This window comes from Mustela putorius, unplaced genomic scaffold (assembly GCF_011764305.1).
Source record: "Mustela putorius furo isolate JIRA1106 unplaced genomic scaffold, ASM1176430v1.1 tig00000430_pilon_pilon_pilon, whole genome shotgun sequence".
Taxonomy (NCBI): Eukaryota; Metazoa; Chordata; class Mammalia; order Carnivora; family Mustelidae; genus Mustela; species Mustela putorius.
The window spans coordinates 8,839,422-8,910,950 of record NW_025421377.1 but is presented as its reverse complement, the minus strand read 5'-3'; the positions used below and the strand labels follow the sequence as shown (position 1 = coordinate 8,910,950).

Here is a 71,529-nt window from a genome sequence, read left to right as displayed (position 1 = left end):
GAAGGGGAAGGAGTATCCCACAAATCAGAGGGTCATAAGATCAGAGGATCTCAGCCTTGAAGGCAGTTTAGAGACCATCTATCCATACCCATGGGCAGGACACATGGGTCCTTCCTGAGGAAGTGCAGGCAGGTCAAGAATCAGGGGGAGGGTCCTGGCCAGGATGTGGGGCGGGGCCTATGTTGTGGGCAGGTGGTTGATGGCAATTATAATAAATGAGTTGTGTATGTGTGTATGTGCACACTTGCACACAAACACAAATAGAATTCACCATTTTAACCATTTTATAGTGTATAATTTAGTGTCATTTATGATGTTGTACACCCATCATCGCTATGGAGTTGCTTGGCAAGGGGAAACTCACTTCTTTTGTGAGCTTAAAAAGTCACTTAAGAAGTCACTCTTGGGGCACCTGGGTGGCTTAGGTGGTTAAACATCTAACTCTGGGTTTCAGCTCAGGTCATGATCTCAGGGTCATGGGATCCAGCCCTACTTGGGGCTTCCTGCTCAGTGCACTCTGCTTGAGATGGTCTTTCCCTCTCTCTCTGCCCTTCCTCTGACTCCCACAGACTCTCTCACTCTCTAAAATAAATTTAAAAAAAAAAAAATCACTTCATTCCCCTCATCCCCAGCCCCTCGCAAGCACTGCTTTTTCTCTATGGATTTGCCTACTCTGAACATTTTACGGCAATAGATCACACAATATGTAGTCTTTCTTGTCTCTTCTTTCCTACTTGGTATAATATTTTCAAGGTTCATCTCTGCTGTAGGGCATATCAATACATAATTTCTTTTTATGTTCACAATCTTGTTTTTTTTTTTTTTTTTAAGATTTATTTATGTCAGGAATGCCTGGGTAGCTCAGTTGCTTAAGTTTACCTTCAGCTCAGGTCATGATCCCAGGGTGCTGGGATTGAGTCCAGGCATTGGGTTCCTTGCTCGGCAGGGAGTCTGCTTCTCCCTCTGCCTGCCACTTCCCCCTGCTTGTACTCATGCTCTCTATCTCTGACCAAAAAAAAATCCTAAAAAAAAAAAAAAAAAAATATTTATTTCAGAGAGAGAGCAAGCGAGCAAGCAGGGGGAGGGACAGAGCAAGAGAGAGGGGGGAAATAGACTCCCCGAAGTGTGCAGAGCCCAACAGGGGGCTTGATCTCCTAAACTAGAGATCATGACCCGAACTGAAACCAAGAGTCAGATGCTTAACTGACTGAGACACCGAGGCACCCCAGAATCATTATGTTGTACATCTGAAACTAATATAATAGATGTCAATTATGGCTCAATTTTTAAAAGTGTAGGTTAAAAAAAATCATCTAATCAATCCATTATCACCTTTCCTTATCTGAGCCCACACCTGTTCTCTGTAGTGCTACCAGAGGAAAACTCCCAACTCCAGTGAGTAATGCCCATTTCTGTGGGGCTCTTGAGATGCCCAGTGATGCTTCCTTCCCTACGTCCCTGGGAAGGGCTTTCTTTTGCTCCCCTGGAGCTATTTCAAGGTTCTCTTGTCCAAATTCATTCCATGAGACCGTTTCCTCTTTTGCTCCCACTGAATGACCTTGCCTCCAGCTTCTCAGTGAAAAGACACCATCTGACGGAGGCTCCGTGGTTGCCCACAGTAAACCTCTCACGTTCCTCTTCCCTTCCAGTTCAAATGCAAGCGACTTCCCTCCTTCTGTCAAGAAGCATTCTGTTCTCTGGATCCCATCTCTTCAAGCCCCTGAAAAGATCTCACTCTCATAAGGCTCTAGGATTTATAAATCAGTCTATGTTCCCTTTGGCTAAAGATTTTACCAATTCCTTTTCATCCCAACCCCTGGAGATTCTGAAATGTTTTCCCCTCGCAAGGTGTGCTTTGGCACCCTTTTCAGAATCCCTCTCTCTTCTCTATATCCACACCAGGTAGGAAGGATGGTGGAGGCTCATTGTGGCTCATTTGCATCATGTAAACCTTAAATACACATTGTGTAGTGTGTTCCGATATGGCGGGATAATACACTGAACCTTTGTCCTGGTATTTCCTGTCACTCTTTCCCTGCCCCACTGTCCAGGCAACCAGGCATTTTGTTCTGTTGTTTCATGGAAACGATGACACAGCAGAATGTGAACAAAGGACACTCATTTTTGGCTTTGGAATTTCAAAATCTCAGGTCTCAGGGCAAACACAATAACTTGGGAAGAATATAAAAAAAGCCAGGCTATCCCTCTAGACTTTATAAAGATTCTACAGTCCAATGAGGGAGGAGAGAGAGGGGCCAGGGTCACAAAGAAAGCTTAGAGGCCAGTGGGCCATCGTGGGGGATGTTATGGCACTGCCCACATACCCCCTTCATGACTGAACCCTCATTCCCCCCAGCTTCCAAGAGTAGAGACATCTCACCGAGAGACACCTCCCCAGAGCAGGGGAAGATGCTGCCTGGCCCAAAATAACACCCCTTCCCTAGAGACAACCAATAATAGTGATTCTTCTGTGTGGAAGGAGACAAGTCTGGCCTGCTAGCTTCACCTTAGGGGGCCTCTGAGAAGTCCTACATCTGTACCTGTACCCCACTTCAAGCTCTATCTGTCATTCTGAAAGAACCCCCTCACTCCACCCCTACCAGCTCCTGGCATTCAAATATTCACCTACATAAAAAGATTGTTCAAACAGGGCCTGGCTACTTCCAGAAAGATACACCTGTAAACTGAGGAATGGAAGGAATCTGATGAAGACCCCAGAGTTCCTGAAGTTTAGCCTAGGGCATGAGAGGAGAAATGGCATGTGGCTTAGATAGGTAGAGAAGGCCGGAGCCGGCCTCAGCGTTCCCCATAGCCGTGAACTTCAGCCAGAACAGGACAGGATCAGGGGTGTGGCCAGGAGGATCCGGTCATGGCACTGGCAGACAGCGGACCTGAAGAGGCCTCAGGGTCAGGATCTGCACGGATGCAGAACTGAGGACCAGCTGGGAACAAGGACATCTCAGAAGGTGCCACCGTGATGCCACCGAGCACCCAAATCCAGCCCCTTTCCTCGAGGTCCTGATACTATCTACACCACCCTGAACTTCCTCAAGAAAAGGAAGTCAGGCTGGGAATAGACAGAAATGTCCCTCACAGGGCATCTGGGTGGCTAAGTCAGTTGAGCGTCTGCCTTCGGCTCAGGTCACCATCTCAGAGTCCTGGGACCGAGCCCCATATCAGGCTCTTTGCTCAGCAGGAGCTTCTCCCTCTCCTTCTGCCTTCCCCACCCCACTCATGTTCTCCCTCTCTTTCAAATAAATAAAATCTTTTTAAAAAATATCACTCACATAGGCTATGCAATCATGTTTATCATACCTCCCTGTGACCTCCAAGCCAATAATCAAAACAAAAAATAAGCAACAGATTGGGGAAAGTCTTCAACAAGTATAAAGACAAAGGACTACTGTTTTTAACAGGAGTCCACACAAATGGATGAGAAAAATTCAAAGACCCTAAATGGGAAGTGGGAGAGGAGAAATGGGCACCAAACAGTTGCAGTCAAGATCTTGGGTGGTGTGGGTGGAATTATGGAAGATTTTTACATTTCTGTATTGTTCAAGTGATTCCAAACTGTCACAATTTGGTTATAGTCAAAGCCAATCTTTCATTGTTTACGGTCAGACATTACTTTCTCTTTGTATAAACTGTATCAGTTTATCTCAATTGTCTTTTGAAGCACATTCATCTTATTTTATGTGAGAAAAATGAAGCAATAGGCCTCACATAGTAAATGGTGGAGTTAGGATTTATATCCAGAGCCTGGCTCTAGCCTTGGTCTTGACCAGTATGTTATATTATCATATATTACATATGCCAAAGCAACATATTTATCACAGTATGATTTATATGTATATATGTTTTATATATATCTATAAATATATATTTTAAAAATAATTTATTTATTTATTTGACAGAGAGAGATCACAAGTAGGCAGAGAGGCAAGCAAGAGAGAGAGAGAGAGAGAGAGAGAGGAGAAAGCAGGCTCCCTACTGAGCAGAGAGCCCGATGTGGGACTCAATCCCAGGACCCTGAGATCACGACCTGAGCCGAAGGCAGAGGCTTAACTCACTGAGCCACCCAGGTGCCCCTACAAATATATTTATATATAAAACATTCTTTGCACTGGAGGCATATATATATAAACATATGTGGGTTTTAATTTGCAGTTAAAATATTTATGAGGACTACAGACACTAAAAATACTAATGACATAATATTATCCAAAAGATGGCCCACGAAATGTGTGTACACAGTGATATGTAATTTTCTACACTAGCATAAATCTTTGAAGAGGCACTCATCGTGGCATGGCTGACAGTGATTTTTCTATTTGTCAAAGTGCATAAAGGGGGTACTACAGGCCAAGGGTTGTATTCATTTATCTGCAGTCCAGATGTCCAGGTTAGACCAGCTCCCTCTCCTTCCCATACCACCATCCTGGCTCATCCCACCATACTATCAATGTCGGGTCATTGTTCGCTATGGCACTAGGAATTTGTGAGGGAACTGAAGATCAGAGAGGAGAAGGGTCTTGGCCAAGGCTGCACAGCTAGGAAGAAGCCAAGCATGGACTTAAACCAAGCTTCTCCAGGTTAACTCTAGTTTTTCTGACCCCCATTATAGTTGCTATTTCCATGCCATCATTCTACTTCCTTTTCTACCTAAGAATTGAAATTTTTGAGAAAGAGAGAGAGCAAGCTCATGCATAAGAGCATGCACAAGCCGGGGGTGGGGGGACAGAAGGGGAGAGAGAGAGAATCTTTTTTTTTTTTTTTTTTTAAGATTTTATTTATTTATTTGACAGAGATCACAAGTAGACAGAGAGGCTGGCAGAGAGAGAGAGAGGAGGAAGCAGGCTCCCTGCCGAGCAGAGAGCCCAATGTGGGTCTCGATCCCAGGACCCTGGGATCATGACCTGAGCCGAAGGCAGAGGCTTTAACCCACTGAGCCACCCAGGCGCCCCGAGAGAGAGAATCTTAAGGAGACTCCATACTCAGAACCTAACGTGGGGCTTAATCTCATGACTCTGAAATCATGACCTGAGCTGAAGCCAAGAGTTGGTCATTTAACTGACTGAGCCAACCAGGTGCCCCTGAAAGGTGTTTTTGTTGTTGTTATTTTGTTTTGTTTTAAATACGCTTATTTTGAAATAAGTTTGGACCTCTAGGAACTCTGCAAAGATAGCACAGGCTCTGTATACTCTTCACCTGGGTTACCTAATGTTAACACCTTTCAAAATGTCAAAACATGTCAAAATTTTTAAAAATCACTATTACTGGGGTGCCTGGGTGGCCCAGGGGGTTGAACCTCTGCCTTCGGCTCAGGTCATGGTCTTGGGGTTCTGGGATCAAGCCCCACATCGGGCTCTCTGCTCAGCAAGGAGCCTGCTTCCTCCTCTCTCTCTGCCTACTTTTGAACTCTGTCAAATAAATAAATAAAATCTTCTTAAAAAATCACTATTACTATGATTATTAACCAAACTAAGACTTCATTCAGATTTCACCAATTTTCCCACCAAGACCCTTTTTCTGTTCTAGGATCCAATCCAAGATACTACATATAGTTGAGCTAATTTTTCCTCTAATTTTTTTTTTATACACTAAAGCCATCAAAACCCGCTCTTCAATTCCAGTGGAAAAGACTGCATAAACCTGCCTGTAATATCCCAAGGGTGCTCAAGGAAATTTTGCTTTTTCAATGGCCATCCTCAAGAATATACAATCCAGTCAACTCTTCTAAGTACAAGGAACAAAGAAACCCTCAACTCAGCTCAAGGAAGGCTGTAGGGAGAGCTCATAGGAGTTCATGGAGGGGGAGCAAAGACTCAAGGATAGGAACTAGAAGAGCTGTATGGAATGGAGTCCATCATTTCTGGTTTGTCTTTGAGTCTCTCTCTCCCCGCGGCTACCCACCTCCCTTCTTGGCCTCCTTCTGTACCTCTCTTCTCTTTCCTAACCTACTTCCTCAGCTTATTTGTCCTACAAGTGCCCACATTGGCCATCTTGGCCTACAATCCTCAGAATTCAGCATGTGTCACCAACTGTAATTTCACTCTGATTAAATCCTAGCTCATATATCCCAGCCAACCCCCGATTCTCATGGGAGCTAGTCAGTCAATGAATGGCAGTTAAACTTGGGTCTCATTTCCAACCTAATCAACCTTGTAATACATCTATTACAATGTTCTTTCTTACTGTAGCATAAAAAATATTATGATGCAAGTTTTCACTAATCTTTGATAATAGATCCATTAGAATTTACTAAAAAAAATAGAGAAAAGGGATCAAAAATGGAATTTTTAATTGTTGAGGGTAAACTAGACAAGAATAAATTCTCTAGGGATTATTAAATATAGTTTGCAGAGACTATCTCAAAGGATTTTGGACAAACTGCAAGGGATTCAAACATTTCTTAGAATTTCAGGGGAAACAGAATTGAGCTAATGTCCTAGAAAAGGAAGTTCACAGCTAATCCAAATCTCCTAATTAATCTAATAGAACATACTGGATTTTGATGGTTTTCCCCTTTGGGAGAAGAAAAAATAACCTGCTTATAAATCAATGTTTCCTTAAACAGACAGACTGAAATTTACTACAGTTTTTCAGGGATTTTACGCTTCAATAAACCAACCAGAAAATTCTTCCTTCAATGTACTTACACACCCTGTTCTGCCACTGATACTTTCCATACTTCCTGTCTCTCTCTCTCTCTCTCTTCCTCCTTCACTCCTATCTGAGGGCCTATCAGGTGCCACATATTCTTAGGCCTTGATGAAACAGCAGCAAACAATAAGTAATAAAGGGGTTCAGAACATGTTACTTCAAAATATGCTGCTTTGGCATATTATTTTGAGCTAAAGTCACTTGAGAAACAACCCGTACAAGGAAAGCACTCGGAACTTTCCTTTTCTTCCTGAAAACGAAAGATGAAACTCCCAGTGTGAAAGATGCCCTTCTAATACCAGGAGGAAAAAAGAACATTTTTGTCACCAAAGATAGGGCGTCGAGATTGAGGGAAATTTGTAAACACAGGCCTTATTAAAATCTCTCTTGTCTTCTTCTAGTCTTTCCAAATATTGTAGTTACTTTTCCAAAACCGACACTCTTTTTTCCAACTTAGTATATAAGCACTTGGACTTAGATACTTCTTTTAATCTGTTAAGACAGTCCCAGCCAGAAACCCTAGGAGGCTAGAGAAATTTTGCCTCCCCTACAGTAGTAAATAAACAAACTCCAGAATTAGATGTGTAACACGTTTGGGGACATATAAAGCAAGGGAGGGGCCAGGGGTTGCTGGGAAAGGACACTGCTACTTTAAATAGAAGGTCAGGGAAGTCTCATAAAAAGGGGATATTTGAGCAAAGCCTGAAGCAGGTAAAGGAGGAAGGTTTGCAGGTATTTGGGGCAAAACCAAATGGGAAAGTGCTGGGAGTGTGAGAACAACAAAGATCACGGCTAGCATCCGTGGGAGGCAAGCTGTACAAAATGCGCAGTTGAATCCAGCTCTGTGTCCAAGTTTTTATACTTTGTATGCCATGGTTTTATTTTTTTGTTGTTGTTGTTGTTTTGATTTTTGGGGGTTTTTTTTTGGCATCAATTTTGGTATTTCATTCATTCAAATGTTCTTTATCTTGATTACTGAATTTTTTGGCATCTCAAGTCTGATGCCTCCTCACAAGCTTCAGTCTGGCCCAGGCCCTGGAGTTGATGGAGGGGGTGAGGGGAGACTAGAGGAGAGTAATAGGAAATGAGGTCAGAGAGAAGGGGAGGTAGGGATTCTGAGAGCGTGGCCTTCACACTGACGGCCATGGGAAGCTGCTGCCGAAACAAACCACTCCAGATGTAGTGGCTTAAAAAACATACATTTGTATCTTATAGTTCTATAGCTCTGAGGATACAATTAAGCTCTCCGCTGGGCTGCATTTCTTACCCTGGGAACTCTGGAGGAGAATCTGTTCCATTGCTCACTCGCTTTGCTAGTGAAATTCAGTTCCACGCATTTGTGCGACTGAGGTCCTCCATTCCTTGCTGGGGGGTTGGTGGCCCCTTCCTGCATTTTCAAAGTCAGGACTGGAGGGTCAAGCCCTCTCAGCAAACTTCTCATAGTCTTCTGCTTCCCTCCTCCATGTTTAAAGACCCACGTGATTAGATTGGGCCCACCTGGTAATCCAGAACCATTCCTCCCCCCCTCCCCCCACCAATCCATCCTATAAGCACACCCGCACAGTCCCTTTTGACATGCAGGATACCATCCTCACAGGTTCTAGGGATTAGGACGTGAACATCTTTGGGGGACCATCATTCTGCCCATCACCAAGGCTTTGAGCAATAGAGCAATGATCTCTCCAGCTGCTCTGCTGAGACCAGTGGGGGGAGAAGGAGGGGCATGGAGGATCAGAGCAGAAACAGGGAAACTAGTAAAGATGCTGAAGCAGTAGTAATTCAGAGGAGAAATATGGTGGCTTTGACAATGGGATGGCAGCTGTTATTGCTCAGCGTTACTTGTCAACGTAGCTAATCTGGGTGTTGCTGTGAAGATATTTTGTGAATATGATGAAAGTCCGTAGTGGGTTGACTTTAAGTGAAATGGTCCTAGAGTCAGGGTAAGCCTGATTCAATCAGTGAAGGGCCCTCAGAGCACACCTGAGGCTTCCCAGATGAGCAGTCAGCGCTGCCGGTGGACAGCGGCCTCACCTGGCGCCTCAGGGCTCCTGCTTGGCTTTCCTGAGGGCCCACCCTATGGCCTTCAGACTCTCCTAACCAGCCCCATGATGAGGTAAGCTGAGTCCTTGCGATGAATCTCTTACTATGCATATCCAACTGCTTCTGCTTCTCTTGTCGGACCACACAGAGGTAGAGGTACAGACTCACTTTTATAATTTAGATGGCTGTCGATATAGATACTGACTGATAGAAATACTGAAGGATTTTTTAAAACAGTGGGGTAGAGAATTGTTTTTTTTTTTTTTTAAATATAAAAGGATAATGGGCTTTACTTGTGTTTGGAGCATTAATGTGCTAATTTGTTGTGTGTGTGTGTGTGTGTGTTTTTTAATTTTTTATTTTTTATAAACATATATTTTTATCCCCAGGGGTACAGGTCTGTGAATCACCAGGTTTACACACTTCACAGCACTCACCAAAGCACATACCCTCCCCAATGTCCATAATCCCACCCCCTTCTCCCAAACCCCCTCCCCCCAGCAACCCTCAGTTTGTTTTGTGAGATTAAGAGTCACTTATGGTTTCAAGATGGGATTGGGAGGGAGAATTTTTTTTTTTAAGATTTTATTTATTTATTTGACAGAGAGAGATCACAAGTAGGCAGAGAGGCAGGCAGAGAGAGAGAGAGAAGGAAGCAGGCTTCCTGCTGAGCAGAGAGCCTGATGTGGGGCTCGATCCCAGAATCCTAAGATCATGACCTGAGCCGAAGGCAGTGGCTTAACCCACTGAGCCACCCAGGTGCCCCAAGAGATACTGAAGGATTTTTGAATGCAGAACCGATGGGACATGCTAGTGGACTAGAAGTCGGATGGGGGAGAGAGAGGTATCAAGGATGATTCCAGAGTTTTCTTCCTGAGCCCCTAGAAGGATGGCTTAGTTGTCTCCTTGAGGCTCACTCTACCATGAAAGCCACTCCCAAGAGCGCATTCAATTTGCCCCCAAAATAGCCCCTTTCAGAGAAAGGAAGTGCCCAGGCAGGAATGGGTGGGCGGGCCTGGCCAGCCCTGAGGTGGGCAGGCTCCTATCCAAAGGGGAAATGGAGAATAGAGTCACCTCTGTGTTCAGGCCACTCATCCAGAAACATTGTGGTTTTTCTTTGCATATTGGAAGAGCAGGTCTCCTTACTGTTCGCTACTCTGAACCTCACCTCCCCCGCTGTTCTGTGCTCTGTGGGAACCAGTTAGCTAAACCCTGAGCCAAAAACTAGCAAGGAGAGCTGAATAGAGACTTTATGAATAAATGTTGCTCTGTGGGTCATTTTCCTTGTGAGAGAACAGGGTGTGCTTGAAAGTAAAAAGTGTGTTGGGTTTTGTTTTTGTTTTTAATCTTCCTGGAAGGCAGAAAATAAAAAGATAAAAAGGAAAGAACAACATTTATTTGTCAGTCGGTACTGCTCTGGTTAGCAATGGTTGGGTCCCTGACCCCTCTCCAAGCCTCCCAACCTGGCACTGAATAAAACTGAAGACTGGAAAGGAACTTTTCCAAGAGTCTGGCAGCTCAGACAGATACGGAGGTGGCAGAGCTGTGTGGTACCAGCCCACACGCAGAGGGCCCCATCTCCTCTTACCTTCCAGAACGTGGCAACCAGAGCTCCACGAATCTGCAGTCCTGTTCAGGCAAACCTCCCCTGCCCATGAACTGTTCCCAGAGAATCGGGACCCCCACCCCTGCAGGGGGCAGGGTGGGGTCACTTTCTAGCCTAGTCATTGCCAATATAAATGTTTGAGGGGCTCTCTGATAAGCCAATCAGTAGAGCCTCTTCAACCAAAAGGGGGCCAAGTATTGTGCTTCTTTGCTCTCCTACAAAAGGCAAAAGATTTCTCGTCAGGAAGTACTTGCTTGTGCCCGCTAGTTTCCAGAGCCTCATCCTCCTTCCGCCCCTCTTCTGTATTGGCCCACCACCAGTCAGAACCTGATCCTTCCTCCCAGAGAAATATCAGGTGTTTGCTGTTCCTTCAAAAACCAAATCCTTGAGTTTCTGGCGGACTTCCGCTGATTCCTATAGGGCCTTTGGTTTCGGTCCTCCGGAAACGCTCACTGCTGAGGTAAAACCAGATGAAGTCCTTATCACCTCAGACCCATACTGCAAAGAACATGAAATATGTTTGTCCCATCTCCCCCCCTGCCCTTGATCTCTACAGGAAAAGGAAAAAGCCCCCAAGGAGTCAGGTTTGGAATAAAAATATGCACCACACAAGATTTTTGTGAAGATTAAATAACTTGTGCCAAAACACGCTGGAAGCTGCCAAGGGCTCTACAGATTAGATATACAGAAGTGTTGGCTGAAAGCCAATCTAGATTGACAAGCACAATGCAGATATAAGAAGCTGAAGCCAACTCTGAGTCCCTGGTGGGTGGTAGCCAGACAAGGGATGTACAGTCATGGTTTGATGGGAAAAGAAGTCTCCCAAGAGAAAGAGACAAGATGAGATTCTTGGTTCAGGAAACAAAATCAAGAAGAGGAGAAATGCCACATAGTAAAGTTAAAAAAAAAAAAAAAGATCGTGCTATAAGAGGATCTATGGGTTTTTCTTGTTTCTGTTCACTAGGACTATAGATGTATGAGAGACACACTCCGTGCTAAGGGCACACCACAGGGGCCCGTGGGACAAGCAACCCCAGAGTCTCTGTGCATGGGTTCTAGTGAGTTCTAGTTACTGGCATTCTCAGAGTCCTTGTAACTACAGCATAGATAGGAGACCAGTTTAGTCCAGCTGACCTGACTCTGTTGGGAAACTCCTCCACTGGACATAATCTTGTTGACACGGGATGCCTGGAACTGCTGCAGCCATCTTGTTAGTACAAGGTAGACAGGATGGAAACACACTGAGGACATCCAGAGCGTGGGATCTGGGGAGTGAAGGGAATTTGGGCTTCTGCACGGTGTTTCCGGACAAGAGATTTGTTACTTTCTCTTAAACTTCTTTTCTGACGGTCTTGTGGTATGCGTGCTAACGAGACGATTGAGCTGCCTGTGTCTGTCCCACATTTCAGCTATTCCCAGAAATGCTTGGCAGAGGAAAACGGAGGTGGAAAGTGTGACAGAAAATGCCTTGGAAACCTGGGGAAGGACGGGGCATTGCTGGAAGGATGAAAACAAAGTTCATGTAAATTGATTGACGACTTGCTGTGGGCCAGGCACTGTTCTAAGTATTTTTCTATTTATTAGTTTGTTGGATCCAATTCTAGGAGGCAGGATGGTTATTTTCCCATTTAATGGATGATGTAACTGAGGGACAGAGAAGTGATTTTGCCCAAGGTCACAGAGGTTGAGCCAGGCTTCGAATGTGGGTTACCTAACTGTATAATCTTCCATGAAGTGGGTATAGCATATTTCCCTAGCCTGTCTCCAGTTAGAAAATGGGGAAGAACATACTAGCAAGGGTGAGATACATTTGTTTTTTACTCGGGTAACCTACAGAGATATAGTATTACAGCTTTGAAGGTTAAAATGTTTTGGCCACTGCATCAGTAAAAATGCTTTTGGTGACAAGTAACAGCATACCTAACCAAAATTAGTTAAACAATAATATCGTTATTGGTTTATATACCATTAAGTTGGATTCAGTCTGATTGGATCAATGATTTCATCAGGAACTCTTGGCTTTGCCTTCCTCAGTGTGTTTCCATCCTGCCTACCTCATACTAACAAGATGGCTGCAGCAGTTCCAGGCATCCCGTGTCAACAAGATTATGTCCAGTGGAGGAGTTTCCTAACAGAGTCAGGTCAGCTGGACTAAACTGGTCTCCTATCTATGCTGTAGTTACAAGGACTCTGAGAATGCCAGTAACTAGAACTCACAGCTTTGGTGAAAGGACAAACTTCTCCAACAAGCAAAAGGGAGGTGGGATGGGGGGGGCAGGGGTTGTGCCACTGATTTGGGCACCTCCTGAGTGTTTTTATGTTTTACTTTTTTTCATTTGTGAGCTAGATGCACAAAGGACAGACCAAGGTCATGACTTAATGCAAATTGCTAAATCATAACCCAAGCAACCCATAACTGGCTCCAGAGGGGTTTCTAGAAGGTCTGAGGCTGGACTTATGAGCTACACAGCTCGAAACAGCCACATGATTCTCTGAAGAGACTGTGCCAACTGTAAAGCCGCATCTGCCCCGTTGTTCCCAGGGGGTTATGGTGGCAGCAGCCGAGGGTCCTCGAATTTAGCCCAACCCTGCCTCCTCCCTGTCTTTTTGGAAAGAATCTGTATCGGTTTCTCTCTCTTTATTCTTCAATCTCCTATCCTCCTGCTCACTCTGAAGAGAAAGCCGGCCAATGTAGGAAAGACTTAAATTGGGTCATTCCCTCCTAATAGAATTTTTCAAATACCAGAAATGAAGTTCCCAATGGTCACCAGAGAGAAGGGCTGCTATTTCCAGCACCAGAGTGACAGTAATTGTGCCTGTCAGAATTGAGTTCAGCTGCAACAGGAATATTAAACATGGCTTCCACATGGCCATGATTCGGAAAAGTCATGATTCGGGGCTGGTGAGAAAGCTCCAGAGCTAGGACAGAGCTAAGGCATGATCTATTACCTTATAGAGTTGTCATACAAATTAAATAAGGTAATTTATTTGGTGTCTAGTTCATTATACACTCTCTCTTTTGGTTTGATAATGAAAGTAATAATAAATAGTATTAATTGAGCTTTATCTGTGTGCCAGGTCCTGGATAAGGGCTCATTTAATCTTCACAATAACTCTATGAAGAAGGGACATTGTCCTGGTTTTATAGAGGGGGACACTGAGAGATCAGCTGTCTTGATAAAGATTGCCTAGATAGGTAGTTAGGGTGGAGCTGTGATTCAAACCCAGGCTGTCTGATTCCTGAGCCCAAAGGCCTAACCACCAGGCTACACTACCACCTCCTTGTCAAAACCCTCCTACCTTCCAACTCCTTTACCCTGACTGTAAAGCAGTCACAAGGTACCTGGGAAAACAGAACATGTAGACACAAAGAGCAAATTTATACTATTAGGCAGTGGGGTCTAGGTGTCAAATGAGGGTTATAGGTCAGATCAAGGAGAAGACCCACTTCCCTGGAGTGGGCATGGAAGGTGCCACAGTGGAGAAGGTGGCCAAGCTGGGTCATGATGAACATGCAGGATTTATTTATTTATTTTTTAAGATTTTATTCATTCATCTGACAGACAGAGATCACAAGTAGGCAGAGAGGCAGGCAGAGAGAGAGGAAGGGAAGCAGGCTCCCTGCCAAGCAGAGAGCCCAATGCGGGGCTCGATCTCAGGACCCTGGGACCATGACCTGAGCCGAAGGCAGAGGCTTAACCCACTGAGCCACCCAGGCACCCAAATATGCAGGATTTAGAAGAGTGGAGGAGCGTGGGCCAGGCACGAGGAATGGAGTGGGTAAGGCTTGGAGGTGGGAAAAGAAATAGCATGGTTAAGAAATAACAAGGAAACATTCTTGACTAAATCATAGGAGTCTTACAGAGGAATCCTGGGAGAGCAGTTTGGAAATAAAGATTGGAATTAGATTAAGAAGGAATTTGAAGGTCATTCTAAATTGCTGAACTATAGTCTGTAGACATCGGGCATTCACAGGGGGTCTGTGGTGAGGGGTGGCTTGAATGGTGAAATCATATGATAGAAGCAGTTTCTTTAGGGAATAATGTGTTGATTGCGGAAGGGGTGACTTGGAGACACGAAGGCTGGGACTCTAGTTAAGAGGCTTTTGAAATGATCTAGACATGAGGTAATGAGAACTTGAGATGGAGTGTTAGCAGGAGGCATGAATGGAATGACAGGGATGTGAGAGACACCACTGGAACAGACTTGAGGGGCTTGGCGACTAGGGCTGGGAGCAAGGGAACAGGAGGGATCAGAGATGCTTGCCAAAGCTGGTGTGATGGGAGAACATTGTTGTTAGTAGAAGCTCTGACCCTTCTAGTCAGGTAGGAACTCTATTGGCCATCCATCCTCTGCCAGGTCTTGTGTCCACTGAGCATCCTCACACACTTGGCATGTACCCAAGGTACCTGGACCAGATGGCATCTCCTCTTTCTTCTTTGCTGCCAAGTGTTGCTTCCACTAGGGAAGACTCTAAGTCAGAGGGGAAAGCATAGAGTTTGGGCCAAATATGTAGGAATTTAAATCTGCTCTATCCATCACCAGCATGGTAAGCTTAGGCACATTCCTTAATTTCTTTGCGATTCAGTTCTCTTTAAAAAAGAGATGATAAGGCGCACCTGGGTGGCTCAGATGGTTAAGGGTCTGTCTTCTGCTCAGGTCATGATCCTAGGGTCCTGGGATCAAGTCCCGCATCAGGCTCCCTGCTCAGCGGGAAGTCTGCTTCTCTCTCTCCCTCTACCTCTCCCCCAGCTTGTGCTCTTTCACAAGAGCAGCTCTCTCTCTCTCAAATAAATAAAAAAAATCTTTTTTTAAAAGGGCAGGGGGGGACAATAATACCTACTTGATTGGGTGTTGGAGGGATAAGATACAGAATTTGGAGTATAGAAAGCATTTAGTACTTAACTGACGCAAGTTAGATGCTCAGTGATAACGGCTAATATACTGAGCTTACTATGTGCACTGTTCTTGTTGTTGTTTTTTTAAGATTTTGTTTATTTACTTGACAGACAGAAGTAGACAGAGAGAGGCAGACAGAGAGAGGGCGGGGAAGCAGGCTCCCCGCTGAGCAGAGCCCAATGTGGGTCTCGATCCCAGGACCCTGAGACCATGACCTGAGCTGAAAGCAGAGGCTTTAACCCACTGAGCCACCCAGGTGCCCCTATGGGCACTGTTCTAACTGCTTGACTTACACTCACTGTTCATTCCTCACAACAATCCTATGAGGAGATACCACTATTACCTCCAACTCACAGATAAAGAAATGAGGTATGAGGAAGATACAGAGTCCACTAAGGTCACAAGGACAAATATGAGGCTGAACCAGAGCTTGAACCCAAGCAGTCTAGCTTCAGAATCTGTATTCTTCACCACTTCCCTGCCCTTAAAAGAATGTTGTTTATGGGACGCCTGGGTGGATCAGTCATTCAGAATATTGCTTGCAAAAAATTAGTGTTTGCAAAAAATTAGTCGTTCAAAATATTATTTGCAAAAAAAAAAAAAGATACTGTTTGCACTTAAGCGATGCAAGAGGAGCAAAAAACTTCTCTAAGGGGAATATTAAAAGATACAGCCAGAACAGCTAGACCACCTACATGAGAGAATGGCAACTGGTCATAGTTTGGAATTGGTCCTTTAGGGCCCCTTTGGTTGCTGGATCCTGGAGAAGGTGAGTAAGGGAGATGTCCCAGGGGAGGCACAGAGTTCAATGCCTGTGGTAGGTCCTCAGGAGGCTTGGGGCAGTGGTTTTAAACAATCCACACAGAGATTTCAGTATCTTAATTTCCAGTGTGGCAGTATGAGTGTGTCCCAGCAAAACACCAGAACTGGTTCTCTTTTACCAGTGTTCTCTAGTCAACCTGTAGACAAAACACAATGATTTTTAAAGGAAATTCTCAGTGTTGAATATTATGTGTTTTATTTGTTATTAATTCCATGTTTACATTATTTTAAAAAAAAGATCTGAGGTGCCTTTGAGTAAAAAACTCTTTAAAAATAAAATCATTAAGACATGTATAAATAATAAACATTGTGAATGTAAAAGTTTTATACCTGAAAATCTAAACTAAGATGAACTGAAATATGGGGCGAGTTTGCTACCATTGATTAGGAAAACAGACCTAACTGCTTAGATCCCTGTGTTTAGAATTTGGAGTATAGAAACAACATGGCATTTTGATATGAAGATGAGAAGTCTGAATTTATACTCTTCTTTTTTTTTTAAGATTTTATTTATTGGGGCACCTGGGTGGCTCAGTGGGTTAAGCCTCTGCCTTCAGCTCAGGTCATGGGATGGAGCCCCCAGTCAGGCTCTCTGCTCAGCGGGGAGCCTGCTTCCCCCTCTCTCTCTGCCTGCCTCTCTGCCTACTTGTGATTTCTCTGTCAAATAAATCTAAAAAAAAGAGATTTTATTTATTTATTTGACAGAGAGAGAGGGCACACTTGCACAGACAGAGGGAGCAGGAGAGGGGAAAAGCAGGCTCCCTGCTGAGCAGGAAGCCCAACTGCGGGGGGGCGGGGGGGGGCAGTTGTCAATCCCAGGACCCTGGGATCATGACCTGAGCTGAAGGCAGAGGTTTAAGAGACTGAGCCACCCAGGCGCCTCCTGAATTTATATTCTTGCTTAGAAAGAGGCCCACATCATACACTATTCTACCTGAGTATCCTGTAATCAAAGCAAAACATACTTTATTAGCTGTATTTCCGCCAAGTAAAGAGCCAATCACAGCTTTAAAGTAAGTCACTAAAGAGAGAAGAAGGGAAAGGGTTTGCTTGGTAAATTAGCAGAGGAGCTTGTGATTTGCATTTCGTTTTTGCTTTAATGGCCTGCCTAAGAGTAAAATGCTGGTCTGGGTAGAGTCTTGAATGATCTTAAATAGGATAATTTGTATGCAACTATTTTTCCTTCACTCAACTATAGGACCAGCCAATGATATGCAATTTTATCTCATCAGAGGAAAAACCAAGAACTCTGCAAATACTAGGGAGCGTTATGGTGCCTACCAGTCTTCCTGGGGAGGCAGCCACATAAGATGTCTGGGATTCTGTCTGGCAGCACCTTCCTAGAACTTAGGAAAGACCATAAAGTTTGCTGTCATTGTTTGTTGGCTTAAGACTAGATCAAAGAATTTCAGAAGGCTTGTTTCAAGTAGCGTCTCTGATCAAGAAGATTGCAGTTTTCTAAGACTAGAAAGAACACCTTGCATACCATTTGTAGGATTGATATGTGTGCTGATTTTCCCAGATCTCATCACTCAGTGGGTAAAATGAGATTGCACTGGGATGCCCACCTTCTGACTGGGGCTTCATATCCCAAAGGCTCCCCTTCTGATTTCTGAGATTCTCCAGGGGTGTTTTATTTTATTTTATTTTAAGATTTTATTTATTTATGTGACAGATGGAGATCACAAGTAGGCAGAGAGGCAGGTAGAGAGAGAGGAAGGGAAGCAGGCTCCCTGCTGAGCAGAGAGCCTGATGCGGGGCTCGATCCCAGGACGCTGGGATCATGACCTCAGCCGAAGACAGAGGCTTTAACCTACTGAGCCACCCAGGTGCCCCTCCAGGGGTGTTTTAGAAACACAAAGAACAGGCCTGCTCTCAGTGGGTACCTGCCTCATCGGCTGCTCCTCCAGTGACTACAGAGCAAAAGGGAAAGTGGACATCTGGCTTCTGGGAAGAGGGGAAAGGGATGGGGTTGTGAGAATCTGTTCTTTGGTTTGCACAAAACAAAGCTTGAGCTCATGAAATGGCAGACACCTGGGTCTAGTCCTGATTTGTTATACTGCCTTGTACAGGTCACCTTGGTGCTTTTTGCTTCAAATCCCTTTACTAAAAATGGCAAGAATCCTCACATCTCACAAAGATATAGTGGGAACTGGCTATTTAAGGATTGGATGGTATTTTGAAAACATCAAATACAAGGTAAGTGCTAGGTCAGGAAAACCAAAGACATGTGGCTTCCCTAATGAGGCAGCGGGAGGTGCCTGTCTTTCTTTCTTGCTTGCTTTAAACATCCAAAGGAAATACATTTTCAAGTGTCTGCACAAGATTAGGAGAGAATGATTTCACATTCCCGAAGTCAATAAATTGTTCTTTTAAATGAACTAAGTTGCTGCGTACTTATGAAGCCCATGTTCCAAGGAGGATTAAGTCTTGAAAAATCTTACACAATTTGAAGTTCTATAACTAGTGGCGTTAAGATTTTAGAGAATTTGAGAGAGAATAAGGTTCCGTAACCAACAGCTGATAATGACATCTAAAATCATTTATTTATTTATTTATTTATCTAACGACTTTTTTTTTTTTTTTTGACAGACAAAGATCACAAGTAGGCAGAGAGGCAGGCAGAGAGAGAGGAAGGAAAGCAGGCTCCTCTGTGGAGCAGGGAGCCTGATGCAGGGCTCCATCCCAGGACCCTGGGATCATGACCTGAGCCGAAAGCAGAGGCTTTAACCCACTGAGCCACCCAGGCGCCCCTCTAATGACATTTTAATAAAAAACACTTTTAGTCCTAAAATACTGGCATCAATAGCTTTAATGAAAACCTTTACTTTTAAGTAAAGTAAACACATGTTGAAGTCCAACCCCAGGAGCTCAGCATGTAAACTTATTTGGAAATAAAATCATTGCAGATATAATAAAGATGAGGTCACACTGGAATACTGTGGGCCCCTAGTCCAATAAACTGGTGTTCTTATAAAAAGGGGAAATTTGGACAGAGACACTTGTATCAGGGGGAATGCCATGTGAAGATGAAGGCAGAGATGGGAGGGATGTTTCCACAAGACAAGGGACAACAGAGAGTCCCCACAAACTGCTAGAAGCAAAGGGAGAAGCATGGACCAATTGTTCTCTTATGACTCTCAGGAAGAATCAATCCTGTTGGCACCGTTATCTCAGACTTCTAGAACTGAGAGCTTCCAGAACTGAGAGACAATATATTTCTGTTGCATAAGCCCCCCAGTTTGTGGTACTTTATTATGATGGTCCCAGCAAACGAATACAGTACATTACACCCATGTCTTTGACCCAGAAGAATCAGAGGTAATATGGAGAAGAAAGGGTTGAAGGAAGTTAACACAAGGTTCTTCAGTACATATTTCACTAATTTAGAGATCAATTGGGTTAACATTATTTTCTTTTTTAAAAAAAGATTTTATTAATTTATTTGACAGAGAGAGACACAGCAAGAGAGGGGCTGTGAGAGAGGGAGAAGCAGGCTTCCCGCTGAGCAGGGAGCCTGATGTGATGAGCAAGACTCTGGGATCATGATCTGAGCCAAAGGCAGACACTTAATGGCTTAGTAGCCAACCAGGTGCCTCAACATTATTTTCTTAAAATACAAAAATTTATTTTAAAGTTTATGATAATCAATTATCCTATCTATGGCATATTGTATTTTCTGAAGATGGCCATAATATCTCCTACCCCACATCACTCTTCTGGGAACGTGCCATTTCTGCAGTAAGAATTAAGAATTCTCCACTTATTCCCCTTGAGTTAGGTGGCCTTATGACCCAGTTGTAACCATGTGAGAATATCGTAGAAGTGATGCCAGATGACTTCGAAGGCCATGTCATAAAAGTTGATGCTGCTGTCTTGGAAGCTGAATTACTTACACGGCAGCACTTGATCGCCATATTGTGAGGAAGCTCAACCAGCACCTGTGGAGAGACTGCATGGACAGGCCATGAGACTACCTGAGGGAGACACCCATTAAGACTGCAGCTTCTCTAGCTTCTCTGCTGTTCTAGTTCCAGCCACTGTCTGACTGCAACCATCTGTGGGGTCCCAGACCAGAATCTCACCTCCGAGTCCTCCCTGAATGACCTCAGAAATTGAAAGAGGTAATAAAATGATTGTAATTAGTTTAACCACAGCTTTGGAGTGATTTATCATGCAGTACTAGTTAATGGTCATGGCCTAATGCATTACTCAGATAATCAAATCTCTTGACTTTTGAATTAATTGTTCCAGACTTTAATTTTCTTTAGAAACGGGTGGGCAACACAGGAGAAAAATAATTTGGTGCCCTAGAAACATCTACTTTGCAGGTTTCCCCAGAGTCTGGTGGGCCATTTTGTGTGCCACCAAAAGCTGGAAATATCACTGTCTTTGGCATCTTCCCCCCTCATTAATTTGGGATATAAATATGAAGGAGGCACCATTGGATTTGAAACCACCGATCACACTAATGTTTATGTAAATCAGTAAATTTCTGATTTGAGAGTTCTTTTGTTCTCTCCTCCCATATGTGTCCTGATTACACAAAATTGTGCTATCAACTGCCTTGGACTCGTTAGTTATCACTGGTGCCAGAGTCTTGCATGTTGAATTTTCTAGTTTCTGCAACCTCCTATTTTCCATCAGGATCTGGCAGTAATTCTAATGTCTCTGACTTCATTTGTGGTGGGGTGGGAGGGCCGGGATGGTAATGATGGTCACGCTTTGAATCATCTCCAGCCCTGAGAACCTTCCTGATAAAAGCCCCCTCATGTTGTTGGTGCTGACAATACTAGGAAGGACCATTTTCCTCAATCATTTCCTTCTGTTCAGAAAGAGCCTGGATTTTTTGACACCTTCATGTTCCAGATACTCCCTATCAGTCTGCAGCTTGTTTTCTTTGATTAAAGCCTTCTTCTATCAGGACATTTGAATAAATAATTCCCTCGCCTCCCTTTTGTTGTTAGAGTTCTTGCTCGCTGCTTCTGGTCTCCAAGACAGCCCTCAGCAACTACTGCCAGGGATTAAGACATCTGTGAAATTCACCCTTGGGTTGCAAAAGGCCTTGCAAGGGTGTCTTTTGAAAACATTAACTTCTATTCCTTTTTCAGCCCTGAAACAGTAGTTACTGGGAAATAGTTACTCAGAACATGGCTATTAGTTAAGAATCTCCACGCACAATAGCTGAGAGGCCACAAGGAAGCTGAAAAGAAAGGGCTTCGTAATCCTTTATTTGTGACTCCTAAGTGGTAGCTGCTAAAAGTGACTTCTGCAAGTGGGCAGCTGCCTCTGCCATTTACACTTAATCAGATAATAACACGGCTGGGAGAGACCTTAATCCAGCCCTCAGCATTAGCCACGGCCGCAAGGCTTTCTGGATTGTCCCAGAATCCTCAAGTGCTGTGCTCACACCTGCACTTGGGAAGGTCAAAACACATGGAAGAGAGGACCCATTTTCTCCTTGAAACAGAGGCACAAAGACATTACTTTTGCCACCCAATCTTCTCTTTTCTTCCTAAACAATCTTTGGGTGGATATCAACCCCACTCCTCAAATATCACATGAGGTGATCATTATCTTCATTTAACATATGAGAAAGCTAAGGTTCAAAGAGGTTAAATTACTGGAGCACCTGGATGGCTCAGTCAGTTAAGCATCAGACTCTCGGTTTTGGCTCCAGTCATGATCTCAAGGTCATGAGATCCAGCCTCACATTGGGGTCCATGCTCAATGTGGAATCTGCTTAAGACTCCTTCTCCCCCCTCTCTCAGCCCCTCCCCACTCAAATAAATAAATAAATCTTAAAAAAAAAAAAGAAAAGAAAAGAAAAAGGAGGTTAAATTACTGGCTACAATGTAAGAAAACCAGGACAGGTTGACCAACCCTCCCAGTTTGCCCAGGATTGGGTGTTTCCTAAGACATGGAATATCCAGTGCAAAACCAGGACAGTGCTGGGAAAAACGGGGCCATTGGTCACCATAGGTCTGAGCTAGGTCCACACTTGCTCCAGAATCTTCCCTCTGAATCCTGGTACCATCCTAAATTCTCTTCAGGCTGAGATATGGCCTTGGGACAGATGGGACAATGACGAACAGCACCATGAAAAACACAGTTTATTTCCCTTTGAGTCAGGGGACAAAGTCAGTGGTGTTGATGTGAAATGTGAACAGTCAGGAAGGAATTCTGCAGATGTCTTCGGTGCTAAAAGGTAGTTTCATTATAACACAGGGACAGGACCTGTGGGCAGAAAGACCTGCCTGGGGTTGTGAGGAGTGGCTGACTGATCATATAAGGTTTTCTATCCTGCCGGAGGGGTGGGTGATGTTAGGGCCTCAGGAAATTGAGTCTGTATGTTTCTGGAGGTCTGGCTGTTGGTAAGACTGCCTTTTCTTTTCTTATAAATCATGAGGACTGTTGCAAAGTGGTGGAGGCTCATGTCCTGAGTGGCTATGATCTCTATCCTTTGACCAGTTTCCCCCTTTGTCCTTGGGCAGCCAGGAGTGCCGGAGCAAGGTTACAAATATCCCACCTGGGAGGGGAGTGTACTTTGCCCTGAGCTTGCCTTTTGCTCCCTCCTCAATGTCATCTTTGGGAAGTCAACTCAGGGCACCAGGCCCTTTTGTAGTTTATTCAGAACCCACTGGAAAGACTAGTCTGGGAGCTGACTCTCCAGAGAGGTAGAAGTCCGATGCAAGGGTGTACACCACCTCTTATGTAATTCACCACAACAGAAGCCATTTTACAAGAGACCTTAAATCATCGCCCACTGCCCTGCCAAGACCTCATTACAGAAACCTCAGAGAAGGCCATGGAGGAGGGAGGTTTTTGCTGAAACGTGCAGAGCAGAATTGTGCTGAATTAGTTAAGAAAATCAGCATATTTTTGCCAAAAGCAGAAATTAAGAAATTTAGACATTTTTTCAGGGATGACGTACAAACAGTTCCACCCACTCTCCCTTCTTCACCCACCCCCAACCCCAGCCCCAGGCCCCTAAATTCCCCCACCTCTCATCTCTTTTAAGATGTCTCCCTGGGCTGTAGTGGAAAGTCAGCACTGACCAAACACATGCCTGAAGTACTGTAGCTGGAGCCGGGTCCTGGTTGCTCCCTCTGTCACGCACGCACGCACGCACGCACGCGCACACACACACATACACGTGCGCGCGCGCAGCACGCTCACACACGCATGCGCACGCACACACGCATGCACCCACAGAGCCAGGTTTTACCTCTTATTGTTGGATCCCAGGAGGCTTAGGGAGGCCCAGGCTATTGAGGAAGGGGTCTAGGGAGCCCTGGGAAGTGGATCCTTACCAATAGTAGTGAGTGGAGGGTTTCAGAGTCACAACCGTTGCTCACTTTGTACCCATCCACTGATGTTTCCTCTCATTTCTCTCAACCCTAAGTGAGGGGAGCCATTCTCCCCTATGGCTCCTAGGGGTCCCTCCTCTCCACCCAGTAGCCCCTGACTCTATCCCCTTGAAGTGCGGAAGATTAAAACAGAAAGGACCTCAGAGGGATCATCTACTCAACTCCCTCCTCACGCAGATGGGGGCTGAGGCAGGGAGAGGGGATGGGAGGTTCTGGAGTCACATGCTGAGTCCAGCCTGCCCCCCGCTGAGGTGAAGAGAAAGGTCTGTGGCTGCTAATCAAAACTTTTCTCTCCCTTCAGGAGGAGATCCACAGCTTTAGCCCAAAGTATGTTCAACCCTTTCTCCACAGTATCAAACATGCATTTTTTGTTGTTTTTTGGTTTGCTTTCAGGCTTTATATTTTTGTTAGTTCCCTTTTTTCCTTTCTTCTTCCTCTCTCTTTCCAGACGAAATCATTTACAGAAGTCAAGTATCTTAAACAGACGGAGCTTGGTGGGTGTACCTCTGGGAGGAGTGGGGACGGCTCTTCCTTTCCTCAATAGGGCTCCAGTGAGTCACCCTGAGAAGTGGCCACAAAGGTCATGCTGGGTGGTGATTGGTAGCGTGGACTGTGCCGGGGTTTGACACCCAGTCGGGCAAGTTTCTACCGGAGGATTTCGTTTTTCTTCACCCCAGCTCCCCACCCGCTGCTTTCTAAAAGCACAGGGTCCACCCCTGAAATTTCATGGGTGTGGGGACTCTCTTTCCTCACCCTGTGTATTAGGGGATGACAATCAGGCTGAGGTGGCCCCAAGCTGCATTACCTTCCTGTCACTCAAGGAAGGGCAGCCTCTTTGGTGAGGCTCCACCCCTCTTGAGAATGTCACCCAGCAGCTCCTGCTGGCAGCAGTGAGCCCTCACACAAGGGAGAGGAGGAGAAGACGCATTTGGAGGCATTCATGGGTGAAGACAGATACCCCCTCCCCCTCCCTCCTTCCCCAGATGGCTGATGTTCCCCATTACCAAGGGCCTTCCCCTCCTCCAGTCGAGAGCATGAATGGGGTTTCTAGGGAAAACAATGCTTTGTGACCTCCCCATTCATTAGACTCTGGATGAAACAAAATGGAATGAGAGGAGACGATGAGTTTTAAGTCAAAGAGCAAAAGCCACGTGGACTATATCAGCTGGAACAGCCTTCCCCAGGCACCTTCGGCAGTGGGCGTGGGGCATGGGCTGCAGCACCCTGACTCCTCATCTTGCACTGACTCAGGACTCATCCACAAGGGCAGAGGTGGATTAGGTAAGAGGACAGAATCCACACTTGGAAATACATATGGCAGTTCACTGAAAGAATGACCTGATCTCTCCTAGTTCACAAAAGGCCAGTGTGATTCTGTTCTAACTCTCAGTCCCTCCTCACCAGAGAGAGCCATGGGAAATAATCTCCAACCCAGGTTAGCTGACATCCTTTTCTGTAACCAGGTTCTCTGTCACTGCTGATCCCACGCTGGTTTGGCCCAGGAAGGGCATGCTGGGGGTCAGCGCTTCCACACCATCCGCAGAGGGAATGAGGTTCTCAGTTGCTCTGCAAGTTCACACCTTGGGGGTAGAAACTTCAGCAAGTATGCTTCTACACTCTGGTCACCCTTCTTCCTAATCTGCTTCTGTCCAAGTCTGATTTTGGCCCTGGGGAGGTTTATATCCCTCATGATAAATTTTCTTAAATGTCTCTGGGAGTTTTCTGTTCCCCAGGAAATGACTTTTTCTCTTCCGCCACCATTGCACACTTCTCATACATAAAGTGTCCCTCTGCACTTTGGTGACCTGCTTTGAGCAGGAAAGGAATAGCTGCCCGCTGTCCAGATATCACCGACTTCTCTATGTAGCTCTTCTGTGGGTGTTCAGAGTGTTCTGGTAGATAATTAGCTCACTTTAGGGGAGCAGTTGAAACAGGGTCTCCTACTTCTCCTCCATCTTGCCCCTCCAGTCTATGTAGCTCTTCCAAACACTCCCATTTGCTATGGCACCCAGGGCTTTCAGTTCACTATTTTGTGCCCATCATGTGTGGGTTCCACAAGGAGGACTAAAGAAAATTGGGCTTCTTTTTATAACTGTTAGTGGCAACTACCATTTCTGGAGCATATACTATGTTCTAGGCATTATGCTAAGTGCTTTACGTATATTATCTCTAGCCCTTCTGGCCAACCTATTTTATAGATGGGGAAACTGAGTCTGAGAGAAGTTCTATAACTTGCCTTGGCTCACATAGATGGGAAGTGGCAGAGGTTGGGACTTGAATGCAAGCCTGTATGGTTCAATAGTCCATACACTTTCCTTTTCACCATTCTTCCAGTCATGCAACACGCACTTATTGAGCACCGACCATCTCCCAGACACCGTTCTTTTCACCACATCCTTCATCCTAATTCTCTTGATCTGTGACAATGCAGAGAAGAGTTCCTGAAGCCCACCACAAGGAAGAGGTCTAGAACAGCGAAGAGAAGGAAAACGAAATTGCCTATTCGTGTGTTAATTTGAAGTTTGTTCATCACCGAGAGAAGATAAAAACTAGGTGAGAATTACTGTATCAGCCATCTCTTTCCAGCTTACAAACCTGAAGCAGTAGCTGGAGCTCCCAGATGCAAATGTGGGACTATGGGATTCTGCTGAAATATAATAGACAAGAGGAGGAACAGGAAAACGAATCTTAAACCCTTATAGACTGTTTGGCAAACTTTTTATGCTTAGTTGCAGCATTAGGCTTGATGTTCCTGAGAACTAATAGCTTCATCAATCCCATCTGACATAAGATAAGAGGCTGCTAGATTCTATGCTGTTCCTCAGATGCACAGAAAATCAGTGGTGATACAGACTTATAATCCAAGCTTGTAGACAAAAATCACTGTAGCCAGCTACTTCCCTTATTTGTGGGCTGTTAAAATAGTTTTAACTAAAAATATAGTAATAAAAAATAGTAATAAAATAACTAAAGCTGGGGCGCCTGGGTGGCTCAGTGGGTTAAGCCGCTGCCTTCAGCTCAGGTCATGATCTCAGGGTCCTGGGATCCGAGTCCTGCATCGGACTCTCTGCTCAGCAGGGGGCCTGCTTCCCTTCCTCTCTCTCTGCCTGCCTCTCTGCCTACTTGTGATCTCTCTCTGTCAAATAAATAAATAAAATCTTTAAAAAATAATAATAACTAAAGCTAAAAACATTAAAAACAAACAAAAAAAACAAATCAAAAAACAAGTGCCATGGCCAGAGAGAGCTGCTTGAGTGAAACAGAATTGCCATGGCCTGGGCTGGCCATCATGGATTCAGCCAGTGTGGTGGCCACGTGACCCAGTTCTCAGCAAGGAGACATAATCAGAAGTCTGCCAATGGCTTCTGGAAAGACATCTCTAACAGAAAGAGACACTAAGGAGAAAGCCCATTTTCCCTCCTACCTGTCTTTGATTTTTTTCATTTAAGGATGGGACATACCAAGCCACTGCATCAACCCTGCTGCCACGACAGGAAGCAATGCTGTCACCCCGAAGACTACAAAATAGAGCACAGAAGATGCCTGGGTTCTCGGTAACCTCATTGCACCACGGGCAACCTGAAACCACACACCTGCAGAGTTCTTAAGTGATGTCAAGTTGCCCAATGGCTTCTGCTGCTTTCGGTTTCAGTTCCATGATACACCGGATGGAGAGGAATTGCCTGAAGCCAATGTGTTATGCAGGAGTGAAAGAAACATGCGTGAACCAAGATGGGACCACTGATTCCAAAACTTCTGTCTCTTGGGTTACACAGCCTTCAAAGGAATTTAGAAACTAAGCAAACAGCACATATCTGTCGAGCACCTACTAGGTGCCAGACACTGTGCGGGGTGTTGGGGTTACAAGAGCAGGCAAGGCTGGCAAGGTCACCAAGGTCATGGGAATCACCTTCCGGAAGACTGATGGTAAACAAACAAATAAGGATAGTTGAAAACATTCTGAAGCAACTTCCTAAATATTGATTCAGATCAGTCCTGAGCATAAACCCAGACATCAGTATCACCATCGTCATTGTCACTGTCCTGATAATTCGTGCCAGGCTCTGTGGGTGTCAAACGATAAACAAGACATAGACCCTGCATTCAAGAAATCTGGGAGGCGAGAATCCAGATTTGGCCATAGAACAGTCAAAAGTTAGGCAATGAATTAGGCAACAAAAGAATTCTTCTGGTAACCAGGGTTGGGAGAGGCCGGCACCCCTGTCTCTGCTATTCTCCCGCACATGTTTTATCACCATTGCCTCTTTTCCAAGAGGGAAAGAAATATTCTTAATGATTGCTGCTCTTCTTTCCCATATGGCTTCTGTTCCTGAGAGAACCAAGGGGGCTTTTTCTTTGTCCAGCGAAGTGAAGAATGTAGGCTGTGTAAATCTGGGCGGCACTTACCCGTCTGTGCTACGTACCAGCAAATACTCACAGATACTCCCATAAATGATCTCACCAAAGCCTGTCTCCCTCCCTTCATCCTCTCAAAATCATACTCAGCGAATGTGTTTAGCAATGCTGTAATTGACTATTAACTGCCATATCTAACTATAAAAAAACAGATAAACATCGGCTAACTGGGTCCCCACACCCACGCACATACCCTCACCCTCAGAAACGCTTCCACTGACGGTCCCATGAACCACGGAACACTCTCGCACGTTTGGAGCGCTTCTTCCCACAGGCTAGCTCACACACTGGCTTTTTATTTGAGCTCGCGTGGGGAATCTCTCAACTCTTAGATAGGAATTTCATTAACAAAGAAAGGGGAGGGGGGAGTCAGGAGGAAAAGTAGGGCCGCAGAAGAAAGAAATTAAAATCATTTTTGAAGGGATCTAAAATTGTATACTCCTAGCCTGAACCTCCCCTATAACTGTTCTTTATTTGTACATATTTGTACATTCTGTGACTGAAACACACAAACACATACACAAAGACACACACACACACACACACAACTTTTCATTGATCTGGAAACTGTCCAGGCTCCTAACTTGGCACCCAGCCCACAGAGCTGTGAAATCGACCTCACCAAGCCTGTGGTTTAAAATATGGCAACATCTAACTGGAAACCCATTCAAAATATAAGTATTATAGAGGGCACGGATTGCATGGAGCCCTGGGTGTGGTGAAAAAATAATGAATACTGTTTTTCTGAAAATAAATAAATTGAAAAAATTAAAAAAAAAAAAAAAAGGAACTTGGCGCAATGATCCCGGGTCCTTTGTTTCTTTCTTCCTCTCTCAGCTGCATCTCTCATGTCATCTAGGCACGGAGTCTTGCCTGGCCAAGAAAGAGAGCAGGGACAAGAAGGTGGTGACAAGAAAGTTCCGTGGAACTCAGAAGTCACCACCTGCCTTTCAGACTCGAAGAACCAGGCGGGATGTAACCTGGGCATACTTTCAGCTGTTCCCCTGCTGCCCACGCTGCAGGTTTTTCAGGTCCTTGCTTGAGCGAGCACTCACAGGCGTAAATAAACGTGCTACCAGCAGCCCGCGTCAGCCAGACCGGCTATTTAAGCGGGCTGGCATCAGCAAACTCAGCTTCCAGATCCAGGACTTGCCTTTGCCACTCCACGTAAGTAACTTTCTGAGGTTTGCTTTTACTGCAGAGGAATGAAACTGTAGGAACTGGACCGCAGTGCCCTTCTGTTAGTTACTGCATGTGCTCTTCTGTCGGGGCAAGGCAGGGCTGAAAGGGAGGAAAAAAGTTCAGAGCTGGTCCGGAGCAGGGAGCTAGAGACCGCGGCTGGGAGGAAGATAGCAGACCCTGTAGACAATGCAAGGGGTTGGGGGATCAGGGCAAGGTGGAGTCCGGGCTGGCCTTTTGGCCAGCAGGTGAGATGTTTTTCTTGCTCTCTCCTCTCTCTGGAAGATTACTCTGAAACCTGTGTCTGCGTGACTGGGCCAGATGTGTTTGGGTTGATCCCTGAGAAGCTGATGTTATCGTTCATCTCAGTCTCGAATCAGACATCGCATTATTTTTTAATATCTTTTTATGTCCGGTAAAGTAGAGTAAGTAGCGGTATCTCTGGAGGAAACAGATGGAGACGGCTCAGCGGTGAATCTGCAGCGCTATATCTTGTTTTGTCTGGTTCTTCTAACACTTATTTACAATAGTGCAAACACTGATCTTGTTTAAGATGAAAAGGAACCCCACGCTCGAGGGGTTTGAGGCCATGTTGGTTTGTGATATTGGAGCCCAGCAGTACCCGGGTGTTTCGGTGGACTGTTAGGTACTGTAGGACAGGAATCATTGAGTAAAGAGGCACAGCACTCCACGGGACTTTGGTAAGAGGGTCTTGAAGAGAAGAGGAATGCAGAAAGTTCCCGGGGGACAGCACTGCCAACCCCACAGGCCTTGAGTGGAGCAGGGTGAAGTATAACCAGAGCAGGCAGAGAACAAAATACAGGTACTGAGGGGAGGGGCAGGGAGGAGGAAAGGGAGCGGACCGGAGAGGAGTTCCAGTTAGGCATCATATTAATAAAATACATGTAGGATTGTAATAGGAATAAAACACGACATCAATTCCATAGTTCCTCCTTTGGGGTCAAGAATCTGGTGATTAAGAATCTGGCAAAAGCCAAGGACCTTTCCCAGATAGTTCCCTCCGCCCCCCAACACACACCTCGACACTCATTTTCTGGAGCCCTCGAACTCCACAGACCCCCAAATGAATGCATTTAAGCTAATTTATCTTTTTTTTTTTTTTAAAGAAGATTTTATTTACTTATTTATATCCCAGGACCCTGGGATCATGATCTGAGCCGAAGGCAGAGGGTTTAACCCACTGAGCCACCCAGGTGCCCCTAATTTATCATTTTAAACTGAGTGGAACTGCTGGTTAAGAGGCGTGGGGAGCTGGCCACCCAATCGAAGCTCACTTGTAAGGTCACCAAGTTTCATTATTTCCATCAAGCAAATAATGAATAAGGGGTTTCTCTGTAAAGATAACTTAGGGGCCTGGAGGAAGAGAATAGAATACAAGATGGGCTCCTGTTCTCAAAGAGCTTGATATCTAAAATTTAATAAGAAGCTGGGTAAGGGGCATTTGGGTGGCTCAATGGGTTAAGCCTCTGCCTTCAGCTCAGGTCATGATCTCAGGGTCCTGGGATCGAGCCCCACATCAATCTCTCTGCTCAGCGGGGAGCCTGCTTCCCTGGCCCCCCTACCTGCCTCTCTGTCTACTTGTGATCTCTTTCTCTCTCTCTGTCAAATAAATAAATAAAATCTTAAGAAAAAGAAGCTGAGCATATTGTATGACTCCATTGATATAAAGTGATAGAAAATGCAAAGTATAGTAGCAGAAAGCAGATCAGCCGTCACCTGGGGAAGAGGAGGGGAGAAGAGAGGTAAAGGAATTACCAAGGGGCCCGGGAAACTTTTTGGGGTGGTGGATATATTCACTATGTGATTGTGGTAACCATTTTTTACGGATGAAAATGTATCTGATGGTCCACTTTAGACATGTGTGGTAAGGGGGCGCCTGGGTGGCTCAGTCGGTTTAGACATGTGTGGTAATCTATGGCAATTAGGCTTCAACAAACAATACTTTAACAACACAGCTTTTCTATATAATTAAGGGCATTTCTAAAAAAATTCAGCTTATACAGCATACTGAAAATAAAAAGTATGTTTGGAAAAAAATTAATTCCATCAATAAAATGGAGGGTCAGAGGGTCAGGATTGAGGGCTAGTATAGAACCTGGAAGGTTCCAGAGATTATCTAACTCAGCAATTGCAGATCAGGAAAACTGTTTTTAAAAATACCCAGGATAATAAAAAATAAAAAATTAAAAAAAAATACCCAGGATAAACCCCACCCTGACCAATTAAAAAGGATCTCTGGGCATTGTTTTTTAAAGCCCCCTCCACCCCCCCATCCCCAGATTCTAATGCACGGCATGGGATGAGAACCAGTGAGACCCCAACCTCTCCTTTGCCACAGGAGGCTAAGGAAGCCCAGAGATAAGGTGGGTCTTCCCCTGACCATAGAACCACCCCTCCCATGGCCCAGGGAAGACAGCAGATCTCAGAGGAAGAGGAAGCACTGAGACCACGCTCCTGGGTCCTCAAAACCACACTGGCAGCTCTAGCTAGGACAAGGCATCCAGCGCATTTCATGCAAATACTTGGAACCCAGACAGGCTCGGGGCAGCCAGCGGAAAGAATTACTCAGAACCACAAAGCTGCATTATTTAGGGATTGTGCTAACACGTGAGAAGGGATGGCCAAAGGGATGTTTCAAAACGAAGTCTTCCTTTTGTTCCCTCCCAAAATATCTGGGATAAGCCAGAGGATTATACTAATGGAGAGTCCTGCAGCAGACACACCAGGCTCTCTGCTGAGGTGCCCAGGGTGGCTGAGTTGTTCTTGTGAGGATCAGCTCGAGTTCTCAGCCCTGGAAGGAGCCAATCTGGCACCGTGGGGGCGGGGGGGGGGGGGCTGGATTTCTGTGTGAGTTCCAGTTGGTCCTGGACAGCAGGGTGAGGGGGTGAAGTTTGCCTCTGGGGCTACTGCTGCTCCGGTCTGTTCCTCACCATGGCTCCCGGGTGGGTGCAGGGGTGCCCCTGGGACCGCCCACCACCCCTGCTCTGCCTGGGCCAGCTCCATGTGTTAGTTGGTTTCTCCGCTCCCTTCTAGTCCAAACGTATCTGATTTCCAGGGTCTCATCCCCTCTGGGCTTGGCTTCTCCATCTCTGGAAAACTAATTAAAGTTATGATTTTAATAGACAATAATTGTTTAATGAGTTATGTCCCAGGATATTAAGTAGGTCCCAGCAAGATAATGTATCTGGGAATTCTTTGAAATGTTATCTAAATATAATTACCATTCGGGGCAATCAGGAGGATCAAAGTTGTAGGCGAAATGTATAATCCCGACTGGTAAAAATTCCAAGCAACTTGCTGGGGGAAAATACACCAAGATTGGGGGTTTGGAGCAGAATTCCTCAAATTCCATCCTGCAGGGCATTCCATAGAACTGCGGGGCTGCGCAGCATGCTTTGTCTGAATTTGTCTATTTTTTGTTAAATGCATATGGGCTTATTGGAGATGGCTGCATTTATCTTTCTGAAAAACAGAGCCACCTTAAGGACACTACAGTGGAGATAAAACATCAGGTAATTCTGCTCACAGGGCTTTACAGGTATTACATGGCTCACCCTCCTGCGTGGACAGCTGGCGCTAGCAGTGCCAGTGCCTTGTCCTAGTGACAAGGGGCTTCCTTCCTTGGGGATGCAGTCCTGCAGCCGGGGACAAGGGACCCCCTCAGTTCCTGGGACTCTGGGTCCTTGACAGCCCTGTCTTCCCTCAGAAGCCTGAGATTGCTACAGCTTTCCTCGGCAAGTGGCAGTGGCATGTGGCACGTCCTGCCTCCAAAGAGGGGTGTGGCCAGGTGTGTGATTAACCTGTAGGGAAGCAGAGTCTGCAGGCAGCTGGGAGCCCAGAGCGGCTGGGCAGCCAGAGGGCACGGAGTCTTTCCCCGTGAGCGCGTAGCATCGAGGAGAGGACGGAGAAGGTAAGCACTGTCCTGGCTCCTGGCAGACCGGGCACTCAAGTTCGGAGGAACAGATTAGGCTATTGGCATCAGGTGGCCAGCCCACACTGGTTTCATGCTGCTGTTGGGAAGCCTGATGTTTCTTTCTCTGGCCAGAGTTTCACCAAAAACTGTTTTTTGAAAAATGAGTTGACATGATTGCACAGCTGATAAACACCATTTTTGTAGAACAGTGACAGAATTTCTGCCTTCTTTGGATGGCTTGCCTTTGAATCCATCCCCCTCCCCCTTTGTTTTCAAATTATCTTACTGTGGAACGGCTTAACTCACTTGGACTTTTTTTTTTTTTTTTTTTTAAGACTGTGTCATGACTCAACCCAGATTAATTTTTAGATGTTGTTGATGGCTCCCTCGAACTTTTTAAAAAGCCAGGTGAATGGGGATGGTCCACAGAACGGTGCAAAGATCCAAATGTGAGCGGAAGTGTGGCATATGGCTCGCGGGAATTTATAAAGTACTTACCTGCCCATCTCAAAGCCAGCACCTGAGGATCCCGCGGCAGCCCCTGGACCACAGCCATCCAGCTCACCTTGGGCAGACTGGTAGAGAACAGCCTTTAAGGGATTCTCCTGGTGCAGGGTGTGTGTGTACCTGTTCTTTTCCTGGCTTTGGGTCCCTTGACCACCCCACCCTTCAATGACCCCAATATGGGTTTGACATGTCGGTGCTGTTGATTCTGAACACACGTGAGTTTTGGGTGTGTGGATTCATGACCAAACAGGTACAGGTCAGGTTGTCCTTTCTATTTGCTGGGAAACTCCCTTCATCGATCTTCGAGTGATAGGTTAAACACTCTTCCACAGAATCCCAGTATAGACAAGTCCCGGCAGACAACAGTCGAGCCTAGGGAAGTATGAGTCTGATGTTCAGGAGCCTGGGTCCTATTTTCAGTTCTCATTCAGCTCTAATGAAGTTTTGAAACAGAGGGAGCCTGAAATATCTTTGTTCCAGTGGATTTTTTTTTTAAAGATTTTATTTATTTACTTGATAGAGATCACAAGTAGGCAGACAGAGGAAGAGAAGCAGGCTCCCCACTGAGCAGAGAGCCCAATGCAGGACTCGATCCCAGCCTGATGCGGGATCATGACCTGAGCCGAAGGTAGCAGCTTTAACCCACTGAGCCACCCAGGCGGCCCTCCAGTGGATTATTAATAGCGCCTCCTTTCATTTCCAAAAGTACTTAACCTGAGCAATAAACTACATGGTTACCTCTGAATACCACACATAAAGGTTCAAGAGTACAAAGAGTTGTCCTGCATCTTACGATGAGTTGGTGGCTGAGCTGGCTCTGGTACCAGCCCTCCCCACACCTCATTCTGGTCCCTGCCAAGTTACTTACTCGCTCTGTGACTCGGGTTCCCGGTGGGAAGCATTGTGTCCTGACAGCCCAGATGGAGAGCCGGTATATTTATGTTGGCTTGCCAAACAGAAGTTCAACATGAATGCTAGGGGCTCAAGGAATTGTTCATCACAAGGTCAAATTACTCTATTTGCTTCAGGTTCTAATGTTAGCTTATGGCCATGTTTGGATAACGATAGAAGTTTTTTTTTAAAGTAGGGAAGTTAATTTTTACCTATTCTCATATGATTTCTTGTAATTTGCTCCTGGTAGTTTTGATAAAATGTGGCCAAACATGAAAATCCTCCAGATCTTTCAGAGCTTCTCTGTCCTTTGATGTTAAAAACAAAACCAGAAACAATCTAAGGCAGACATCGATCGGTTCTGATCTCTTAGTGTGTCCTGGGCAGGAAACTAATGGCTGCCACAGTAGCCACTAGGTCTAGAGGATCATAATGGAAGTTTCCTTAAATTCTTGAGGACATGACGGGTCTACTTAGATAATCTAGTCTTCACTGATAGTCTAGTCTTCATTTCCTTCCTGTATGGTTTCTCCCTAAGAAAATTTATATAAACAATGTCTCTGGCTCTTATGCCCCTCACTCCTTTCTAAATTTCTGGTCTACTGATGCTCAGGAGTGAAATTTGTTTTAGAAAATTCTTCTTTTTTTTTTTTTAAGATTTTATTTATTGATTTCACAGAGATCACAAGTAGGCAGAGAGGCAGACAGAGAGAGAGGAGAAAGCAGGCTCCCTGCTGAGCAGAGAGCCCAATGTGGGGCTGGATCCCAAGACCCTGGGATCATGACCTGAGCTGAAGGCAGAGGCTTTAACCCACTGAGCCACCCAGGTGCCCCTAGAAAATACTCTAATTCAGTAACTTGTACGTGGAAGTATCTGTCCTTCTGTTGTGTGTTCTTTGTGCTCTTCTGCGGGAATAGAATGGCATCCTTTGGAGATGGCTGGCATTGGGGTGAATGAAGCAGGACTAAAGAAAGGGGGAAGTTTACTAAAAAAAAAAGAAAGAAAGAAAGAAAGGGGAAGGTCATCTCCTCTTTCATTAGCATTATGCCTGGTTCAGGTTCCACAATTTACTTGTTTATTTATTTATTTTTAAAGATTATATTTATTTATTTGACAGAGAGAGACACACAGAGAGAGGGAACACAAGCAGGGTGAGTGGGAGAGGGAGAAACAGGCTTCCTGCGGAGCAGGGAGCCCAATGTGGGGCCCGATCTCAGGACCCCAGGATCATGACCTGAGCCGAAGGCAGATGCTTAGCTGACTGAGCCACCCAGGCACCCCAGGTTCCACAATTTAAAAGGGAGTTTTCTAGTCCTTTGAGCTAGCTTAGAAGAGCTCCTAAATGGCTAAATAATAATAAAATAAGGAACAGCAAAAGGATAACTTGGATAAGAGAAGGCAAGAAAACCATTTGATATCAGTGTTGAAAAGTCTGGAGGGTGATCATGGTGGTCAACTATCTGTTCTTCACCTGGCCAGCTGAGAGGAAATGGACCAACCCAGGGCTGGTATGGGCTGCAGCATGAAGGGTACTGAGTAAGCCAGGAAGCAGTCCCTCATTATGCAAAAATACCTTAGGAAGAATTACACAAGCAAACTCTGAAAGAGGGGGCAGCCCACCAGTCCTTTAATTTTTAAAGTCTTTGTTTTGTTTTGAGGCTCGTGTCATCATATTCCTTAATTTGTGGTACACAGAAGACCCTTCTTGGGTTTTCCTTCTCATTCTACTTATTTACTCTCCCACTCACCCTTTATCTTGTTCTCTTAACAGCATATTCTTAAGACTGACCTATGTTGCCAATTATATTTCTAATGTATCTAACACCTTGTTTCTAACTACTTTTTATTGGTCTCCTATTTCTATGCACGCTTTGCTTATTGAATCCTCTAGTATTGAAAATTTCTGCTGCTTTCAGATCTCACAAATAATGCCATAATAAATATATTCCTACTTATGGTTGAGCACTCTTTAGATCTGGTTGATGGGAAACAGGAAAGGGAGAGGGGTGGGCTAGATGGTCTATGTTTACTTTAAGCGATGAGGAATATTGAATTGTCTGTGAGAAATGGAAACACATGATATCACAAGTACTAGTCCAGTATTTCAAATGTTTAGAAGTTTTTCTTAGTTCCTTAGTAACTTCCTTATTAAGAGACTGAAATAATATTCTGGAGCTTAAAGAGTGTGATCTTCAATGATCTTTCCTTTTCAACATGATGTTCTTCAACTTGGGCTGGTCAGTTCCAGAAGCATTTCATTTCCCCATATTGGCCATTTATTACCTGGACAAAGCAAATGAAATGTTCTAAGGGACCTTATTACATAGGGTTGGGTGAAGTTTCCAGAATGTTTTGCTATTTTAATGTTTCAAAACCCGTTGGCATTCAATTGCCCAACAGCAGATCCTGAGTCACCAGGAAAGGCATAGGAACCATAATAGGGATATCTTGTATTTATATAGTGTTTATAATTTATAGTGCTATTCATAAGCATAATTTTATTGAATCCTACAACAACTCTGTGAGGCAGGTGGGGGTAGGATTAGTGTAGCAGGTGGGGATACCTTCAGCTCTAGATGAAGAGCTGGCAGTTCAAAGCAATTAAGTTGTCCAAAGTCACTTGGAAATTTAAGTAACATTTCTGGAAGCAGAGTGAGGGTCTTCTGAGGCTCCGTCCAGCATTTCTTCTTCTTCTTAATTTTTTTTTTTTAGATTTATTTATTTGAGAGAAAGTGAGCAAAAGAGCATGATTTGGGGGGTGAGGCAGAGGGAGAAACAGAGTCCCCACCAAACAGGGAGCCCTCCAAGGTGCTGATCCCAGGACTCTGGGATCAAGACCTCAGCCAAAGGCAGATGCTTAACTGACTGAGCCACCCAGGTGCCCCCTCATCCAGCCTTTCTGCAACATCACTCTAATGCTCAGTGACATGACCTACAGTAGGTTAAGTTATCCCCTGGGCTGGACTTTGTAGAGTATCTGTCTTTTTCAATTATTTTGTGATGTTAATAAGAAGACTCTAGCAGCACACCCACTGTTTATTCCATTAGCTGAACACCTGTTCATAAAAACAAGTGGATAAAAAAATAAGGCCCATATAACTGAGTTTCATGGCAACAAGCAACATGCATGGTTGGACTTTGGCATAAAGTACCAAGTGCATGTCATCTTATTCATTACCTAATTACAGTCATAAAACAAGAATGGTGGTTGGACCATAAAAAAGAATAATTGATTGAAATACTTCTGTGTAGAGATAATTCTTCAAAGAGTCTTTTCTTTCTTTCTTTTTAAGATTTTATTTATTTATTTGACAGAGAGATAGAGTCCAAATAGGCAGAGCAGCAGGCAGAGGAAGAGATAAAAACAGGCTCTCTGCTGAGCAGGGAGCCTGACATGGGGCTTGATCCGGACCCCGAGATCATAAACTGAGACAAAGGCAGCCCCTTGACTGACTGAGCCGCCCAGGCACCCCCAAAGAGTCTTTCCTAGACATTTCAAAATGCAAAATAAACCTGAGAAAGTTATGCCTGCTTGCATTATGTTACAAACTCCTACAAACAGGCAGCCTAACCATCGACCCATCACGCATGTGCAATACCAGGAATACCTGGCTACTCTTCTTTACCATGAAATCATGGCTCAGGCAAAAGTATTGTAGAACCCAGTATACATTTTTAAAAAGTAAATCATGATGAAATGTCCCCAGAATGACAAGTGAATAGCCTTTTTGAGAGTCAGGCACTGGTAATAAGAACCACTTCATAAAAACACTCTAATTTTTGTTGACATTCTAAAGCGACTAGATGGCTACAGGACCATATGACAATCCTACTCGACTCTCAGTTATCTGTGTGTGGCTTCACTGGATTAGATTTTTAAAATACCAGGCTGATTTCTATCATTAGTGTTTAAGTTTTGGAGCACCCTTCCTCTTCTAAGAAAGAAACCTATTTCTCCCTACCCTGCAACCTATTAATCTAATTAATTTCATTAATGTCTTCTAAGTCAAGCAGAATTAGGAAGCTAAGTGGGTTACCCAAAATGAGAAGCTTAAAACATAGAAAGGACATTGATAGGGGCATTTGGGTGGCTCAGTCGGTTAAGTGTCTGACTCCTGGTTTTGGCTCAGGTCATGATCTCAGGGTCATGAGACTCAAGCCCAGAGCTGGGCTCCTCAATCAGCTGAAGCCCCCAAAATAAATAAGTAAGTCTCTTTTTAAAAAGGGATATTTATAACCTGCCATTTTGACTTGTGCCATTTTTCCTCTCCACAAACAGTTTAGAAAGGTGGTCTTTTTGTTATTTGCTTCTAGCCTTAGCAGTACAAATTTCTCTTCATGTTTAATGGTTTGCTTTGGAAAATATTAAAGATCCCCCCCCCTTATAACAGAAATCTATTTGTCTAAAAATCTGTTTTCTTGGTGTATTAGGGCATGAGACATTTTCAAAGAGATCTGAAATCAATTTACTTCACAAGTCTCACCCCTCCTGGATTATCTGGTTTGAAAAGCCCTGAGCACATGGCTGGGCCGGTGGAAATCTCTAGTACATGCCGTTTTTTTGTCCCTTTGTTTATATTTGGTCATAGGACCAAACTCTGTTTGGGACATAATGAATATTCACACTTACTAAGCATTAGCACAACCATACTAACAATACCCAAGGCAGGCAGAAGCCCAAGCATATTCACCCCATCAGACAAATTTCTATCCTACCGATTCAAAGTGGGGTAAAAATGAAAGGGAAATTTGAAGCTATAGTGTGCTCTCGGATCGGTGACCACAAAGCTGCAACCATATGATTTCTCAAGAGCAAAAAGAAGCCTCCTGTTCATTACTGAGGTTAGGAATATGTGTTTCTGTCCTCCAAGATTCAGAACCGCATCTTGCTAAACTCTAACAGCAGTAATGGATACCTAAATTCAACAGGAATATTTGTACTATCCCACACCTAAGTGAGAAATTGAATGTTTTATGTATACTAAGGGGACCAGATATCCAGGTTTGCCTGGGACGCTCTGACGTATGCTGTTGTCTTAGTGTAATTAGTCACAGCACCCCCTTTACACACAGATGTTCCAGGTTAGATGGAAAATTATTTGGTCACGTTAATTTAACAGGTTAAATATTAAAGAGCACCTTGGTTCAAAATGCGTTGTGGGCTCTTCAGTGGTCCTTTGAAGTAGAAACTAGGCACAGAGTGTTCAGCATACTGGGGACAGAGCCTGGAATAAGCCACTGCATTCCCCTTTCTCAGGTCAGTGACATTAGCAAGCTGCTGTTGGGGAATAGCATGATCATTTAAACCCAGGCCATGCCAAGCGTCAGAATTTTAGAGGAGAAATGATCTCAGAGGTCATCTGGCCCAACATCTTCACTTTTCTGGATGAATAAACTATTACACTTCTGGAAACATGAAGGTCATTTTATCGTTTTCTAAGTTGTTTCTTGAGCAGAATCTCACTGGATCACAATTGAAGTAAGGAAGGAAGTTTTTAGCCACATTTTATAGAGAAGAGAACTAAGTTTCAAATGCTAAAAACAAACAACAGACAAACAAAAAACCAAACACCTCAGCCAAGGTCATGTGACTACTAAGTAGAAGAGCTAAAATTGAAATGCAAGTCTGACTCTTTGCCCAGTGCTCTTTCCAATATCCCATACCAGTTTAATATTTTCATTCATTAACGAGGATTTAAAATCTCTCCCCTCTATGTAATTCAATAAAGATATACAACACTCCCTCTGTAACTAATGTTGTACACTCAAAATAATTTTATTTCTGCTTCTTTCTCCTACCTGCAAAGAGCTCAGGCCAGCAACTGAACTGTTCTGGCCTGACAGCGCCTCTTGGTGGCTGCCCCAGGAAGTGCAAGGCACAAGACTTCCTACCACCCTCTTGTCCCTTGGGTAGAAGAAGGAGGAGGTGAGGACTGTGCCAAATAATCTCTGACTTTTTCTTTATTATTCATTAATTATGTCTCTATAGGAAACTATGTTTTCCTATAACCATAGAATATAGTTTCTATGGGAAACTATATTTCCTATTAATTATGACAACCTACTTCTCACATCAGTGCTTCTCAGCATTCCCCTTCTCCCTCCTTCCCCCATTTTATTCCATTTCGGACCCGAACACAGCTCTAATGATTATTTTTTTATGGGTAAGTCATACTTCCCAAAGTGAAAATAAATTTCAATCACCCTGAATCCAATACGTGTTCACTGTACACCCTACAATGTGTCAGGGACTGCTCCTGACTCTTGGGATACATCAGATTTGGGCTATAAACCTCTAGCCCCCTCCAAGTTCCCTGAACCCCCTTCAATGTCTGGACCAGAACCTCATTTCTCTGAGCCAAGGCTTAATTAAAACTGCTGTTTCTTAAGCATTTGCCTTCAAAGTGAGAGGACCGCTTATTAAATTTCCCTGAGATATTTCAACAGGATGAGTTTCTACCTTTTTTCTTTTTTCCTGTAACAAACATTTTAGTTACACTCCCTCCGGTCAGTCAGTAAGCCTGGCATTCTACCTACAGTTTACAGCGTTCTGTCTAGAGAAAACTTCTTCTGAACTCCTAACGATCACTATATAGACTTTCAGAAAAGCAACTGAAACAACAGGCAGATCTCCCGTGAGGAGACTAAGGAAGTGGGGTTGCCTTCTTCCATTTGCCTGTTTATTTCTAAGTAGGTTGACTCATTCCTCCACTTATTTCATAGAACAAAGAAGCCCAAGGTTTTATTACTGTCTTTAACCATTTCCCCCATGTCTTACCTACAGAGTTTCTACTTAGAGCAGGAGTTGGGCTACCAGTGAAAAGAATTCTGTGTATACAAAGCATTTTCTGCCCAGGGTTAATTAATGACTAATTCACTGCTGGAAGACCTTCACAGGCACCGCCCCCTCCCTTTTCATATCTTGCTATTTTCTGTAAGTGGCTGTAGAAAGTCTAGACCACTGACGGACTTGTTTCATCAACAGTTTCAGGAGTTTCCTTAATCACTTTGACTAAACTCTGTAAATCTAGGGAGTAAGTAGCAGCCATAGTCACTAAGATCTACCTGGTCTGGTCGAAGCCAACCTTTTTGTTTCATTCTGTCAAATGCTGACCTCTTTTCTCATTTGTCCACTATATTTTTCACATCATGTCATCTTTCAATTATGTCTGTACCCATTAGAGAAGAGCATGTGGGGAAAAGCAAGCCAGCCCGGCTGGTGGAGCTGGTAGCAGTCACTGAAATCACTAGCTAATCCATTTCGCTGGGTCACAGCCACGTCTGGTCACCATGTTTCTGTTTCGAAACATGCCACAGGGAAGGGGTCATTGCTGCAAGACTGGCTCTGCCCCACAGGGGAGCCGGCATAGACGCAGGACACTGCTTTACTTTTGTCCCAGGAGCACCACCTGACTTTACTTCTCCTCTTTCCACAACCACCCTTCAAGGCTCTTCTGTCTACATGGCTACTCCATGCAAAGAGGAAATCTAGTATAGTGGCTAAGAACGTGGATGCAGAAGCTAGACTTTCTGGATTTGAATCCCTGCTCTACCACTCACTAGGCTTGTATTTGGGGAAAGTTCTATACATCTCTTGGGGAAAGGGATAGAAGTTTCCATTTACATCAGTTACTACATGGATAAAATGGAGACAAGAAGAGTGCCTGTCCCGTAATGCTACTTCCTCTGATGGCTACAGGATTTAACTTGTCTAAGACGTATGACGGTGCCAGGCATGGAATAATTGCTCAATAAGTATGTTGTTATTGTGCTAGCAGGGATGAGGTGTCTATATGCAACTCAAAAACAGGAACCAACTCTGTGCTGTTTCAGGCAGTGTGGACTAAAAGATATTAGAAGGCAGGGAAGTTATTTTTTCCAATGTAATGTTTTGGTTTTGAACTTGGTCAGTCCTGGTTGTTGAAAACCATGTCTTTCCAACTTATGTCCTCAATCAAGTCACGCCAGATGCCACTGGCTAAGTTCAGCTCAGCAGACAAGTGATGAGTACCTGTTCAGTGCCAGATTCTCCTAATGACTGCTGGTGAGATGGAAATGTGTAAGACCCATCCCCCACACGGGAGCATATCATTCAGTGGAGAAGGCAGGCCAGCAATAAATTATTTTGAAAGAATTTCAATTTGATCATTATTCTTATAAGCCAAGACAGCCTAGAAAAGTCTACTCACTAGTTCATAGAGTCTTTGTTCCTCCTATTTTGACTCCTCACTACTCATCTTCTGTATAGTAATGCTTCCTCATTAACAGATGGGAGGAGAAATTGAGAGGTGCCAGTGAGAAATGAGGGGGGAAAATCCAACAACTATATTCAAATCCACACACAGTGTAGAAGTGCTAATGAGAAAACATGCTACAGATCTGACATCCTCACCGTCGCCCATCCCCACCCCATTAGTTTTGAGAAATTCCATCCAGGGATACGTCTTATGATGAAGCAATACAGACAGCATTTGATTTTTTTTTCCCCAAAAGGTTATGATTTCAATGCTTATACTTTACCATTCCAGGTAAAAAAAAAAAAATTTTTTTAATAAATTGCAGCCCAGAGAGACTGAAACTATCAACTGTTCTTACCAGTTGTCCTCAGGAGACACCCCACTGAAGGCCTCGCTCACAGTTGTTGAAAGAACAGTATCTTCTGCAAGCAAGCCCTTCACAGTTTAGAAATACTTCCCCTACAATAATATCATATAAACTTTACAACAAAGTTGTGAGCTAGGTGAAGGTCTGTCATATCCCTTCTTCACATGAGAGAAACGGAGGCTTGGCAAAGTGATGTTTTCTGTTTTGGTTTGTTTTAAAGATTTTATGTATTTGACAGAGTGAGAGAGGGAACACAAGCAGGGGGAGTGGGAGAGGGAGAAGCATGCTTCCCTCCAGGCAGAGAGCCCGATGCAGGGCTCGATCCCAGCACCCTGGGATCATGACCTGAGCCTAAGGCAGACACTTAATGACTGAGTCACCTAGGCGCCCCTTGTTTTGTTCTTTTTAGGTAGGCCCCACAACCAGCATGGACCCCAACTCAGGGCTTGAACTCACAACCCTGAGGTCAAGGCCTGAGCCGAGCTCAAGTATCAGACACTTACCCAACAGAGCCACCCAGTTGCCCCCAAAGTGATGTCTTGAATGATCAGTACTTGGGGCTTTTAATTGTTTGTCCTCAGGACTGTAGTAAGTCAAATTTCACTTTGCTCTTCATTTTGCTGGGTTTCCTGGAATAGGGGGGTTCGAAAGCAAGCGGAAAGCAAGTTGAAAGTGGAATTCCTGAGAAGTAGTACAGTGAATTAGCAGCTCTACACAGCACGTAACAGCACATGTCAGATAGGAGGAAGTTAAAAGAAGGCAGGTCTTCATATTTTTTTTTTAAGATTTTATTTATTTACTTGACAGAGACAGAGAGATCACAAGTAGTCAGAGAGGCAGGCAGAGAGAGAGGAGGAAGCAGGCTCCCTGCTGAGCAGAGGATCCCAGGACCCTGAGATCATGACCCAAACAAAGGCAGAGGCTTTAACCCACTGAGTCACACAGGCGCCCCAGGACTTCATATTTTAAAGCCTTGGATTTCCAGCTGCAAAGAGAGATGCCATCTCACAGCAGGGCTGAAGCATCAAAAACCAAACCTGATGATACCTTCGCCTGACAGAGCCCAGGGGCACAGGGAGGTCCTTGGGATGGGGTGGGCAGGCGACCGGCTGGAATGGCACGTGTTCAAGGACAAGTTGGCCTCTCAGTCTTCCTGCCTCACTGAGTCAAGTGCAGCATGTTCTGGGAGGATGCGTGCATGTCGCTGTGAGCTGCCGGGGGTTCTCCATGCACCTGAAGCTGTTACACAGAGTCCAAAGCTAGGAACTCAGATCTTACTGTACAAACTTGAACAAATGTCCCCAATTTATCCATGCCCCAAACAACAGAGTCAGAACAAAACCGGAGATGGGCAAGTCTGTTATGCTTGTGACCTTGTGTCAGCCAGACGCCAGGCTTTCTCAGGAGACGTGGGGAGGTTTCTAAGAAGCCTGCAGAAGCAGCTAAAGGAATGAGGCTGCAGAGACCACAGCCAGTCAGCAGTGCTTGCCCCACACTGGGAAAGCCTGGCTGCCACCAGCACCTGCTAGTCGCTAAAATAACGGACAACAAGGCCAATTAGACCTCACAATCCAAACAGGTGATCCAGTGATATCTGAGAATCTCTGACATCAGTAGAGCATAGGGAAATATATATATATATATATATATATATATATATATATATATATATTTTAAAATTTTATTTATTTGAGAGAGAGAATGAAAGAGTAGAAGCAAGTGGGGATGTAGGGAGGGGTGAAGCGGAGGGAGTGGGACAAGGAGACTCCACGCTGAGCTTGGAGCCCGATGCAGGGCTTGATCTCATGATCCTGAACCCATGACCTGAGCCTAAATCAAGCGTCAGCTGCTTAACTGGCTGAGCCACCCAGGCGCCCCGAGAATATATGTTAAAGGTATAAATCAATGTTGTTGCCCAAGATACCACAAACTACAAGATACTACAAACTACATTTCCTGCCTAGGCCAGAATAAAAGGTAGGATTCCGAGCCTTCTGCCGATGCTAACTTTTCTCAACTGCAAAACAGGACTAATTCCATTCTGATTACTGAGAGAGACAGACCCAAAGAACTAATAACAACTCGTTTTTGAACTGGGGTTCAGCACCCCGTGCTCATGGCATCGCAGGCCAAACCCTTGAGCACGTTATCTGGTTTTTCATGTTTATACCGTTTTAAACCCACAGCCTAACAGTCTCTTTCAGACTTCCTGTCTATCCCTACATCCTTTCTTTTTCTTTTCCTGGGTCATTTGAAATTCATACCCATTGTTTTCATTCGGAGACTTTGATATTCACTTTGCAGGGGTGGGGGATGGAGGGGTGGATAATTGATATGGTTAACATGGGTTGGTTTTTTTTTAACTTTTTTTTTTTTTTTTGAGCACGGAATCAAGTCCTGACTTCCAGGAACTCTGTAAAAGGGAAAATAGGAACATTTTTAGAATCAGACCGACAAAAGATCTACTATAATTGGTTTTCCATACATCTTTTGCATTGTTTTTGGTGACCCATGGAAAGAACAAGCTACCCTAGAGACAACCCTAAACTCTCAAAAAATACCTCAAATCTCTTGCTTGGTTGGAACAGGAAATACTTTTACACAGTAAATAGTAAACATATGGAGCCTTTAGCCCCGAGAACTTACGCAAGCTGCATACACAAATAGCTGAAAGAGATTTAGGTATTACTCACGCATGAAAAGAAGACATAACAATTTTGGCAAAAATTTAAAAGTCTGGCAGTATTGATGAGGAGGTGGGGCAAAGGAAATGCTATGCACGGTTTGTACAGTTTTGTTCAAAAGAAATTTGGAAAAGAAGTTGATAATTTGTTATAAAGTTAAAAACCGCATATCTTGGAGCTCCTGGGTGAGTCAGTGGGTTAAGCGGCCGACTCTTGATTTCCGGCTCAGGTCATGATCTCAGGGTTTGAGATCGAGCCCCAAGTAGGGCTCCCTGCTCAGCAGGGATTCTGCTTGAGATTCTCTCTCTCCCTCTACCCCTTTCCCTGCTCACACACACACACTCTCTCTCCCTAAAATAAATAAATCTTTAAAGAAAAAAAAAGTCACATATCTTGTGACCTGTTCCACACATGTATTCCCTAGAGAAACCCTCCCAGATTCACTTCAGAAGACCTATGATTAAATGTTCCCGGGGCACCTGGGTGGCTCAGTAGGTTAAGCCTCTACCTTTCCATCAGGTCATGATCTCAGGGTCCTGGGATCGAGCCCCGCCATGGCAGGCTCTCTGCTCAGCAGGGAGCCTGCTTCTCCCTCTCCTTCTACTCCTCTTTGTTCTCTCTCTCAAATAAATAAAGAAAATATTTAAAAAAGAAGTTCTAAGAGGCAGTGTTCGTAATAGCAAAAAACTGAAACCAATCCAAATATCCACCAGCAGGAAAAGATCTAAATTATAGTATATTCACGAAATGGAAACATGAACGAATACAAATGAACTTCTCTACATGCAGATATATAGATGCATCTTGGAAAGATTCATCTTTTTCCCACATGTTGGTGGGAAAAAAGCATTCACAGAATAATCACATAAAATACTACTTTTATACAATTCAAAAATATACAAAGCTAAAATAATATGTTCTTTCAGGAATCCATACATATGTGATAGAACTAATTTAAAAATCAAGGGAATGATTAATACAAGAGGTAGAATCTTAATTTCCTCTGGGAGCAAATAAGCCATAAGGGTGGGATTGGGAAGGAAATACAAGTAGCTTCCATAGTCTTGGTCATGATTTAATTTTTAAATTGGATGGGGTTCACTGATGTTATTCTTCATAACTTACATGTATATTACAAATAATCCTTTTAATACCTAATGTCTTTCAAAATGAAAGTACCTACTTCCCTAATCTTCTAGGTAGACTTGATAGAAAACAACTTCCATGCTTTCCCTGAAAATGTCATTTTTAAAAAAAGATTTTATTTATATATCTGACAGAGTGAGAGACAGCGAGAGAGGGAACACAGGCAGGAGTAGGGAGAGGGAGAAGCAGGCTTTCTGGCAAGCAGGGAGCCCGATGTGGGGCTCGATGTGGGACTTGATCCCAAGACCCTGGGATCATGACCTGAACCAAAAGCAGACTCTTAACAACTGAGCCACCCAGGCACTGAAAATGTAATTTGTTCCCAATAATCAGATAAAACTGAGCAAGATGGATCATTGGTCTTATCAGGGATACCTTATTAAGAAAAAATAAACTTTTTAATTTCAAAGTAATAAATGCTCATTATAGAAAATGGAGAAAACCAGAAAAAGATACAAAGGAAAAAACTTTACATCATCTGTAGTGCCATAATTTACATATAATCAGTTATTATTGGTTTTTTTTTTTTAGTTTTTTAAATATGTAAAACTAGAATGAATAATAGCATTTAAGAATATATTTTGGGGGGTGCCTGGGTGGCTCAGTGGGTTAAGTCTCTGCCTTCGGCTTGGGTCATGATCTCAGGGTCCTGGGATCAAGCCCTGCATCGGGCTCTCTGCTCAGCGGGGAGCCTGCTTCCTCCCTCTCTCTGCCTGCCTCTCTGCCTATTTGTGATCTCTCTCTCTCTGTCAAGTAAATAAGTAAAATCTTTAAAATATATATATGTATATTTATATTTCTATTCAGAATCCTTTTATGTTATATGTATATGGTATATTCATAGTCTAATGTTCAGTTTTAAGTTCTATTATACAAGTTATCCATATAAATGATAACTTAAATTTTAGCAGTTCTCTCACAGGAAACTTTAAGAAATAGGAGAAGGGCAATCATTTGTCAAGTTTGTCAAATATTCTCCACTATAATTTTTGGCTTCTAAATCAATTACACATATTTGTATGAAGTGGAATTTTTCTTTTAATGACCTGCCTTCTTAAATTCTGATTTTAATATAAAAATACATTTTTCTGAAAGATTTTTAAAGGGTTTTATATTATTTCTAAATTTTTGAAAGCAGGAGAAAATTTCTCTGGATAATTCATTATTTTTTTAAATATTTTATTTATTTGTGTGTGAGAGAGAAAAAGCAGGGGAAGGGGCAAAGGGAGAGACAGAGGGACAAGCAGTCTTCCCCACTGTGCATGGAGCCCAAGGTGGGGGCTCCATCCCAGGACCCTGAGATCATGACCTAAGCTGAAGTCACAGACTTAACTGACTGAGCCACTTAGGTGCCCCAATAATTCATAATTTTAAAGGCAATTTCCCCATTCCTGTCCATACATATAAAAAGGGTAATAACATAGTGGGTGCCTGGGTGGCTCAGTTGGTTAAGCAACTGCCTTCAGCTCTGGTCATGATCCCAGAGTCCCAGGATCGAGTCCCTCATTGGGCTCCAGCTCCATGGGGAGTCTGTTTCTCCCTTTAACCTTCTCCCCTCTCAGGCTTTCTCTCACTGTTTGTCTCTCTCTCAAATGGATAAATAAAATCTTTAAAAAAAATTAATAACATGGTCCCCAATTTTTTTTTTCTGGGGTGTATTTGTGTATTATAAAAACTTTATTCCTTTAAGGGCAGCTGGGTGGCTCAGTCAGTTAAGCATAGTTTTGGCATGACTCTTGGTTTTGGCTCATGACCTGATCTCAGGGTTGTAGGACTGAGCCCCACATCCAGCTCCACGTTCAACAAGGAATCTGCTTGGGGATCTCTCTCCCTCTCCCTCTGCTGGTCCCCAATCTCTCTCTGAAGTAAATAAATAGAATCTTTTTTTACCTTTATTCCTTTAAAACCTCCTCAACCTACCATCTGCTCAACTGTTGAGATGATACACAGCATCAGAGGCACAAAATATTTTAATGCATTTTTACAGGTATTTTATCATCGATTTTAATGATTAAATTACAAAATCTTGTAAATAAGAGCTGAGATATTTTTTTATATCCCTTCCCCACTGGGTTCCTAAAGTAGATTCTGATTCAGGAGGACTTCGGGGGGGCCCTGGACATTTCTACAAGTGACCCCGAAGCCCAGCCAGGCATGAGAGCTACTGATTGAAGCTTAAGGACATTACAAACAAACAAAAACTCTCTTTTGAAAGCAGACTTCCTGTTAGTCTGGAGAGGCCGATCAATATTCCATTCCTATTTTTTTTTTTTTTTGTAAGATTTATTCATTGGGGACAGAGAAAGAGAGAGGGTGGGAGAGGGGCAGAGGGAAAGGGAGAGAGAGAAAGCCAAGCAGACTCCACAGACTCCGTGATGAGTGTGGAGCCAGATCCCAGGACCCTGAGATCATGGCCGGAGGAGAAATCAAGAGTCAGACATTCAAGCCACTCAGCTACCTAGGCATCCCCTGTTTGTCCATCCTGAGACACACTGACAGCTTGGGTGCTGCCCCTGGTACCCTGTCCAGAGTAGTTCAGCAAGTGATAAATGAAGAACCTCCACTTCTCTTGGGCAGCACAGCACATTTTCCTCACTTAAGAAAATACTAATGCTTCAAGGGCCCATGGGTACGTGGAAGTCTGCAGTGAACACGAAGGAAATTTGGGCCAAAGAAACTTGGAAGATGGCCTTAAAAAATGATTCCATGGCTTTTTTCTCTTTTGGCCAGCTCACCACAGGACTGTCTATGAGTATCTACCACTAATAACCATTTGGTTTGCTACTAGTGGCTTTACAAAGAAGTCCGATGGCTGGGAGACTGTGAGCTCACAGCAATTTCTGCAGGTTTGTAGAACCTGTAGAATTTGTAGAACTCGTAGAATTTCTACGAGTTTGTAGCACTGTCTGCGAGCTAGCTCATACAGGGAAATAGCTTTAAAATAACAATCAGGTTAGGGGACAATTGCCAAATCGCCAACCAGGTGTTGGGATTAATTAGGAAAAAGCCGGCCATTTTCATTTAACCTTTTGAAAAGGTTTTGTCTTCCCTTGACCACGAAAGAAAACACAACTACAGGACGCATTACTCTTTGAATGTTCCATAAGTTATGAATATAACAACCGCGACAACAGAACTTGTGTTGAGATTAAAGTTTAAGGAGCTTTAAAAATATGTTTAGTTCTTTTCATCTGAAATTGTCTAGACTACCTTCAGAGAGGCTTTTCAACAGTTTGCTTACTGGAAAGAGTTGAGAAGCTTTATAAGGCCCAGGTTACCAGGGTGATTTGGTTTTTACATTTCCTTGAAAAGAGAGCGAAGGAGAGAAGAAATGAAGCAACAGCCGTAAACACTTGTCCACCGACAAGGGCTGGAAGGACAGAGGTTTTGTGGAGAAACAGCAGGTGGATCTCACTCTAGAGGTCAGATTTGTTTGTTCGGTGTATCTTGGAGAAGTAGGTACGTTCACATGGACCTCCCACAAGTCTCCTTAGCAGCCAAACAAGTCCAGTGGCCCTTAGCCAACTAACCCACGGAGAACTTTGAAGTCAACCGGAAGTTACCCATGAAACCTCATACAAAGTCCTGTAACAGGAAGCCACACAAATAGAAAAGAAAATGCACCTGATTAAATGTAAGGACAGTAAGAGCCTCTGAGTTACGTAATAGTATGTAACAAAAAGAGATAAGTACATGCAGAGCAGTCCTTGAATCTGAGTCCAGTTTAGAAATCTATGTGCTTGGTTCATATTTCTGAAGGACTGAGAATTCTACAAAGCAAAAATTCTCCTAGAAAAGAGGCAGCATAACTGTGTCCATGGGATTAGATGGAAGGTTTCCAAGAAATAAAATCCGAGGCAGTAGTGTCTCCTCTCCTATACTCTTCTGGGCAAAATGAGCAGTGGTGGGTGTTTCCAGTGGGCAGATTAGGCTGGAGTTAGTATCCTATCAGGACAGTCAATGCTCTTTCCAAAGCCTCTGCCTTTAAACTGTTGCCCCCCTGATCTTTTCTGCCAGACTAAAGACAGGATGGCCTCCTGAGAAGGGTCTCGAAGAGTGCAGGACCGAAACCAAAACTAAGGCTCTCCCCTCTAGGGTGCTGGTTGTTAACTGGGCACGCTGGAATAGGAAGTCTTCCTGTGCCTCATTCTCCTGGGCTTTTCCAGGAGAGGACTGAAAATGGTCATCTCTAAGGTTCTTTCCAGATCTGAACTTCTGGCTCAAAGAAAAGGGGAGACAGGTGCCAACAGGAGAGGAGGTGTTTCTGACCTAGAATCACCCGTACAGATTTTTAAATGGGGGAGGGGGCATATAACTCACCTAAAAACAGAGATTTCCTGCTGACCTAACCAGTGCCTTGAGCCCAAGACTCCCTCTCAGTAGAATGGCTTCTTGAAATCCCTGCAAGCCTCTCCAAGTGACGCCGAAGAGCGGTAAAGACCTTTATCAGGGAGCGCAGGAGGCAGGTCCCAGAAAACCGTGTCCCAGTATCAGGGACGTTAGGCAGGCTCCTAGGCAGACTGCGGCTCCTCCCCAGGCACAAACCACCTCAAAACCCACTCAGGACTGTGCTGGATAATTTTGCAATGGTTTGTTTAAACAACAAACCAACCCGATTCCCACACTTGCGCTTCTCTTACTGCCAGCGAAGTCGAGCCCTGACCTGTCTCTGCCAAATCCTCCGGGACAGCTTCCAGACTGCAACGTCCGGCACCTCGGTACCTCTTAAATGGTGGGAAGGGAGAGGAGGGACGCACGTCTGCACCCCCTTTTTTTGGACCCAGTTCAGAGGCTATTTAGACATGGAGAGGATGCAGCAGCCAGTCTTGGTACCCCAAACCTGCCAGAGCAGTGTTTGGCTCTGAAGTAAGGAAATACAAGAGACTTTGAAGCTGGTCGTGCAGGGGGCTCCCGGCAGTAGCTACGCCACCGTGTCCAGACCACGCAAGGCCAGCGACCAGCCGCAGTGACTGGAGGCCGTGGATTCTTGGCTTCGGGATAATGGGGGGGGGGGGGGAGACGGGGCGGGCGGGATGGCAGAGGAGGTGGCAGATGGCAGAGTGACTCACACAAGCCCTCCAGGGGACATTTCTCCCGATGCTCAATTCCCGGGCGGGCGGACCCGACATCTCTGCGGACGCTGTCGCCAGCTCTGTAAGAGGCAGAGATGGGAAGCGCCGCTCCAGCTCCCCAACTTTAAGAAGTAACTTCCGTCCTTTGGGTCGTTTCTTCGGAGGAGGGGTGGGGAGCACCTGCCCTCCTGGGCTAGAAACCACTTCAGAGGCAGAAGGGCGCGCGGACCGGTGAGACGTGTCCCCACCCCCGCGACCTGTCGGGGCTGTCCCCGCGCAGCTCCCTCTCCCGCGGTGGGGCGGTGGGGGGGGGTGGGTGGGCGGGATTTGAAGGCGGTTTTCAAAATCGCCGCCGCGCTTCTTCCCCTCCCGCGTAGTCCCCAGAGCCTCGGGGTCAGGAGGGCGCGCCGCGTCATCTTCCTCCCGCCGCCGCCCCGGGCCCGGGCCCCGGGGAAAGTTGCCGTGAGAACCGCCCCGCACCGCCCCCAGTCCCGGGCAGGCCCGGAGGCCCGGAGACGCGCGGCTCGGCCGGCGGACCCTCGGGAGGCTCGGCCGGGGACTCGCGCGACCGTGCGCCCGCGGGAGGGGCGGCCCCGCGCCCGCGATCTCCGTCCCCGCCCGCCGCCGCGCTCACCGCAGCCGCTGCTTGCCTCCCCGCAGCCGCGCCGGGACCATGTCGGCGGAGACCTCGAGCGGCCCCACGCAGGACCAGGTGGAGATCCTGGAGTACAACTTCAACAAGGTCAACAAGCACCCGGACCCCACCACGCTGTGCCTCATCGCGGCCGAGGCCGGCCTCTCCGAGGAGGAGACCCAGGTGAGCCCGGCGCGCTCCGCACGCCCTTCCCCCGACCCTGGCCTGCGGGGCCGTCTCGCGCACGCAGGGGTGCCGCTCGCCCTTCTCCGACCTGCCGTCGCTACCGGCCGCACCCCGGGGGGAGCCCGGTCGCCGCCGCGCTCCCCCCGCCGCATCCCGGCGATCCGGCTCCGCGCGCCCCGTCCGCGCCCCCAGCCCCAGCCCAGGACCGTTCAGAATCCTCACGACCACCCTTCTCCGCGCTTCGCTGCGCTGCGCTCCCCCGCCGGCCGGGAGGCGCGCGTCTTCCCTGCTCCGGCTCGGGAGCTGCGGCCCCGGTCCACGCTCGCCTGGCTTCCTCCTCCTCCCGCAGCTCAATTTCTCCCCAGGGCGGTGAGCAAAACCTTCCGAAGAGGTGACTTGTGCGCCCTCGGAGGCCCCCGCTCTCAAATCTGTTCTCGAGAGGCGCGAAGGGACTTGAGCGATCGGCTGTAAATTCGGTCCTCGCGTTGGCAAACGAGGAAACTGAGGCCAAGAGGGAGAGAGTTGCCAGGATAGCAAGGGTCTTTCCACCGTATCACGCACGGCTTCCCCTTAGCGGCAGAGCTAACATTGTATATAGTCAGGGAGATTTCATATTTTAAAAAATTCCCGGGCTCTAAGATGTAGTCCTTTTCTGGAGTTTTCCAAGAAGCAAAGCATCTGACATTACAACTGAAGGGAGTGGAAGCAGATGTCCCATTAAGTGCGCTGATTCATTTATCTATTTTTAAGAGTTCCTATGTTATTCGGAATATTGTTTAGAGAATGCAACACTGCTCACGATTATTAACCTCTAGGTGCAATGTTGGCTCCTTCCGCTGACTTAAAACAAAAAAAAAAAAAAAAAAAAAAAAAAAACCCACAACTCTATCCAGAGTTTTTCTAACTTCTATTTTCCCCCTGGTGATGGAAAGACAATTAGTTATGCATGATAACACTACTTGGAACTGCCCTAGCATCTCTCCCAGGGGAGCCCAAAGCACTTCCACAATTGTAGTCTCAGCTCTAAAGCAGAGACGGTCTTATTTTTCCCATTTTATAGACCAGAGCATCAGGCATTTTGACCTCTTCTCACCTTGAGCCATACTCAGCTGAGCCTTAAAAGCTTGTAATGGGTGCTCCAGGATAGTCTAGAACCAAGACCCTGGATCCCAAGCCTAAAATGAGTTTTACTAATTAAGCCAGATGCACTTTGGAGAATTTGCCCACAGAAAATCCTCGCATTCCTAGGTCAAATAGAAAGTCAAGCATATCCCTTTTTAGCAAAAGGGACGGAGGGAACAGCTGTCAGACTACCCAGAACCAGAACTTAATGGAAGGTGATTTAATGTAACCCAAGTCCTGCAGTTCATATTTCTTGGAACCCCCGGAGGGTGTAGCTTGCTGAAGCTTTCTCACTTAAAAACCCCACACTATATTTAGAAAAGAGGAGTGATCAGAGAGATAATAATGTGTCTTTTAAAAAGGCTGTAGATTTATTGTGGGCGCAGTTCCAGCTAGGGGTCTAAGCTGCTCTCAGCCTCTGTTACTCCCACGGTAAATCACCGTCACCAGTGAGGCAGAATAATTACGTCGCCCTCTGTGATGGCTGATCCCTGCCAGGTCCTGTGCCAGGCGCCCTCTGTGTACTAAGTCATCTGTGTGTCACAACAGGGCTCTGCGGTAGGTAGCATTAGCCCAGCTGGACAAATAAGAGAACCAAGGCACAGAAAGGTTGGATAACTGGCCCAAGGCCACAACTAGGAAGTATCAGAGCTGGGATTTGAACCGTGGCAGTCTGGGTCACAGTCCAGACTCCTCTAGCTCCCTTGTTGTCTTCACAGAGAGAAAGAATGGGACTGACTAGGGGATGGAGGCGAGGGCCGAACCTTCCATTTCTTTCTTTCTTTTTTTTTTAAGATTTTATTTATTTATTTGACAGGCAGAGATCACAAGTAGGAAGAGAGGCAGGCAGAGAGAGAGAGGAAGGGAAGCAGGCTCCTTGCCAAGCAGAAAGCCCGATGCGGGGCTCGATCCCAGGGCCCCGGGACCATGACCCAAGCTGAAGGCAGAGGCTTTAACCCACTGAGCCATCCAGGTGCCCTGAACATTTCATTTCTGGTGTATTTTTTCCTGGAAAAAAAAAATCCGTAGATTACATGGATTTTCCATGTATTAGATGGGGAAAAAAATCTATGTATTACATGACAGACATCCCGGCTATGTTCAATCTTTTCTTGACCGTCACCTTCTATGAAAGAACTGAAATGAAATCAGGTGAGGGGCAGGAAGAAAGAAAGGGTGCCTAATTCTTTTTGTGATTGAAGTCTACCAAGTCAGACTTCTGACAGCAGGTTCACCTGCCCCCCCTCCACCACACGGCAGCCACTCTCCATTGCCCGCCCCCCCCCCCGCCACCATCCTCAAGTGAACAAATGATAGATGTAACCCTGAAATGAGTGGGTGTAGGGGTGAGTCAGCCTCAGAGCAGGGCCCCTGGCTTCCTTTTCCTGCCACAGGGCCAACACCTTCTTCCTCTCTGGGGCTGCCACAGCTCTCCTTGGCCCTCTGCCTTCCTGTATGGACCCGCAGGGGAGCATCAGAGAGCCCAGAGCTCAGAAGGAGGCAACATTTAGCACCCCTTACTTGCTTTTGGTCCCATTTTCCAATTTCCCATCCTTTCCACCCAAACTCTTTTGCAGCTCGCTCCATCCCCAAGTGCATGGCTTGGTAAGAATGGTTTCTTCTTTAATCATCTCAACCAACATATATTTATTTTAGAGAGGGGGAAGGGCAGCAGGAGAGAGGGAGAGAGAGAGAATCTTAAGCAGGTGTCATGCCCAGTGAGGAGCCCAATGTGGGGCTTGATCTCACAACCCTGAGATCATGACCTGAACTGAAGAGTTGGACGCTTACCTAACTGAGCCACCCAGGCACCCCTCAAACAACATTTATATTTTTTTAAAGTGTCTTCTGGAGATATAATGCCCAATGGTGAACTTTCAGGCATAAATAAAATTCTGTTACATTGTAGCAGGTTTTGCTGGGATTCTAAATAACTCCGTGAAGGCCAGGGCCACGGGGCCTACATATAAGCTGTGTCTGGTGTCAGCATGTCCCTGTTTCTAGTCTTTATCTCTGTTGCCCCTTTCCACAGGGAGAGATCCCCAAAGCTAAAATAATATTTTATTTTATTTTATTTTTTATGCCTGATCCCTCACCCCTACTAGAATCGGAGTCATATTCCAATTCAAATAAGCATGAGATGCTCGTTTGACACAATGAACTAGAGCTGATTCATATTGCTGGTACTTTGGCAGGGGAAGGAGAGATTAGAAGTTTGAAACATTCTCTGACATGATGACACTGATGACCTCTTCGTAACTGTCCCTCTATAGGACAGTGCTCTCTGCTATTGAGGGGACACCTGCAGGAACCAAGAGGGAGATGAAGGGAGCTCTAATGTTAATAACTTTTTAAATTGCCTTTGCTGGGATCCTAGAATGGGTGTTTTTTTTTTTTTTTCTTCTCATGGCAGTAATAAGATACCTCCTCCATTTAAAAGATAAACCTTATAGAATCCCAACCCCTGTGTCTTTTATTATTTTGAAGTCAGTGTTAGAAGGGGCTGGGAAAGGTCTTTTATCAGTCCCTGGGGAGGTCAGGAAGACCTGGCATTTTCTATGATCACAAATTCAAGCCCAGTGTAGCTGGCCTTGGTTCTTAGGGAGGTTCCCAGTATCTTTATCTCCTCTTAATGCCCTGGGACTATTCCCAGAACTCCGTGGTTTTAGTTGTTGGACGTTTTATCAGTGGAATAAAGACCTCTAGAGGTCTCCCCCTGAAATGAACAAAATGTTAGTTACTAGAGAAAAGGACAGGAACAATGTTATTTTGCCTCCATCCCTCCCCACCGCTGTGTCTAATTATCATCTGTTCACTCAGAGTAAATAAATCCCCATCAATGGGGTGAGGTAATGAGGCATTCATTTATGAGCCAGTGAGGGCTGAATGTCTTTCCCAGGGGATGACTGAAACAAGGAAGAAACGAATAAAGCCAGGTGGAAAGTTCGTATTGATATGAGGGAGATGTGATAAGACTCACCTCTGGAGGGAAAAAGAAGCAAGCGAGGTGTTTGATGGTTTTTGTTGGACAGCAACTCGTTTGCCCAATTATTACATGCCCACCTGATTTAAAATATGTATCTTGAGAAAATTGTTACGCTTTTCTTGAACCTCGTGCCATCCCCCAGCACCAGGGTTCGCTTTGTTAGGCATGTGGACGCCAGTTTTCCAGTTCACAAATGTGGTCCTTGCCGAAGTTATTTTTGGAAACTGTCCATTAATATTCATTACTAGTATAGAGATATGGGTGGCTCTTCTGAATAAGGCCAGCTCATTTTGCCTTAAATGAATCCTGACAGAAAATGAGACTTTCCTCCTCCAAGTTTTAATTAGTCAGTCTTGAAAACGTCGCCATGTATTCAGCAGTAGTAACGGGAAATCTTATTGAATCAGACCTTGTCGCCCCAAAACCCCCACAGAGCTACCTCATTAGTGAAACTGGCGCCATGCAGCTCTCAAATATTCACATCTCACAAAAGAGACCATGGATTTAGGGAAGGCCCCAAGATGCGATGCTTCTGGACAGGGTCCTTGCCTTTTACCGTGCTGCTAAGGGGTGGGGGTTTTCTGTGCACAGGGGACCGGGAGACCCAGGCTGGCGAATAGGCTGGGATGTAGATCAGGTTGGCCGGGAGGAAACTGGGTTTTAAAAAAAAAACATTGTTGAGGAGGGACTAGTGAGGAAACAGAAACAGCAGACACTGATCCTCATGGGAGCCGATGAGTCAGAGGGCCCTGTGGGAAGTCAGACCTCACGCTTTATTCTCCTGTTTCCCAGCCTTTCATGCATCATGGCAAACATTGGGAATGATGATATTTCATGTCACACTGGGACAAACAGGCAAGTTGCTTGGGTAGGTGACCACTGGGGACTCTGCAGTCCGGGGCCTTCCCACAGGAATCTCTACGGTGATCAGTTGTCTGTGAGAACTTGAGGAAGCAGCCCTTGTGCTAGCAATCAAGGATGCGATCAGTGATGATAAAGTGAAAACCGTCTCTGCTTTCGTGGATCTTTTATTCTAGAAGGAAATGTAGACTAAAAGCAAGTGAGTAAACATAGTAATTACAAATGGTAAAAGTTCTGTGAAGGTAGCAAAGTATTAAAATAGAGAATAAGAAGATGGTTGGAGAACCTGCTTTAGGTTCTCACAAAGTGGTTAGGGAAGACTTCATTGAGAAAGTTCTTTTTAAGCTGAGGCCTGAGAATGAGAGAGAGATCATCAGATAAAGAATGAAGACAACATGCTAAGCATAGGAAATAGCATGTACAAATGTCCTGGGGCAGGGAAGGTAAGTGTCACAGTGAGAAAAACCATCCCCCTGGACACATTCCTTTCCAGTTGGGCCACAGAGGCTATCTTTTAGAAAAGGAAGGGATGTTCAGTTTGCCAGTATGTGACAGGTAATTTTGCACATTTCCTTCCTCCAGAAATGGTTTAAGCAGCGTCTGGCTCAGTGGCGGCGATCGGAAGGCCTGCCTTCAGAGTGCAGATCCGTGACAGACTGAGGAGATGGTGGGCACTGGCAGCTGCCCTCCATGAAGACCATCCGCCATTTCTCTCCTCGGCTTAACCCAGCTTTTTGGTTTTTCAGTGTAGTGCTGTGTGTTCCATTGTTAGCTGTCCTGCTATTTAACACAACATTGTATTTTTTTAATGTACATAACCAGAAAAGAAAGTAACCCTAGGCAAATCCATGTAGCTTCTGTGTAAAGCAGTGGCTTGGCTGGGAAGCGGTGAGGCTTGCATTTCCTTTTGGTTCTTGATAATAGATGGTGTGAAAATCATCTAAGTTTGCCTTTTACCATCACATCTCAGTACCAATTTATTTTTACCATCCATTTCAGAGTAGGCAAGGCCTCTGTTGAAAACATAACATGAGGAAAACAACTTAGGGAAGTAGAGTCAGAAGGAAATGCTTCCTCCCTCATGTTAAGTTTATGAAAGAACCCAGTCAGGCTGGGAGTCAAAAACTCCAACTGGCCGAAGACCAAGTGACAGGAAAAAGATCCACAGAAGTCTTCGATTTACCTTATTTAAATGTATTTGTTAAATTTATTTTACTAAACAAAGTGAACGGCTTTTTGTCTCTGAAATATTCTAAATAAAAACTTTTTTGGTTGAAAATGTACTGGGTCCTCTGCAGGTTTTTAACTGAACAATCCACGCATCAAAGAAAAACAGAATAGCTCCAATGTAAGAGCAGACAAAAGAGCTGTCATTTTTCAAGTCCTTGCTACTCAAAGTGTGGTCCCTACCGGCATCCTCAGCGCTAGCTACAAGCTTCTGAGAAAGGCAGACCTCGGACTCCCATCCAGACCGACTGAATCAGCATCTGCGGTTTTAACAAGGTCCCCACGGGTTTTACAGGCACATGGAAGTGTGAGCGGCACTGGTGTGTCACAGATCCTACAGGAAGTGTGCACCCATTTTCTATTATAGCACATTATTTTTTTTAAAGATTTTATTTATTTATGTTTTTTCAATAATTTTTTTGGGTAACATATAATTTATTATTAGCCCCAGGGGTACAGGTCTGTGAATCACCAGGTTTACACACTTCACAGCACTCACCGTAGCACATACCCTCCCCAGTGTCCATCACCCCACCACCCCTGCCCTACCCTCCTCCCCCCGGCCACCCTCAGTTTGTTTTGTGACATTAAGAGTCTCTTATGGTTTGTCTAAAGATTTTATTTATTTGTTTGACAGACAAAGATGACAAGCAGGGAGAGAGGCAGGCAGAGAGAAAGAGGGGGAAGCAGGTTCCCGGCTGAGCAGAGAGCCCGATGCGGGACTTGATCCCAGGACCCTGGGATCATGACCTGAGCTGAAGACAGAGGCTTTAACCTACTGAGCCACCCCTGCACCCCTATAGCACATTATTATTATTATTATTATTTATTTTATTTATTTGACAGAGAGAAATCACAAGTAGGCAGAGAAGCAGGCAGAGAGAGAGGGAGGGGAGGAAACAGGCTCCCCGCGGAGCAGAGAGCCCAACACGGGGCTCGATCCCAGGACCCTGGGATCATGACCTGAGCCGAAGGCAGAGGCTTTAACCCACTGAGTCACCCAAGCGCCCCCATTATTTTTTTTAAAGACTGTATTTATTTATTTATTTGACAGAGAGAGGGAGAGGGAACGCGTGCACAAGCAGGAGGAGCTGCAAAGGGAGAGAGAAGCAGGCTTCGTGCTGAGCAGAGAGCCCAATGTGAGGCTCGATCCCAGGACCCTGGGGATCATGACCTGAGCCAAAGGCAGAGGCTTAACCGACAGAGCCACCCAGGCAACCCTTATCATAGCACATTTAATGTCTTAATGGCCTTACCACTTCAAAGTGTGTTTGATTGGGGTACCTGGGTGGCTCAGTCAGTTAAGTGGCTGACTCCGGGTTTTGGCTCAGGTCATGATCTCACAGATGGGGAGATGGAGCCCTAAGTCAGTCTCTGCACTCCGTAGGGAGTCTGCTTGAAGATTCTCTCTCTGCCCCTCCCATCTCCCCGCAAATAAATAAGTAAATAAATAAATATTTTCTTAAAAATTGTGTTTCACTGCATGGGACAATAACTTGACCATAATGGATTAACCAAATTGGCTTTTTGTTTATTTAATTGATTAGTTGACTGTTTTTACCTGTAACATCAGCAAGTAAGTGCCTCTCTACTGTTGTCAAGGACTTATGGTCATTCTGTCTCCTACTTTGCTCTCTAACTTGTAGCTTTTGTTTTCATGGCTATAAGGTGGATGCTTGGCCATTGAGTCTGCATTTCAAGCAAAAAAAAGGGGGGGGGTGTAGAATGCCAGTGAAGTCTCTGATCTTTAAAAAGGGTTTCCTGGAGGCCCTCACCTGGCAACTGTCACTTAGATATCATCGGCCAGAATTGAGTCCCATGCTATTCCTATCTGCAAGGGAGCCTAGGAAAGTGAACGTTTTTAATTGGGCATATGGCTGCCTTAAGCAAAATCAGGGTTCTGTTAGTAAGAAAGAAGGGGAGAGGGGCACCTGGGGAGCTCAGTTGGTTAAACATCTACCTTTGGCTCAGGCCATGACCCCGTTGCCCTGGGATGGAGCCTCAGGTGGGGCTCCCCGCTCAGTGGGGAGTCTGCTTCTCGCTCTCCCCTGTCCCTCCCCCACCCTGTGCTCACTTGTGCTCTCTCTGGCTCTCTCTCTCTCAAATAAATAAAATTTCAAAAAAAAAAGAAAAGAAAGAAGGAGGATGGATATTAGAAAGGCCCCTAGCGGTGTCTGCCAACCCTCCCTGGAATGACACTGGTCTGTACTTTTTTTTTTTTTTAAGTAGGATCCACACCCAGCATGGAGCCCAGTGTGGGGCTTGAACTCAGGATGCTGAGATCAAGACCTCAGTTGGGATCAAGAGTCCAACGCTTAACTGCCTGAGCCCCCGAGGCGCCCCATCACTGGTCTACACTTCCGACTCCGACCTACAAGGCAGGCACAACTTTTTTTAGATCTTTAAAATAAAGAGTCCAGAATAAGAAACACTAACAGTTATTCAGAATACAAATGTTTACAAGAACCCATTAAACATCCTTGGCAAATTTCCTCTCCCTGTACCTTAAAACATTTCTTCTGGGAATAACACACATTGACCCAGGGTCTGGACGAATAATGTCCCCCTACAGGCTCCCCTGCAACCTAGAAAGTGGTATCCTGAGCATTTCCCAGCACCACTGCTGGATGCTGACATCACTTTCTGGAAAGAAGGGAGGAAGGGAGGGAGGAAAAGAAAGAAAAAGGGGAAAGGTAGAGATGAGGTAGGAATGTGTGCACATAAGAGATACCTACAGAGAGAGAACATTCTTCGTTCCAAGGCACTTTCATAGACCCTGGCTAACGGAGAAACGTAACTGTGGGCGAAGCAGATGCAGAGCACAGTGATGTACCCATGTCAGGGCCTGAGAGAGATGGTAAACCAGGTCTCAGACGCTCAGACGTCTTCCTAGCACACCAGAGACATGTTTCGAGAACAAACCGCCCAGCTCAGATGAGCTGAAGAGCTGGGCAGAGAGTGTGCCCTGGGACTGAGAAGTACAGTGTGTGATAGACGCATCGCTTCCTGTGCTGCTCAGGCCCAAGAGTCAAGAGTCCTTGACTGGCCCACGCTGGGACAAAATGAGATTCTGTGTCCTTTTAATTAACTAACTAGTTTGTTTAAACCAGTGCCAAGTTTTTATTTATTCATTTCTTGCCTTTGAAGAAGGAGTACTTTCCTTCACGATGTCCTGGGCTGAGTCTTTGCCGCGTCCTTCACTAGCGCACAACAACACCCTCCACCCCCGTCTTCAGTTTCCTGGCACGGCTCCCAGAAGCCCACCCAGTCCCCCAGCGGGGCCTCGCCATCAGCCTCCGTTAGGAGCATCTGGTGTTCGACACGATGAGCCTCCCCCAGCCTGACTCGCGCAGGCTCGTCGCCGTAGGATGCAGCACACAGGATGGGTGGCCTTGGAGCTCGTCTCAGGCCTTGGTGGCCAGGGCATCCCCGTGGCAGGCCCTCGCGGACCTGGGGGTCTTCAGCCTTCCTGGTGCAGCAGTCCTGTCCTGCACGGCACAGCCAGCTGCAGGGCCCTCCTTGCCCCTGTGGATCCGTTCCCCGTACTAAGCTTCCTGAGTTGACTTTTTCAACTGTAATAGGAGGATGGCAATACCCTACCTCGGAAAAAACACTTTGTAAATAGGAATAATAATTACTATCACTGCAAAGTACTAACGAGACTGGGACCGGGATCGGTGTGTGATGTCTGACAGCAGTCATAATGAAAGCCCAGAGCTCTACGTTTTACGATCAGGAGTCCCTTCTGGACACCCGGCGCCACACACCAGAGTGGTAACACCCACCCCAGACCGAGAACAATCGTCCAATCCCTCTGCCTTCCCCGATGTCCCGGTTCTGCTGTTGCAGACGTACTGGCTGCCTAGACTGATCATTGCGCCCGGCCCCTTCCTCTGTGGCCACCTTTCTCTAGCAAGACTGTAGAGGCTGAAAACACTGAAATACTCCTTTTTCCATCCTCACTGTAGACTGTGGTGGTCGTGTGATGGGGTCCTGCCGCAGAGGCTTAGGATGAAGGGCTGGCTGGTGGTGAGGAGGTAGGAGAGTTCAGCGAGGGGGTTCACATTTCTCCCTAAAGAGGACGGAGACAGCAGGCTCTGCTTCTCCTGACTTGCCTTGAGCCAGTTTCATTTATTAATTGCAGAAATAGAGATAAGCAAAAAAGAGAAACAATAAACCCAACAAAACCCATAAAAATTACCCATGACCCCACTACCCAGAGGTAAGCAGTGTAATATATTGAAGGGTGGCGTGCTTTTGAGGTTTTATATCAAAAAGTTCCCAGGACCCCCTCCTTGGGTGTGATTAAGTGGCTAGAACAGTTCCCAGAATTCAGGAAAACAGTTTACTCCCTGGATGACCAGTCTATTGTAGAGGATTTGGTTCGTGGAAGATACGCTGGGCTTCCATGCCCATTGTGGGCACCACACACTTCCCAGAATCTCCCGGAAGCTCTGTGAATCCTGTACTTTGGGGCTTTTCCGGAGGCTTCCTTCTGTAGGCACAATTGAAGAAATCTTCAACTTTTAGGAAAGCTTTAGTCCACAAAAGCCCTGCCTTGGTGATCCTTCAGGGGATGGGGAAGAAACTGCTGGAGGCGCGTTTCTGGCACACGGCGGACTGAAGAAAAGTGTGTTTCCGTCTGCTCTCTTCTTGTAATGGGGTGACAGCATCCCTTTTCCTTTGGGGAACTCCTCCCACTTTGTCCTGGTAGAGCAGTTAGAGCCCCCCACGCTCCCCACCCAGGACCCCCGCTGGCCAATCACAGTGCCATCTCCCTGCACACACAGGGACTGAAACAAGGCAAGGGCTCTTGACCTCATGTGGGCAAAGTCCTGCACCAGAGTTTTCCCAGTTGGAACTGGTGGGGTAATTCTCTACTGTGCGTTTGCATGGAGAGTTAGGAGGAAGAGGGCTGGCGTTGCAGGCAGCCTTCTACCCAACCACGCAGAGAAGGGCACTCTGCCGTGGAAGAGAATGAAGCCGGGCAGAGATGGGGTTTCAAAGAGAAGCAGAGGAAGTGAGGTCAGGTCCGGAGGCCCCGGTTCTCACTCTTCCCTTGGGCTACCCCAGTCATCCAGGCTCTGTGAACCAAGAAATTCTCTTCTTACTGTGTATCTGTTATTGGCAGCACAAGGAGCCTGACTAATGTCAGAGTAAAGAAAAGAAGAGACAAGTGCACAGAAGGAAGACTACCAGCTACTAGAGTAATTAAGAATCCAGGACTGGGGCGCCCAGGTGGCTCAATTATTAAGCGTCTGCCTTTGGCTTGGGTCGTGATCCCAGAGTTCTGGGATCCAGCCCCAGCTCAGGCTCCCTGCTCAGTAGGAAGGCTGCTTCTCCGTCTTCTCCTACTCCTCCACTCTCTCACTGTCTCTCTCTGTCATATATATCAATAGATCAATAAAATCTTAAAAAAAAAAAAACCTAATAAGAATTAAAAGACAAAAAAAAAAAAGAATCTAGGAGAAGCAGGGAATCCAAGCCAAATTTTGAAAAAAGAGAGAAAAAAAAAAACCCAGGAATTTACAGGCCAACAAACCTTGAAAATAATTGGACAGAGTATCAGATTTTTCTCAATTGATGGAGACTCAAGAAAAAAATTAGTTTTGCACATTAAAGGACAAGATGACAAGTAGGTAATTTATGGACATTAAAGACATACTTTTTGAACTGACAAAATGTCGTGGGTGACATTTTGTTCTTGTCTCTTAACCCTTGCCATCTCCATGTAGAACTTTGCTCCCCAGAGTCCACTGTCCACTAAAAGGTCATTTTAAAACACTTTCAACTATATCCTTGCCCAAATTCAATGCCAAAGTATCTAGCCATAACAATGCTGATAAGAAAAATAATCTGAACCGTCACATTCTTTTCCCATGATGGAAGTACTGAGAGATGGTGAAGTGGATGTAAGTCGGGCAAAGATCTGGGACATCAGCCACTGCTTCTGTTGGCAGGAAAGAACGAGATTTGGGGGTTTGATGAAGCCTGGGGATATGCTGCTGTGCTCTACATAAATGATTACAGGCATGAAGAAGTAGAAGCTTCTAGAGATCTCCCTTCTCCTTCACCATCATTTTGTATGCTTAAAAGTACTTAAGCACTGTTACACTGGGGATATGCGCCTGTCAATATAGATTTTGATGTGGCTTCTTGTAAGAGTTTACCACCTTAATTTAGAAAAACATAAGAAACATTAGATTTGAATCTCAATTTATGCAACTCATCCAACTCCTTACATATGATGGTAAATTGCCTCATAGTTCATATGACTCATCCTTGGAGTTCCAGATTAGCAATGCAGAAGGGTTTTCTTTTTCTTCTTCTTTTTTCTATAAACAGAAAGAGAAAGGATATGAGCAGGGGGAGAGGGAGAGAGAGAATCCCAAGCAGACTCCCTGCTGAGCAGAGAACCCAACCTGGGGCTCAATCTCACAACCCCGTGATCATGACCGGAGCGGAAATCAAGAGTCAGTCACTTAACTGAATGAACCACCCAGCTGCCCCGGGAAGGATTTTCTTACTCTTTCCTCCAGACGGAAGCTCCTGCTCTCCATTCCTTTCTTTGAAAGTATTTTATATGGGAATCTGGCATTGTCTGGGAGTGAAGAAGGCAAGTTTCTGGGGATAGAGACCCTAAGGATGAGAACCCTCTGGGCCACAGCTGTGAACTATAATTCAGAAGCCTAGAATCTTTTTAGGATATAGAATGTATATTCATGTATGAGAAAGAGAGTGCACATGTATATTTGTGTGACTAGAGGCAAGGGCAGAGAATTCTATGTGTCCCCTCAGCCCTTCTCAGCTTCTTCCTATAGTTTTATCTGAGGGGATGGTTGCCCAGCTGAAGACTAGCTTTTCTCACCTCTCTTCCAGTGAGGTATTTTAGCCTCCAAGATGCCTCCAGTGATGTCTACCTCCTGCTGTTCACACCTTCCCATAGTCCCTCCCCACACTGTACTAGGATTGGTCTGTGTGGCCAGTAAAGAAACAAATGATGATGGGTCAGTTCTGAAATGAGGTTAAAAGACACTGCAGCTTCTCTGTCTCTGTCTCTCTTTGGGATCGTCTTCCTTCTGGGGGAAGCCAGCTGCCATGGCGAGCAGCCCTAGGGAGATGCCCACATGGCAAACAACAAACGCCTCCCGACAACAGCCAGTAAGGACAGAGGTCTGCCTCCAACCATGTGAGTGAGCTTGGAAGTGCATCCACCAGCCCCTGTTAAGCCTTCAGATAACAGCAGCCCTTGAGATGTAACCTACCCAGCTAAGCTGCCCCTTATAAATGTTTGCTGTTCGAATCTCCCAAGCTTTGGGATAACTGGTCTTGCCGCAATAGAGAACTAAAGTACTAGGTGTGGCTGAGGAAGTGACGTATGCTACTTGTGGGTCATGCCTCTAAAAAGAATAATGTGCCCTCTTGTTTCTCATCCCACTTCCCCTGAACTAGAAGAGGACTATGATAATGAGTTGTCGTGATCATGTAAATGACAGCAATACCTTAGGGATTGGAGGGTAACAGAACGGAAGGAGCCCGGGTCTCTGTATTCTTCAAAAATATCAGGTTTAGCTGCATGAACAATCGACCTCCAACCAGTGGCTTAAAAGCACACTTTATGAATAAATGAAACAAGATGGGATCAGGAGGGAGACAAACCATAAGAGACTCTTAATCTCACAAAACAAACTGAGGGGTGCCAGGGGGAGAGGGGTAGGGAGAGGGTGGTTGGGTTACGGACATTGGGGACGGTACGTGGTATGGTGAGTGCTGTGAAGTGTGTAAACCTGGTGATTCACAGACCTGTACCCCTGTGGCTAATAATACATTATATGTTAATTAAAAAAAATTTTTTTTTAAAGCATGCTTTATTTCTCTATTTCTCCCACAAATCTGCTAAAGCTCTGAGAGTCTTTTCAGTATGGCTGTCCTTCATAGTAATAGTGCTTCCTTGCAAATCTCAGTGAAAGGGGAAATGTGGGCAACTAAATGCTTCTGTGGCACACTCCACACTCCTATTTCACAGGCTAAAGCAAACTGCATGGCCCTCTCTAACCCCAACAGGGCAAAGAAGTATAATCCTCCATTATTTGCAGAGAAGGAAGACTGGAGATGTTTTATCAACAGAACTAATATCTACCAAAGCACTGAACACCATCAAGTCATCACATCAGCCCTGGACTCCTTTCCGGGAAGGAGCCCAATAGAGAAATAATCTTTTATTTTGAGAAAGTCATAGTGTTTGGGGATCTCATTATAGAGCCTAGCCTGCCTTTTTTGTTTTTAAATTTTTTAAAAAGATTTTATTATTTGACAGAGCTCACAAGTAGGCAGAGAGGCAGGCAGAGAGAGTGGGAGGAAAGCAGGCTCCCCGCTGAGCAAAGAGCTCGATGTGGGGCTCGATCCCAGGACCCTGAGATCATGAGCTGAGCTGAAGGCAGAGGCTTAACCCACTGAGCCACCCAGGCGCCCCCTGTATCATAAACAATAAAAGTTCGTAGCTTTAAAGAATGGATCTAGGACCTGCCTATCTATTAACTGGTTTTAAAGTTATCGACAAAGAAAGTGAAGGCACACAAACGGACAATCCTATTTGCTCTTCCGGATCCACTCTCTATCCTTTTCTACCCTGTTCTGTGGCCAAGGAGGGTGACGTTTACAGATTGCCTCAACCAAGCTCCCTTCCCTCTGACTGCCGGTTGAGTTACCCAATGATGTTCACTAGCAGCAAGATCCAAGGATAAGAGTAGGGTAATGTCAGTGTAGTTTTGCCCTGTCTCTGTCCATCTAGAGTCCTGGTTTGACAGCCACTATGTTCTTCTAGGCAAGGTCATAGCTTCTAGCAGGAGGCCCTCCCAAAGATATTGATCTCTTCACTTTCCAATAACCTCTCCCTTCCCTTGACCCATTCCAAGCCTAGAAGTAGTAATTGGTATTCGCCTTAATGTCTAACTCCCCCTTGTGGGTTTCCCACAATACTCTCACATATTCGGAGGGCCCTTTCATGAATCATCTGCAGTACACTCTGCTGTCTATTTCCTGCCAGTACCCTGACCAATACAGAGCTTCTCCCTCAAATCACAGCTATAAATCAAAACAACCAATGACATAAAAAATGGGCAGATATGAAAGCCTCAAAACGATGATGATGACCTTTTGGATCAACAGCATAATTGTCAAAGCGAACAGGCATTAGCACCCAGATCTCACAGAGTCTGGGAAAGATACTGTCATTTATTGGCATCGTCACCATCAGGTGAGAAGCCAAGTGGCATCTCAAATATTTGTGATGCCAGGTCATTCTAGCGAAAAGCTCTCTGGCATACTTATTCCAAAATTAAAGCTTATCCCCAAATATCTCCATTATTCATTTCAAATATCACTGGCTTACCAGCTTAATTCCTTAGCTGAAGTTCCATGGAGTTCAGCCAGGAAGCTCTGAATTAGGATGGAATTTGCCAGGTTTCTGTTTGAACAAGATTCAGGAAGCCTCCCAAAATCCCACAGGCCACAAAGAACACTGTTTGCAGCCCACGTCATTCTATGGTGAGAGAAGAAAGAGAAAGAGAAAGGGAGGGAGGGAGAGATGAAAAGAAAGAAGGAGAGGGAAAAGGGAGGAGGGAGGGTAGGAAAGAAAGAAAAGGAAGAAAAGAAAGAGGGGCGCCTGGGTGGCTCAGCCCTTAAGCGTCTGCCTTTAGCTTAGGTCATGATCCCAGAGTCCTGGCATTGAGTTCCTCGGGGAGCTCTCTTCTCGGCGGGGAGCCTGCTTCTCCCTCTGCCTCTGCAGCGCCCCCCCTTGCTTGTGTGCATGCTCTCTCTCTGACAAATAAATTAAATCTTTAAAAAGAAAAGAAAGAGGAGCACCTGGGTGGCTCAGTGGGTTAAGCCTCTGCCTTCGGCTCAGCTCATGATCCCAGGGTCCTGGGATCGAGCCCCTCATTGGGCTCTCTGCTCAGCGGGGAGCCTGCTTCCTCCTCTCTCTCTGCCTGCCTCTCTGTCTACTTGTAATCTCTGTCAGGTAAAATAAATAAAATCTTTAAAAACAAAACAAAACAAAAAACAAACCCAAAAAACCAGAAACAAAAACCCCTTTCATTTGGCAGTGTTCTCCAAAGGGCACAAAGTAGGGACCTAAAAGAAAATACGGTTTTGCTTCCAAACATATCTGCTTCCAGTGGGGTATCTGCAGGGGCCAAAGTGATCAACATGGAAGGTAATTTTTTTTTTTTTTTTTGAGAGAGAGAGTACAAGTCGGGGTGGGGAGGGACAGAGGGAGAGGGAGAAAGAGAATCCCAAGCGGGCTCCGTACCCAGCATGGAGACCGATATAGGGCTCCACTCTAGACCCTGAGATCATGACCTGAGCTGGTATCAGAGGTCAGATGCTTAACTGACTGAACCATCCAGGCACCCCACAAAAGATGATTTTTATCCAGAAATATATCTATAATAGAAATTCCTCCGTGATCAAACAGCACAGCTGAGAAGAAAATGAAAAATATAAGATTCTTCATTCATTTATTAAACTATTTCCCCATTCTAACCCAAAACAAACAATGACAACAAAATCACATGTATTTGCTTAAATGCTTCTGGCTGTAAGTGACCAAATATCCAGCTGAAAGTAGCTTATCAGACTTTCTTTTGTCTCATATAAAAAATGTAGGTGATTCCAGGTTTGCCTAATTCAGTCGCCTAACTAGGCCAGAGCTCTAGGTTATCCTCTCTGGGATCTCATCTCCATCTCCTCCCGGTTGCAAGACACCGCTTCAGTTCCAAGCATCACACCCCACATAATTTCCTCCAAATTCAAGAAGGAATAACCCTGGTTTTTTCTTTAGATGACTCTCATTTTACCTTATCAGGGAGGAGAGCCTTTTCCCAGAAGCCCCCAGCAGTCTTGCCCCTCCCCCTCATTATCTAGAATTGGGCCCCATGCTCCAACCACCCCATGCCTACAATTGGTGAAACTAGCACTTAGAACAGAATAACACATGGTGGAGCTCATTAAATATTGGTTGAATGAATGAACGGTGAATTGGATTACCGTGGTTGCCTTAGACTAATTACAGGCCATCTCCTGGAACCCACGCTCCTAGCACACACTGCTGCTTGATGCATCAGGAAAACAGGCATCTCTTATCAAGGAAGATGGAATGAGTGGCTTTGGGGCAGTCAGTCAATAGCAAAGGCCACATTAGGCTATTTTGTCTTTTTTTTTTTTAATTTAATTTTATTTATTTATTTGAGAGAGAGACAAAGTGAGAGAGCATGAGAGGGGATGTCAGAGCGAGAAGCAGCCTCCCCATGGAGCTGGGAGCCTGATGTGGGACTGGATCCCAGGACTCCAGGATCATGACCTGAGCTGAAGGCAGTCACCCAACCAACTGAGCCACTCAGGTACCCCTAGGCTAGTTCTTATTAAAGCAAGAATGAGAGCAACCCAGGAAAGGGCTTATTATTTTCTAATAGTTACTTTGGGGGAAAAAATGTTTTTGGGTTTAAACAAATCGTTCATGCAGGGAGGTATCTCATTAGCAGACAGTTACCATAGTCTAAAAAGAAATTAATCTCCCCCCCCCCCAGCTTAGGCATCATTTCCTTCTGGATATTCTCTTTGCCCAAATGCAGGCTGGGTTAGGTGTATTTCCTGTCTATTACCAAGCACTGTCTACCTCCCCATAGAACAGCACTTACCACCCCGGATTGTATTTCCTGTTTCTTCTTCGTCCCTACAGTAGCGGCTTTTAGGGTTCCCCAAACTCGGTTTCTTTTTCTTTCCTTTTCCACCCAGCTACACTTCCCAACCTCCTTTGCAGCTGGGGGCGGCCACTGCCCCAGTCTTGTGGATGCGATGTAGGTAAGGTGGTGCGCGCCCCTTGCAGGCTTGGCCGTAAAAACTCGCCGTGAGGTCCCCGGGATCATCTCCTTCCCCTCTGCGGGCTGAACGCAGAGGGCTCTGCGGGCCCAGAGGAATGTGGAAGTAGCCCGACCAGGAAGGGCCGCCTGGAGCAGAATTCCTCTCCTCTTACCAACCTGAATTGGGCTATGAGATGCTGAGCTCTATGAGTTTTTACTGTGCTAAGCTACCGACAACAGGTGCCCGAGAGTGTGCGCGCGTGCAGGCGTGGGCGTGCACTTTTGTTACAGGTTACCCCCCACACACACACACACCCCGCCTCTGACTAATACAGTTTCCCACTAGAATGAAAATCTCTTGAAACCAGAAGTCTCTTCTGTCTTGTATTTTGTTTGCTTGTTTGGCTCCAGAGGTGGGTGAAGCCGGCTGGGGTCCGCAGGGAGGGGTGGGGGGCAGAGAGTCAGGTGGTTGAAGAGGGGCCGTTGACCCAAGGGGTCTCTAGTGGCCTGGGGAACCGAAGGTCAAGGTCGGCCTGAGGGGACAGGACAAGAAAGCTTTGCTAGGGTCTCAGCTAGCACGGGCCAAGGGGCGTGTGTCTCTCATATTTTTTCATGGATTTTATATGCACTTTCCACGGGTATTCCTTGTCCTAGAGTAGTGCCTGTCACGTAACTGGCACTCACTGTATTTTTTAACGAAATAAATGTAATCAAGTCACTACTATGTGCCAAAATTGGCTTAACTTTGTAATGCTGTCTTGGTAATTTTCTGTAGCTCCTCACAGCTCAACATTGAAACTAAAAGTAAGTCCCTTTAAAAG

At 45.3% G+C, this 71,529-nt stretch overlaps 1 protein-coding gene across 4 annotated transcripts; it reads left to right on the top strand.

Moving 5' to 3' along the window:
* Positions 1-28,857: 28,857 nt before the first annotated feature.
* HOPX (HOP homeobox) lies at positions 28,858-58,902 on the top strand. 4 transcript variants are annotated; one of them, XM_045079799.1, is made up of 3 exons: positions 28,858-28,983; positions 52,495-52,651; positions 58,206-58,902. In XM_045079799.1, exons 2-3 carry the CDS (start codon positions 52,508-52,510, stop codon positions 58,281-58,283), a joined length of 222 nt encoding a protein of 73 aa, XP_044935734.1. In that variant the 5' UTR covers positions 28,858-28,983; positions 52,495-52,507; the 3' UTR covers positions 58,284-58,902. The 4 variants fall into 4 exon arrangements, with proteins under 4 accessions (XP_044935734.1, XP_044935733.1, XP_044935735.1 ...); XM_045079798.1 differs by lacking the exon at positions 28,858-28,983 and adding an exon at positions 32,792-32,926; XM_045079800.1 differs by lacking the exon at positions 28,858-28,983 and adding an exon at positions 51,352-51,480.
* Positions 58,903-71,529: the final 12,627 nt, after the last annotated feature.

Bases quoted from the DNA above. Each gene is read 5' to 3' on its own strand.
- HOPX (XM_045079797.1), top strand. From the start codon at position 51,860: ATGCTCAATTCCCGGGCGGGCGGACCCGACATCTCTGCGGACGCTGTC. The intron at 52,066-52,494 runs GTGAGACGTGTC...GCCTCCCCGCAG, and splicing joins GCAGAAGGGCGCGCGGACCG to CCGCGCCGGGACCATGTCGG. The intron at 52,652-58,205 runs GTGAGCCCGGCG...TCCTTCCTCCAG, and splicing joins TCTCCGAGGAGGAGACCCAG to AAATGGTTTAAGCAGCGTCT.